The sequence below is a fragment of the Elgaria multicarinata genome, chromosome 12 (genome assembly GCF_023053635.1).
Source record: "Elgaria multicarinata webbii isolate HBS135686 ecotype San Diego chromosome 12, rElgMul1.1.pri, whole genome shotgun sequence".
NCBI lineage: Eukaryota > Metazoa > Chordata > Lepidosauria > Squamata > Anguidae > Elgaria > Elgaria multicarinata.
The window spans coordinates 19,226,481-19,298,569 of NC_086182.1; the positions used below are offsets into that span (position 1 = coordinate 19,226,481).

Sequence of the window (72,089 nt, forward strand, 5' to 3'; positions counted from 1 at the left end):
CCTTCTCTACCTGAAAAGTTTTAGAGAGTGTGAGGTTGTAGCTCTGCTCTCCATAACATAATTTCTCCTTTTTAAAGAACTAATCAGTCTTTTTTATTTGAATGTCTTTCTTTCTTCATGTTCAGAGATTCTTCTTTTCTTTTCTTTCTTTTCTTTTTGCCTTTGTCAGTAAATACAGCAGCACGTCTATTATCCCAACGTCAGCTATTTAATCTTTTCTCCAAATTGCCTTCCAGATGCCCGTCCACACAATTCCTTCCGAACTTTATCTTAACACTGTTACAAACTGTGAATTTTGGACTTCCGTGTCATTCTCTACTCTCCTTTCCCCCACCCCATCCTTTTTTTTTTTTACTCTGAAAAATTGTCCTGGTGATCTTAAAAGCTTGCTTACTATTTTTTGTGACATTTGGGTTGGTCCTAATGAAGATATTATCCTACCGTGGCTTACGGATATACATGTTTTTTTCTAATATACGAACACAGCTACTAACTACATTTTTTATGAAAAGACCCCTCCCATTTAATAAAGCATTAGATTACCTAAACAGTTTGGATCTTTCTAGTCATTCTGAGGGAAACAATCAGACTGTATAGTGGTAGGTCTCATTTAATTCATTGGGACTTACAGGTAAGCAAGCTTCAGATCTGTCTATCTATCTATCTATCTATCTATCTATCTATCTATCTATCTATCTATCCGTCTATCCTTGCTTGGACCTCAAACTCCAGTTCATTGCATCAGCCTCTAACTTGTTGCCCGACACTAAGAAATTGAGAGTCCCTTACCATTGTCAAATGCATCACAGTCCAGTTGTTTCCCCGGTGCTGACGATGCCACACTGCTTGAAAAATATCCCTTCCTGTTGGATTTATTACCGTCTTTTATCTGAGGAGGAGATGAGGACCAGGAGGATGTAATCAGAAGCTCAAACATGCCCCCATTCAGTCCTGCAACTCCATTTGCGTCAAAGGCAGGGAAATGGGGTGTGGACTAGCAAGGGATGCAGAGATTATTTGCAGCACGGAGGCACCTGAACGCCACAGCTTTTTTTTTTAATCAGGATTTATCTCTCTGGCGCATGTGCTGTTGTTGTCACAGCTCAGGCAAACAACACAGGGTCCCTTCTCCCCATGGTTAAAAGCTGGTGTACAGTGGACTTCATTACCTTTCCCAATGTGGGCTTACCCCTCTAAATCACCCATCTGAAAAGAACTGGAAGATCTCAACTTCATGTCCTCCAGATGTTTTGGATGACAACTTCTATAAACCCTAGCTTCTGGGGTTCAATGGTCAGAGATTATGGGGTAGTCTAAAATGTTTAGAGAGTGCCATGTCACCCATCACTGATCTAGCTCATCCCCTTCTTCAAGGCAACATCCACCAACCCAACAGCATTTGGGTCAGAATGACCCACACATTGGAAGACGATGATCCAAGTGGCAACCTGACAAAAGGAGATCGCATGAGGGCCTAAGAGAAAGAGGCTAAAAATTGTGAAGCTGAGTCCAATTCAAAGAGGCTAAGCCTCACCCAAATCCAAAATATGTTTGGGGCCAAATCCCAAACTGGACTAATGGAAGTAAGCAGCCCAAAGTCAGCTTGAATGTAATCTATATACCATTGTTTGTGTTCCAAGTGAATGAGATGGCAAACCCACCCCACCTCTCTCTCACTCTCACTCACTCTTTTAAAGTCCTTTTCATCTGAGTTATAGAGAGGGTTGCAAATTTTGGTAAATTCTTATTAAAGAATGAATTGAAACATAAAACTCACCCATCCCTAGTTCAGTGATAGTAGCAGCGACGTCAGTGGTAGTGGCAGCTACTGCAATAACAGCAGCATCAGTAGCAGCAGTTGTAGGCCTTTTTTCCTGTCCAAACAAACATAGAATTGCACCTTAATTAAAATTCCCGCAACAGAAGTGTAGCCTGGAATGGGTTCGGTGGAGGAGGCATAGCACCTAGTGAAAAACAATCAGGCAAACAAATACATGTATTTATTCCATTGCAAATTGTTTCCGGCAAAAGGACCCAAGTCTACTGCAGGCTTGAAAGGAAGAAACCAGGGGCAGCATTTATACTGAGATTAGAAAAAACTGTCTGCACAGACTATGTGAAACAAGAGCAGCATCTGGAAGTGTTATCTCGCACTGCAGCCTTTATTACTCTCATATTGGATTAGATACCAATCATAATGGTGATAAGCCTCTGGAGAACAAACAAGCTACTGAAAACTGGAGCAACCTCTGAAAACCCTGGACTTTGAAGACTTACACCTTATCTGGCAATGTGAAACAGGGTGGTGGGGAATAAAATTAAAGGGAACTGGGTCACTTGCATATAGGGCTACACACAAGTGCATCATATTGTTTGGTAGGTACAGAAGCTGGATTGCTCCATCTGAGGGTATGTTTACACCAACCATTTATCCTGGGATTATCCCTCTGCATCCAAGGGCTCAACTACACCAAGCAGGATTTTATTTATTTATTTATTTATTTATTTATTACATTTTTATACTGCCCAATAGCCGAAGCTCTCTGGGCGGTTCACAAAAATTAAAACCATCATAAAACAACCAATAAGTTAAAAATACAAATACAAAATACAATATAAAAAGCACAACCAGGATAAAACCACGCAGCAAAATTGATATAAGGTTAAAATACAGAGTTAAAACAGTATAATTTAAATTTAAGTTAAAATTAAGTGTTAAAATACTGAGTGAATAAAAAGGTCTTCAGCTGGCGACGAAAGGAGTACAGTGTAGGCGCCAGGCGGACCTTCATATTACACTATGAAAGTGCTAAGAAAGCAGTATACAAAAGGCAGGAGCCACACAACTGCTTTATAGTGGTATTGAAGCACACTGCAGGATCTACACTACTGCTATATAATGGTATTGAAGTACACTGACAACTGTTGGGGCCCAGGACACATCTACACCAAGCAGGATATAACACTATGAAAGTGGTATGAAAGTGGTATATGGTACATGTCAATGGGCCCCAACAGTTGTCAGTGCACTTCAATACCACTATAAAGCAGTAGTGTGGCTCCTGCCTTTTGTATACCACTTTCATAGTGGGATATCCTGCTTGGTGTAAATGAGCCCCAAATGACACACACAGGATCCTGGGAGCAGACAGGGACAATCCCTCCATTTTCCTGGGATAATCATTAGGTGTAGAAAGGGCCTGAGAGATTGCAATGGTGGATGTATTCATAGCATTATGAGGAGGGAAGCGAAATGAGCAACTGCTCGCATCATCAATGTTCTTTCTGCCCACTTAAGGTAGATATTGATGCATCAATCTTATGCGCAGATACTACTGTTAGTAAATGTGACTGCAAAATGGCACCATTTCTGAGCATCTGTGGATTATATTAAAGAAGATATTATGGGACAAACCGGTCAGGGACTACAATAAATAGATTTGCTTTGATATTAAATGAGTAACTCAGGATGGGTAGGTATGAAAAACACTAGTTCTTTTTAGACGGTTATTGTTTTATCATTGAGCAATGTTCATAGAATAGCAGAGTTGGAAGGGGCCTACAAGGCCATCGAGTCTTGTTAAGGAAGTTATCCTGGTGAGATATCACCAGTTGCTTTTATATACATCACTTTCTGCTAGAATTTACCTTCATGAAATATTATAAGTCCCATTTGGAAGCATTTTTTAAAAAAGGACAAAAGAATGGTTGGGAAATAGTGAAATCTATGAAATAAACCACTTTTTCGACAAGCGAATTGAAATGACAGTTTATCAGTCAAATATGAAAACTGGTTATGCAATATGAAATGATTCCAAATTAGAAGATAATTTCTTATAGTTGTCCCAGTTATCATGATATATGTGTGTATGTTTAATTTGAAGTGATCCAGGCTGCTGATAGGTAGGAGGTTGTAAGCACTTTTGGAAGTCTTTGCCTACGTCCTGTTTGCTTTATGATATTCCTGATATTTTGTTTATACTGTTTTGTACTCTTCTTATCATACTTTCCACTCTTTATTGGGTATAATAAAGAAAAAAAGTGGTTATTGTATTCTTCTATTGGGTAAATAATGATTCAAAACTTAATGATTGTCAAAATGATTTTTCCTTGGGTTGGGTAACTGCTAAGTCATCTTTTGCACTGTTTTGTTTTATTCTAGTTTTGCTTCCTCATATGGAGTGGAGGAAAAGTAGGGTGGGGGAATACATCACAAATGCCTATCATGAGAGTGGTTGAAAGGTCTTTTGACCTGGAAAGGAAGCCCTTTCCATTTAACCATGTATCTTGAGCCACATTAATAACATTTGCATATAAGTAGCTCATTGTTGGTGCTATATAAATAATAATAATAATAATAATAATAATAATAATAATGGCTCAGACATGCTCTTTAGCAACCTTCCAAAACCTAGTGCCTTCCAGATGTGTTAGTCTACAAATCCCATCCTCCCCATCCAGCATGATCATTGGCCAGGCTGGCTGGGGAGGATAGAAATTATTGACCTTGTTCAGATGACATGCTAAACCATGGTGATTAAGCATTTTGACCTAAACATCATGGCTTAATGTGTCTTGTGAACAATTGCTAACCATGGTGGTGACATAATCACAAGCTCACTAACGATTTGCTGCAAAAGAGCTAGCGGCCTAACCATGGCTTAGCGTGTTGTCTAAACAGGCCCATAGTGCAACAAAGCTGAAGGGTGTCAAATTGGGCAAGGCTGTTCTTTAGTGGTGTGTGTGTGTGTGCATTTGTGTATGTATGGAGCTACTTGCCTAAGCAGTAAGAAATTATACTGGGGTCAAGAGCATACACCACTACCCTCTACTGCAGGGATCCCCAACCACCGGGCCATGGACCAGTCCCAGTCCGTGGCCTGTTAGGAACTGGGCTGCATTCTCATTGACAACAATGCAATTTCTGCATTGACAAAAACCAAAACGAGATTACGGAGTAGACTGGACATAAGCAACACACTTTGGGTGTCACTGTCTCCCATCACCCCCAGATGGGACCATCTAGTTGCAGAAAAACAAGCTCAGGGCTCCCACTGTTTCTGCATTATAGTGAGTTGTATAATTATTTCATTATATATTACAATGTAATAATAATAATAGAAATAAAGTGCACAATAAATGTAATGTGCTTGAATTATCCCAAAACTATCCCCTCAACACCCACCCCCAGTCCTTGGAAAAATTGTCTTCCATGAAACTGGTCCCTGGTGCCAAAAAGGTTGGGGACTGCTGCTCTACTGGATTGATTCAGAACCTTTCAATGGTTGAAGGTTGAAAACTATGATCCCAAGGGAAGCCCCAATTGGGTTTTCACAGTGGTCAAACAGATGTCTATGGGAAGTGTACAAGTAAGACATCAACACTATAGCACCCTCCCACAGCAATTGGTATACAAACCATGCTGCCTCTGGGACTGGAGGCAATACTGGAGAGCCAGTGTGGTATAGTGGCTAAAGTGTTGGACTGGAAGTCAGGAGATCTGGGTTCTAGTCCCCACTCAGCCATGGAAACCCACTGGGTGACTTTGGGCCAGTCACAAACTCTCAGCCCAACCTACCTCACAGGATTGTTGTGAGAATAAAATGGAGAGGAGGAGGATTATGTACACCACCTTGGGTTCCTTGGAGGGAAAAAGGTGGGATATATATATTCATAGTGACTAGCAGCTATTGATAACCTGATCCTTCATGGATTTGTCTAATACTCGTTTAAAGCCATCCAATTTGGCAGCCGTCACTACCTTTGGCAAAACCTTTTAATCCTCGTCTATCACTGAAATCTAATCTACGCAGATTCTGTCCCTCTACACCTTCAGTCTCCTCCCGCATCTTTGTTGTTCCTCCTGTTTCAATATTTAGATTGCAGGCTCTATGGGGCAGGGACCTATCTTCTTGTACTCTCTCTTTAAAGTACAGTGCACATTGACAGTGAAGGAAGAGAAGGAGGCAGATCTTCTGGAAGTAAATAATCACACGAAGAATATTCTGCTTTGCTGACAGGATAAGGAAGCTGAGTACAGGTTCTTAAATGCCCAAGTATGCAGGCTAATTGATATCTTCTTGGGGAGCCACACTGATAATATACAGAAATGTGGTGAGCTTTGCATGTGTGCCCTCACTATGGAGGGCCATGAATTTGATATTTTATTTTACAGACTGTTCTAGGAAACTATGTTCATTTATTTATTTTTTGGAAACATTTATGCATCTGCATCATGCACTTACTACTCATCTCCCCTGCAGAGGAGAAGGAGGTGGTGGTGAAGAATCAGACAGCTGGGGAAAAGAAGAGGAAACATGGTGTGTCTCATCATTTATCTTTACTTCTATGTGATTCTACAGTGCAAGGAGGCCTGTGCAGCTTACAAACAGGGGGAGGGCTATAGCTCAGTAGTAGAGCTACTAAATTTTAAATTAAAATTTAATTTAATTTTTTATTAAATTAAAAATTTAATCTTTTTAAATTTTGTTTTAACTGTTTTATTCTGTTTTTATTTTCATTTTACCTTGTACACTGCTCCGAATTTTTTTCAATGAGGAGCGGTATATAAATATTCTAAATAAATAAATAATAATAAATAATAGAGCACAAACTTTATATTCAAAAGATTCCAGGTTCTACCCCAGCAGGGAAAGACCCCTGTCTGAAATATAAGAACATAAGAAGGGCCATGGTGAATCAGACTGAGGGTCCATCTAGTCTAGCACTCTGTTCACACAGTGGCCAAGCAGCCGTCAACCAGAAATCCATAAGCAGGACATGAGTGCAACAGCACCCTCCTGCCCATGTCCCCTAGAAACTGGTGTACCTAAGGCATGATGTGTCAACTTATATCAACAAACCAGTTCTAGCAGTTTTCCTTTCTCAGAACAGATATTTGTAAAACGAATGAGTTGTGATTGCCCATTCAAGACCAAGCCACCCCAAAATACTTGCATTACAATAGGTTTAGCTCTTTTTGCTGGGAAAACCCATTCCCCTCTCCCTCCAGCCACTGTGAGGATTGTGGCTAAGTTCAGAGGGAACAAGCAATGAAAACGTTTTAAAATAATTATCTTTTCCCAAAGTAATTTATCTTAATTTTCATGACTATCTGGAAAAGATTTCCTTTTTTTGTGATTCATATCTTCTCATCCTGATGGTTGCAGTTACTCTGCAACAGAAGGGGGGAGACACTCAGCACATATTCAGGAGCACTATGCCCACACTGTGTCATGACTTTATATATCGGGTTCATCCAGGTTTACAAGCTGGTGGCCTTTGCTCTCTGCACATGCTCAGGGGCACTACTGCAACCCCGTGTCACTGCTTTATACATTCTAGTCTAGGCAGTGGTTCTCAACCTTCCTAATGCCGCAACCCTTTAATACAGTTCCTCATGTTGTGGTGACCCCCAACCATAAAATTATTTTCGTTCTTCTCTACACGATCCATTGTCATGGGATGGTTTGCTAATGAAAATAATACATAACAATAGCTTTAATAATACAAAAGATGATACATGACATAGTTCAGTCAATACAGTTTCCTAAGACCATCGGAAATATGTGTTTTCCGATGCTCTTAGGCGACCCCTGTGAAAGGGTCATTCGACCCCCAAAGGGGTCCCGACCCACAGGTTGAGAACCGCTGAGCTAAGGTTTAGGTTCCAGGAAATCCCAAGCATCGACTCCTGGGTCAAAGGAAATGTCTATTTCTTCCTGAGAGAAGAATTCCTAAGCAGCTCCTGTCTGTATTTCAGACTGGCTGGCTGCGAGATGCTGGGATTTGTAGTCCCACGTGTCCGGAGGGCGCCAGGTTGGGCCAGACTGCGCGTCTTCCCTTCCCTTCCTCCGTCCCCTTGGCCCCGCCCCTCAGCACGCTGGCCAGCTCCTCTCCGCCCCGCCCATCCCTCTCCGCGGCGGCTACTTCCGGGTCTGTCCTGCTGGCGTACGAAAGGGAGGGAGCAAGGGAGGGGGCGGCGAACGAGGAGCGCCTATATGAGCGCCTGCGCAGTTGCGCCGCAGCCTAGACGGTGACAAGATGGCGGCGCTGCGGGCCATTCGGGGGATGGTGAACGGAGCCGTGTCCGAGCTGAGCGGCGGAGGGGCGTCGCGGGAGCAGGCGGCGGCCGTCACCCGCGACTACCTCTCCCAGCCCCGCCTCAGTGAGTACCAGGGCCGGGCAGCGAGGCGTAGCGAGGGGCCTTTCCCGGCGCCCTTTCCTACATAGACACCCGGCGGGGGATTAGCTGGCGCTGTTCGCCTCCCTCCTGCCCGGGTTCGCTTTATTTTCGCTTTCTAATAACAACAACATCAGCATGTTTTCCGTCTGTCCCAAAGCCTTCAGCGCGAAAGCCTTCGGGATGGCTGACGAGAATATCAGTGTCAATAATAATAATAGTAATTAATAATAATAGTAATTAATAATAATCCTTTCCCATGGCATGCTGGAGGTGGCCGACTAAAATGTCTGTGACCTCAAAACAGGGGCCTCAGTCCAGCACGAAATCCTAGCAAAAGGACCGAGTCATGTTGTACGTAGATGATCCTTGCTGAGTGCTGGATTTAGCCCAGCCTTTCTCAACCTGGGGCGCTCCAGATGTGTTGGACTACAACTCCCAGAATGCCCCAGCCAGCTCTGCTGGGGCATTCTGGGAGATGCAGTCCAACACATCTGGAGTGCCCCAGGTTGAGAACCACTGATTTAGCCCCTCTTGTGGCTGCTGCCTCTCAGTGGATGCAGCAGTAATGGAAATAGGGTGGTGGTAGTGGTTATTATTATTATTTATTATTATTATTATTTATTTATATAGCACCATCAGTGTACATGGTGCTGTACAGAGTAAAACAGTAAATAGCAAGACCCTCACGCATAGGCTTACAATCTAATAAAATCCTAGTAAAACAATAAGAAGGGGAAGAGAATGCAAACAGGTACAGGGTAGGGTAAGCAGGCACAGGGTAGGGTAAAACTAACAATTATTAGTTATTATTATTAATAATCATCTGTGGGCATGATGCTTTATAAAGAATGAGAGTACATGTCCTGACCCCAAGGAGTTTATAATCTAAAAATAAAGGCATATAAAAGCAACCTCTCTGGCCTTCTTTTCCCTCACATTACTGCATATTGCTGTTGCTTTTCTTTTGGGGGGTTCCAGGCCTGTGCCCCATTAATGCGTTCATGTCCTACAAAGGCCTAATTCTTCCCTTCGCTCTTTCCTTCCATCTCCCCGATGTCAGAAATCCCCACATCTATCTACCTTCTCTGCTCTGTGCCCCACTTCTTCCTCTTTGAGCTCTTCCTAGGTATGCATTTTTTTTACAGGGCTGCAATTGGCACAGCTAAGGTGGAGTGCCTTAACGACTAGGGCGTCAGTATTCACTGGCTCCTTTAAACTGTGATCACGTGCATACTTGCCTGGAAATAACCCCATTGATCACAGTGGGACTTATTTCTACGTAAATATGCATTGAATTGAACTAGATGCCAGTGGTGTGTCAGATGGTTGTATATGCTCTGCATTGAGGCATTGTAAGGTAGTGGCATCAGATAAATGGTTCTGGGGGTTAGCTAGGAGAGAAGGGGGATTTCATTAAAATATCATCTCCTGTTGGGATTTTTTGGTGTGTTCCAGTGGAGAGGCTTGTACTGAATCAGCAAACTTCAGTATGTGATCCTAAGCATGTTTACTTTCAAGTAAAACATGGCTGAGTTAAATGATACTCTGTAAGTAAGTATGTGTAGCACTGCAGGCTGGATTAGGTAATTGTCATTTTAAAAAATTGAAGAGTTCTTCTCCCCACCACCCAAAATAGGACTAGTGTGGAAAGCCTTTTTTTTATTATTACGAAAATGAGCAAAGTGATTCTTTGCTTGGCCAGCTAATCCGCTGCGTTGATTGGTGTGCGTGAGAGACCTCTGGCAAGGTCTTGTTGCTGTATCGACAGAAGCGGCAGATGGTGAATGCCGCTCCTGCATTCTATTCCATCACTTGAAGATAATAGCCCCTCTCATTTATTTATTTGTAAAAGCCCATGCAAAGTTATTTTCGGCTGGCTTTCAATGGGAAATGAGAGTGAGTGGTTGTGAAACATTCTGTAGGTTGACTAATCTGCTCAGGCTAAGTCTCAAGGTCATGTGGTGCACCACAGGATAATGTGTAGCAGCAGATAGAAGGAAGATGGTTCCTGTGTTCAGGGATGTCTAGCTCTAACATCCAAATGCAAAATACTTTTGGGATGGGTGTTAAGTTTTGGCATGTAAGAATAGCTATTCAGTCCTCATCCTAGGCCTTCCGCATGTAGAATTACTGTTGCTTGAAAAGATTTAGGAGCAAGTATGAAAGTGTGAGTAGACATCTGGAAGGCATACCTCTTCCAGAAATGTGAGAGAATTACTTTAAAGCTGTTGGTGTGGAAATAAAAAAGTTATAGGGGTGTTTTGTTACAAGACAGCTTTCAGAGGAGTGGCCAAGTTCTTCTGCAGTGAAAATTAAGATTCTTGTGGCACCTTAAACTGAAAGGTGGCATAACACGCTGTTTCTATTTATGTGAGGGTTATAAATACAATTCCTAGTATTTCTGTGTTAAAAGTGGAAGAAGCATCAAGCAAAGGTTTCTTAGGGTCTGAGTACTAGCCAAGGAGTTTGTAAATCACCAAAGGCCATGGGTAGATAATATTTGTGTAGATCAGGGGGTCATAAATCAAAGGAAAAAGTTCTCATGGGAGGTTACATCATATGACTCTCATATGCAACTATTGTCTTAAGAGTTGAAGATTTCAGGCAACTGGAGCAACCAAGACTGCAAACTGTCTTGGTAGTAAATTCTATTGGGTTCTATGAAACTTGCTTCCAATACATATGAATGGAATTGGGTTGAAAAACCCAATAGCCCAAATGTTGATGAAAACCTTGGTTTAACTTTGTAAAATCACAATTGACTTCGAAATAATGAGATCTGAAAATAGTTAATTAAGATTTTCTGGAAATAATTTTAAATAAAAAGTAGGGATTGCTGGAATTTGGCTAGGAACTGCTGGGCTAGTCTCCGATAGGGCTGTAGACTGTCAAGGGGAGGAGATTTTGATATTTTGTCATGCGCTTCTACTCTCTCCTTCCCATTTATTTATTTATTTATTACATTTTTATACTGCCCAGTAGCCGAAGTGCTCTGGAATTTCTAGACCAGAGGCATTTTTTTAATATGTGTACTTCAGTTTTCAGTTGTACCGTACTGCCACAGGACACAAGTTCAGTGGCATTTACCCATTGCTGAATATGTCGCCCCATTTGGGCAGGGCTCCTCTGAGAACAATGGGTCAGTGCTAAAGGCTGCCACCAAACTGGGGTGGATTTAGTGTGACCAGAGGATAAAATTAGGTAGGAAACCCAGCTTCAAATCTCTCTACGAGCCAATGCCCCAACCCAGAGGCTGATGGAAGCTGAAGGATTCCTGAAAGACTTCAATAAGTTTTCTCCTGGCAGACTGGTCTATCCTCTAGTTCAGGGATAGGCAACCTTGTGGTCTTCAGTTGTTTTGGACTACAACTCCCATAATCCCTGGCTATTGGCCATGGTGGCTGGGACTGATGAGAGCTGGAGTAAAAACCATCTGGAGGGAACCAAAGTGCTTGCTTTTGCTGATTTATGGCAGGGGTGGGTAGAAAGCAGATCTCCAGATGTTTTGGACTTCAGCTCACAGCATTCCTGACCATTGGCCATGAAGGAGTTGAAACACCTGGAGATCTACCTTCTGCCCACCCTTGCTCTATGGGATGTGGAGAAGCACCCTCTCCTGCCTGACGGAGCTCACTCAGCTTCTCAGTTTAGCAGAGAGTTAGGGACTATGAAGCTAGTAGGGGAAATCCTTGAACACAAGTGGTGGAAATTGAGAATCTGACCAAACACAGGTAAGAGTTCACTATTGAGCCTACTTGGCCGTGGTGATGACAAAGAAGCAATGCTTCTCTGCCGTCATTGTGTCCTCATGGTGCCATCCAGCAGAGTTCTTTCAAGCACTTTGGAGCCTCCTCTAACGTGGCCCACAAGGAGATATAAAGTAACCCTCTGGGGCCTGCTATAGCATATTTGCTAATTACTTAGAGAATAAAATTGCTCATATTCACCTAGATGCGGATGCCCTGTTCAGTCTACGGACAAATCCAGAACAACATCTAGTCCCATTTTATTGGATGAATTTCAGTTATTGTGGCCTGAGGGTGCTTGGAGAACTGCAGCCTGAAACCTGGGTGCTTGAGCCTTGTCCTTCTTGATTCATAACATGGAACAGGGAGAGATTGACCAGCTGGATCCAGGAGCTAATGAATACCTCTTTGAGAGAGAGCAGTCATAGCTTCCATGAAGGAAGCAATTGTGAGGTTGCTCCCGAAGAACCCCTTCTTGGACCCGGAAAATTGTAATGACTATTAGCTGGTCACTAATATTGCCTTCCTATACGAAGTGTTTGAGCTAGTGGTTGTCATGCAGCTTCAGGTAGTCTTGGAGGAGGCACATTGATTTATTTCAGCCTGGTTTCAGGTTTAGTTTAGGGGTATGAAATGCCTTGGTTGCTTTGATGCCAGGAGAAAGGACGGAGGCAACACAGGAAGCTTATGCCAGCTCGTACCATTTGCCCATTTAGGCTGGCTCTGACCGGCCATTGCTCTCTGATGTCTCAGACGGAAGTCTTTCGCATCACCTGGTCCTGAGACTCTCTTAGTTGCAGGTACCAGAGATTGAAACTGGAACTTTCTCCATGCACAGCATGAGCTCTGCCGTGGAGCTCTGGTCCCGAATAAAATTAAGTGTTCTGCAGGTGATTAAATAGGAGTCGGCACGGTACAGATGCAAAACAACAATTACCTGGAAAAGCAAAAGTCTTGGTTTTTTTTAGTCAAAGCAGGAGACCATGGGTGTTCCTTATGCTGATCCTGTTTCTGTAAATCAAGAGGTTTGTGAAAGCATGACAGCTCTATAAATTGTTAAAATTGCGAAATTTTCAGGAGGGGGAACTCCTGCATTGCAGCAGTTAGGATTGGCTGCACAGACTCTACAGACTTGTACAAGAACAGGACTGAGCAGATAATAGTCCGTGTGGCAGAGTAATATAGTTCTATAACAGCAGAGAAGGGCCCAATCTCCTCACACATTTGAACTATTTCTGGAGGTATAATTTGCCTCCATAAAGATGTCTTCATAAACCAGTCTCTAGTTATTAAAGACCAGACTAAAAGCCAGTTCTGTTGAAATACTGCAGTCCTTGAAATCCAGACTGTCGTTGCTCTGTATTGTCATTTTATTACAGACTTCCTCAACCTTCCTTTCAAATATTTGGGACTTCTGCTCCCATCAGCCCCAGGCATTATGCCTAATACTCAGGAATTCTGGGCATTGTAGTCCAAAAAATCTGGAGGACATGAGGTTGGGAAAGTCTGTTCTACTATACCTTGCCCAGTGGCCTTTTTCTTTCTGGCTGCCTGACTTCTCCCTTCTCTTGGCTACCCTCTAGTGCAGGGATGTAGCTGAGGCATTTGTCTAAGGAGCTAGTGAAGCTTGCTGGATGGCCACTAATTTACATTGACGTTCCACATCTTGAGAACAGATGTCTGTGCTAGGAGCTCTGCTGCTTGTGCCTTCCTGGAAGTACAGCCAGACGTTTACACAGCCACGCCGGAATTTGTGCATTGCCATGAGCATCAGTGTGCAGGCACCCTGGCATCACCCAGGAGGGCATTAAAAAGTCTTCTGTGCAGGGAGAAGGAGAAGCAGACAAGCAGGAGAGAGCCAGCTATGGAGAGAGAACCTGCAAGTGAGGGAGGAAGCCGAGTGAACAGGAGGTGGTCTGCTTCCCTCCACAAATGCTACACCAGTTTGAGAAGCATCTAGAGGACAGACTAGAGCAGTAGTGTAGAACCTCAGTCTGGGGGAGTTCCCAATTGGCCCTCTGGGGTTCCCCAGAGAGCAATACACCCCTCCCTTAGCCCCATACCATCCCTCCTCCCCAAACACTGGTTTGTGTTTTCCTTGCTTTTGTGCATTCCCCCCCCAGGCCTCTCCTAAAGCTTAATTGCTGGCAGGAGGAGCCCTGTCCCTTTTGACTTCAGCCTCTTCCACCATGGAAAGCTTCTCTGAAATGTCATTTGGCGCTTGGACTTAAAGAGATTCAACTCCTCTGCAGTAGATCCACCAGCCAGTGGCTTGTCATAGCATAAATGACCACCACCACCATTAATGGAACAAGGACCTAGTAGTAAATCCCCTTTCTGCCAGAACATCGGTGTGTTTGAGGGGAGAAGGACAGAGAAACTTGGGTGCCTGGCTGGCATTTACTATGTTTCAGGACTGGATCTTCTGGCTCCTTTTTGTCTCTTGCTAACCGACTGTCATATTCTACTGAGATAGTATTGCAGGCTGTGAGTCAGGTGACTAGGCTGTTTGCCTGATGGCAACTAGTTTGCTGAGAGTGTTAAAACAAGGAAATTGGATTGTCTGAAGAATGAGAGGAAGTAAGCCCTTTGCTCTAGCACAGGGTGGGGTGGGGGCAGAGTGCTGACAAGATGATCACGAGTTAAGAGTTCTGAAGAGTCCTGGCTGTGTGTATAACTAGGCTGAGAGGTCTTTTCATCCAACTTGGAGCGTGTAACTAGATGTGCTGGATATTGTGTGGGTGACAAGAGTGGGGTGCTCACAGCCACAGTTCTTATCTGCTTAGCTTTGTACCACACATAGTGTAAGGAAAGGTCGTCCGTGATCCACACATTTGCAGGTAATAGTTATATTATAGCCTGCCTGGGCTGAAGAGTAATAGTAACTAAAGGCACAATCGCATGAATGTTTAGACAAAAAAAAATGCTGGCTGGGGAATGCTGGGAGTTGTAGGACTTTTTCTGTCTGAACATGCATAGGGTTGCGCCCTTAAACATACAGTAAACAGATAAGGTGTATTCCAAACATGGGCCCAAATGAGACGCTCTTGAGACCCTTCCAAATGACTGAGTTTTGGACTTTGGCCACGGTCTAGCAGAAATATTTTGCAGTTGTGTGACTATTACTAGGACCATTTCTCAATACACCCTTGTTCGAATGTGACACGCAGATAAAACTTTGTGGTTGTATTTTCTGGTTGATTTAAAATTTTCTATTTCTTTTTACCTATCTATCTGCTGACTGAGTTAACTGTATTTATCTAGCTTCCCCATAGCCCCAGTTCCCTGGGCAGGTCACAGAACATATACAGTATTAAAATGCAATATAAAACAATTAAAAAAACTATTAAAAACTAAAACGCAATTAAAACACGATCTTCAAAGCAATGTTTCTTTTGAGTTGGAGGGAAGCTTTGCTTCTGTATCAACAAACTTTGTTACTACTTTATTAACAGTGTAAATATCTCAGTGTTGACATAACACAGCTATCATGTACTTACATACCTATAATAAACAAATCCAGGTTACTATTTCTCCACTACCCCAGTACTAGTCTTCAAGACAAAGAGAAGGCAGCAAGTTTTACATGAGTTCAGTGTTTTAAAAGTTTAGAAGTAATGTTTAAATACATCCAAGTTTGGTGCAAGTTTCAATTAAAAAGATTTATTTTATTTTATTTTTTTGGCGGGTGTGTACATGTGGCTACATGGTTTAGATTCCTTAGCACTTTCTGGATCCAAGGAAAGAAATCTTACTGGCCTGTGTGAGGCAGGCTTATATTTAACAACTTGCCTGTTGCCACAGGCAACTAGAAAATGTTATGCAATGAATAGTCTGAATATTTCTAGAGCTAGAAGAGACACCAAACAGGCTAGCTGGGATGGCACCCTCATCCAATTTGTAGAAGGCAGAGCTTGTTTACTAGCCTTCTGAGAGGCTATTACAATGGTAGGCAATGTGGTGCCTGCAAGCCCCCATGCACCCCTGGACACCTTTCTTGGAATTCACCAGGGTACCCTACATTTCCTTACAGGTAGCTGGGTTTGCTGTGGAATAGGTAAATGTGCATAGGACTGAAGCCCTAGACTTATTAGTCAACCATCCTGCTGTAGGAATAATCTGGTTTACTCATCCTTTCCCTTTGTTCCAGGGACAGCTGATTAATGATTACTCTGCTGCCTTGTGAGCCTGATAAAGTCTTTTGGCTCACTAAAATGCTACTCTTTTCACAGATCATGTGCGTTTGAATTGAAGCATTTGACAACCTTGTGGAAAAGTATTCTCTTAGGGAGAACAATGATAAAGGATTCTTACTGCTTGCTGCTAGGTCCTTGCCCCAATCCACCTCGTCTCTTTTATTTATTCCACAGTAATCTTTTAAAGTGTCCTTTTTGTATAAAAATGTATTCAAGATGGCTAATATCAGAAATAAACTGCAATCAGCATTTCTCAAAATCACACTAAAACTAATCACAATTAAAACAGAATAGTAGCAGCGTTAAAGCAGTTCAAAAGGCAGCACCTTAAAAATGTCCATTGGAATTGACCAGAAGGTGAGCAGCCTTGGGCAAGGTAGTCCAAAATCTCAATGGCATCATAGAGAAGCTTTGTCCCTCATGCCTCCCTGCCATGTATCCAATGGTGGAAGACATGGTGCAAGAAAGATTTTAAGGGTCCAGCAGTCTCATATGGTTGGAGGCAGTTCTTAAGACACACTGGTCCATTCCCATGTAGGACTTTAAAGGTCAAAGCCATCAGTTTGCATTGGGGCCAGAAACAAATTGGTAACCAGTACATCTGGCATAATCCTGATTTGCTAGCTCCAGTTAGCATCCTGGAACCTTCCAAATGGCCTTCAAAGACCATCCTGTGTAGAGTGCATTACCAGAGTGCATTACATGGAGATGACTCCAGGGCATGAATACCATGGTCTAGTTTAGCTTCCCAAAGACAGGGTTCAGCTGCCTCATGAAGGAAATAATACTCTTGTTCCTGGTATCTGGGCATCCTTCCTGGAGGGAAAGCAAGGGGAAAATGTGTTAAAGTTGTGGACTCCAAAGAGTATAGGCTTTTGTTGGAAATTTTCTCTTCTGTGTCTTTCCATACTTGAGAGAAATGAACATGGTGTCCTGTTTTACCAAGTGTACATGGGTGATTTAGTACAAAAAGTGAAGTACTAGGTACTGCTACACTTCAAATGAATATTCAGTACTTCTCCAACTGTGTCTTGCATTTTTTCTGCTGTTTAAGTACTTCTCCAACTGTGTCTTGCATTTTTTCTGCTGCCTCTATAAAACAGGAACGAAGCTAGTTAGTCACTGGTGCCGGCAAGTTTTTGGTGCCCACAGAACAGATGTCCTTGATTGAGTCTCTTACTGGGCCATCTTGTGCTATCCGCTTTGTCTTAACAAGGCATGTGCACCTTCTGAGTCCGTAATAAACTAGCGTAAAATATTAGGGAAACGCTCTCTTTCCTCCTGGCTGTAGGTAAGGGACTTTTGAGTTGATCTTCCTCTAGAACAGCGTGTGCACAAAAAGATCTGGAATGCGAAAAATACAACTGAAGAACTGCAAAGTTTGAGGTCTGTTTTATAAGGAGATTGCTATGAATATACCACAAACTTTGGGGAGAGTCCCATTTTGGTACATTGAGCCTGCTGGAGTAGATAGGCGTGGGCCATGCTAACGCTCTTAGTGAGTAGTGGATGGGTGTTTATAAGAAAGAAAGCTTAGACTTCGCTCTGGATGCCGTAATGTCAGTCTGTGCAGCACGACTCTTTGACATCTTCCCCTCTGTTCTTATCTCTTCACGCATACACACAGCTTCTACTAACAGAAGGCCCATAGCTCAGTGATAGAGCATGGGCTTTGCATGCAAAATCCCTCATATCTCCACTTAAAGGACTAGCAGGGTTGGGTAAAACCCCTGTGAAGGAGCTGCTGCAGACTGAGTAGACGCTGCTGTCTTACATGATCTGACTTGGGATAAGGCAGCTTCCCTTATTCATATGTATCATGTAGTGATCTGGGTCTCTAAACTCCTCACCTTGCAACAGCTTCTGAGAAGCAAGGAAGAGAGAGAGCAGCAACTGCCTGTTCTTTCACCTAGCTGGAGGGTGAGCGAGCAGCAATAATAGTGGATGGGGAGCTCTCTCTGCCAGGAGCACTAATTCAGGCAATGGGTAGAATGAATTAGTTTGGAAGCATTCTCTTGTTGCCTTCTCCCTCTTATCAGAGACTAATGCTAGTTGAGCTTCATTACTGGCTTCCTTAATAAGGATAGAATGTGTGAGTTGACCCAGACAAGCAGTTGATGCCCAGTTTTCAGAATCTGCACAGAGAACAAACGAGTTCTAAGAGTTCTCCCAAATGTGTATTGTCTGTTTGATCCTGCACACTCCAGATAGCCTTAACCCAGTGGTAAGAATCTTGTATAGCTCTGTTCAGTCTAAGTGCCAAATGTGTCACTGGTTGCCTTCCAATCTCCAAGCACTTGAGATGGTGCAGATAATTTGAGCCAGTGTAGGTCGGATTGTGTTTCCTGGCTATTGGCTGAAGGAAATTAAAGCTTCTATAGTTGAATGAGCCTTGGACTCCTCCGGGATGGCTGGTGTTCTGTCTGGGTTCTGTGTGCTAGAGATCCTGTCCCAAAGGTGGTTACGGATCTGCAGATCTGGGTTGGTGTGAGATTTCTTCTGGCATCACAGTAAAGTGTAAAAAAAACCCATATTGGTCATTCAACAGGAGGATTTTCTGAAAGGAAGGTGTTTGCGTGTGCAAGTTTCTGTATAGTGGCATGAAATTTTCTACAGGGTAGCTTCTCAGTTGTCCTGAGCAACCCAACAATAACAAACGCCCAGTGGAAAATGTCCTGGGTTCAGATAACACACTGACCCACAGTTCTACAGCAACCCATACCCAACCACTATAGTATAAGGTCTTATTGTAACTAAGTCTAGAGAACTTTGGTGTGCCCAAGGTTTTATTTTGTTTTCTCCTGTAGATAATAACTCTCATCCCTTGAATTTAAACAGAGGTAATTATCGGTGTCAGCAACATGTGCAGAAGTTTGATGGATACTGATAGATACTGTATTTGGTCAGGGATACAGGAGTGGTGCAATGAAAAAAGCACTCCAGCTTACTTCAGCCATGTCACAACTGTTGGCACACCTGAACAAATGTCATTCCTTTAATATGCAGCACATACCCCAACGCGTCGTAATCTGTCTCTCACATAGATGGCCTTGTTAAAGTGTAGAATAATGGGTCACGCTAGAGTGTTGACTAGAGAGTGTTGTTGATGTGGGTTATCTCCGGAGTTGCAGAACCATGCCTCATCATTTCTGTTGATCTATGTATTGAATCAAAAAAACATGTCAGACTGTCTAATATGTTTTTCTGGTTATTTTTCAGCATATAAAACAGTGTCTGGTGTTAATGGGCCACTAGTAATCTTGGATCAAGTGAAGGTAAAGTTGAGTTTTGATGTCTGCTTAAGTAGCTCTGCGTCTGGGTTTCAGACTCATTTCCAAACTTTCATTTATAGGAGTGTACATTCTTTCAAGGTCTGCGTGAGGGCATTACAGCAGCTTTGTATTTAGGCACTAACCTGGTAGCCCTAGGAGACCAGGCATTGTATGTAGTGCAGTGAGTGGGCTGGCAGAAGAGAAATGGAGCACTCTGCCCCTCCTCTGTACCCAACATAGACAGGTTGCGAGAATTGGGAATTCTCCATGCCTCCTCTGCCAGCCCCCAGCAGACCAGTATTAAAAATTGTGGATCCACGTTTGTGGACTCATTTCACTTATTACATTTTTATACTGCCCCATAGCCAAAGCTCTCTGGGCCATTTAAAAAAATTAAAAACGATTAAAAATACAAAACACAAAAGGAAAGGCATTTACATAAAACCACAGTCATCGTATATCTAAAAATAGTTTGTTAAACTATCAGCCAAGACGATCCAAGAACTAATTTAAGTTCATTGTGTGCTGCCAAATGTCTGTCAGAAGAGGGCAGTTTTAACCTGTTGCCGCCAGGCGAGCCTCGTCAGGGAGATCATTCCATAACCGGGGGGCCAATACCAAGAAGGCTGCATTTAAGCATCCCCACTGAAGATCATATTCTTACAATAAAATGTGTTGAGACTAGTTAAATTCCCAATTTGAAAATATTATAGTGGATATTGTAACTTGAGCAGGCGCAAGATCTAACTTGGTCTTTTTTTGGCATTGATTTGAAACACAAGCATTACAATATATCTTACCTGTAAGTTAAGTCCAGTAAGCTACCAACAATAATTTTGGGTCCTGTTCTGTTTCATTTGTGGCCGTTTAATCTTAAATGATAGGTAGATTATAGTCAGTGCCTTAAGCCATGTGCAGAATTCCCAGTGGAAGTAAAATGTGGGTGCTTATGGCTCTTCTCGAGAAGCCTGATGTCCGAGCTGGTATGGAGACCCAGTGGGAACACAACAGTGGCCATCAGCTTTGCTGAGTCAGCTTTTACACTTGAAATGTGCCATAGAAGGATTCCTCTTAAACGTACCTACCCACTGCCTCCCCTTGAGCAACATTTTATATATATTGAATATTAGAGTTGTGGAGGCAGATGGAAACCTTCACCTCGTTCAGGGTAAAGCTAAGAAGCTGCACACATTCTGTGGCTTCCAGGTAGAAAGAGCTAGACACTATTGCTTGTCAGCCATAGAGTGGTATAGTAACGTTTAGTGATGGGATGATGCACATGTCACAAGCTGAATGATGGAACAGAATAGTAAACTCCAACCAGTCCATAATTAAATTCTGAAGAGCAGCTTTCGCGTTCGCCTCAGTCATTTTGGATTCAGTCCATGCCTTAACCTGACCAGGAGAGTTGCCATCCATGTTGGTTCAGTGTTGATGTTTTGCATCTTACATTCATATGTGTTCCGTTCTTGTCAAACTTTTTGGCCCACCTAACCTTTATTTTTGTCACTTAGTTTCCTAGGTATGCAGAGATTGTGCACTTGACCCTACCGGATGGAACAAAGAGAAGCGGGCAGGTGCTAGAAGTCAGTGGATCCAAAGCCGTTGTTCAGGTAAACAGCAGGGCAACCTGTGTGATGGAATTCGTGTTATCTCCTGTGTATTTGCTCTTGGGTAGAAGCAAAGCTTCTGGACTTGAAAGGATTGGCCTGAGTTTTCAAGTTACAAATAATTTTCAAGAGCCGATAATCAACACAGTTCTTAATCCCCAGTTAATTTACTGCAAAACCCATTTGTCCCCAACCCCGTGCTCAATTGGTTCTGCCATCAAGAACAGCTAAACAACTTAGGTCCCTGGGTTGTTTACTGTGATGTCTGAACTCCAAATTCTACCTTGTCTCTCTGAAGACAGCCTGAGTTGGAACCCAAAGTGTTCCTAATGTAGCTGCTTCCACTGGGAGGAAGGAGGTAGATTTTTCAGGGGTTTCCTACATATATTGAATCTAATCTTTACAGTTAGATTCTCTGCAAAATCCATGTCTTCCTTACTCTGTTTTAACAAACCCAATGGACAAAGCACTAGTGATTGTATGTCCTGATATTTTTGCTCTAGTGGCTCACACTACTTTCCAATTCCTTTTTAACTTTTCAGTCTTAAAGTTTGCTGCTTTACTACAGCACTAACAATTATATCCATTTACTCTTACCTGTTTAATACTATCTATACAGCATTTTAGAAAATGTGTTTCTGATTCTGAGGTTTAATATCTAACTCCAATAACACATGTATTACTGTTCTTCCTCAGATCATGTTCCCACTATTATTTTAAGCTCCATTCTTCAAACTGTTCCTCCCAGAAGAGTTTTATATAATTTTAGACACAACTCCTTTCTGATCTTTAGGCTTAGATAACCATTCAAATTGTGGAGTAGGATTCACATTGTACCACTCATGAAACCTTGAATTCAACTCAGCTTCTGAGCTTTTGGTACTGAGGCCTAAAAATAAGGATCTTGTTTGTTTTACAGCCTCATACTTCTTTTACAGTTACAAATCTGGGTAAACTCAGGTTTGTTTGGTTGTTGTTGTTAAGTTCCAGGAAAAAACTGAAACAAAATCTTAAATGGAGGTGATGGTGTAGTATGTTAACCTGTCTTTGATTAAATTTTATGTGTGTTACCTAATTGCCTAATTTGCTGCTTTTTTGCAGCAAAAATGTTCAAGCAGCAGAATAAACAAAAATAACAAATATTAAAATGTTTTCCTGTCTTTTTGAGGTTTTTGAGGGAACTTCAGGAATTGATGCTAAGAGAACCTCTTGCGAATTTACTGGGGATATCCTTCGAACCCCTGTGTCTGAAGATATGCTTGGTAAGTACAAGATCCTATTTCTTGGATTGATAACGGGATCCCTCTGCCCCCCGCCCCCCGGCCATGATGTCAGTTCCCATGCACAACGATAGCTGAGGCTCTGTTAAGGTATCTCTGCTCTTTTGTGCTTCCCTTTGCAGGGCGTGTGTTTAACGGATCAGGAAAGCCTATAGACAGAGGCCCTATGGTCTTGGCTGAAGAGTACCTTGATATCATGGGTATGTTCCCCTTTTTAACATAAGGTGTGCCCTTTAATGTTCCAGCGATGGGCTTGCACCTCAGTGTATCAAAGCTGCCAGTTCGTTTAATAAAACAGCTGTTCAGTATAAATATCTACTCTGCAAACCTGGAGGTTAATCAACTGGTTGCTTCAAATGTCACCTTTCAGAGGTTGGCTTTATGTGTGCAGAAAAATAAGATGGTTCCCCTCAAGTCCTCCATGTTCAAAATCAGGGTTGGCTTGATTCTGTTTTGAGTTAGCTGATTATATCTTTTTAACGTTTCTGGTTGGAGTAGGAGCCACCCAACATTTTCTACATGGTAGGTGCTAACATAAAGACCTGGTTCAAATTTAACAATGGCATTTGGCAGCAAAATGGTTTGTTCTTAGGTTAACTTTGGGTTGTTTAACCTATAAATAATCCAAATTGTCTGGGTTCGGGCTAACAACCTAGGGCATTCATAGGTTGTTGCTGCAATCCGGAAGTGGCATGCACACAGCAGGCATCCACGCAAATGTGCCGCAGAATGTTGCCATTACGTGCAAACAGCCCCAGAGATGGCCCAGCTCCTCACCCTTGACAGTCTCATCCAGAAGAACCAGTTCCAGTTCCCCCATAATGTGTGTTGATCTTATCACAAAGATTTCAAAAGTGAGTGAAGCCTACAGAGGTCTTCCTGGTCACAAAGTCCACAAGTGGTTGAGGAATGCTGACTTCTTCTTTTCTAGCAAAGTCTGAAGATGGTGACTTCTTCGAAGCATATCAGTAGTGCAGTGAAAGCAGTTCATGGTTTTCCCCTAAAGATTACACCAGGTGAAAATAAACTTCAGAAATGTCAAGCCTGTTTATACAAACATTAAAGGACAAAAAAATGTTAGGAAAATTTGCTGTCAGCGTGAGAGACTTTGAATTTAGGAACGTAGCACTAATATGCTGGATTTAATATCCTTTACTGAAACCTTAATCTAAGAAATGCAGATTAAAAATTATGTATTCCCCCCCCCTTATCAAAATGAAATAGGTCAACCAATCAATCCTCAGTGTCGAATCTACCCAGAAGAGATGATACAGACTGGCATTTCTGCTATAGATGGCATGAACAGCATTGCCAGAGGACAGAAAATTCCCATATTCTCTGCTGCTGGTCTGCCCCATAATGAGGTAGGTGCTTTAAGAGTACTTGATGCTGAAATCCTGGGAAAACAAGCTGTTGCTACAATGGCTCAGTTCTCCTAAGCATATTCAAAACCACAGCGTGCAAAGACTCTGCTGCCATCCCCACCCCACCTTGCACAATCTTTGTTCTATAAAAAAAGCGGCGTTTTATATATAGGGTTACACTAATTTGTGTCTTCTGTGTAATTTCTGCATTTGAATAATTTTAAAAGGAATTTGCACCTTCTACTGCTCTTTACTGATAGATGTTATAACATAACCTTTGCTCCTTCTCATTGGTGATCATGCTCCTGCCACCCATTTTTGGCCTCCGGATAAAACATTGGCAGTTTATATAGGCATGCATGGATGTGGTAATTAGGGGAACGGACATCGGTCAGTGGTAAGGTCCCGGGTTCAGTCCCTGGTATCCCCAGGTAGAAGAGCAAGATTCCTGTCTGAAACCCTGGAGAGACGCTGCAAATTAGCATAGACAATGAAAAACTGGTTTTTACATTATTTATGGGCTGCCCTACAACAAGTTGGGTGTCTCACAACTTCAGCAGCAGCATTATGTGATAACAATTAAGGTGCAACATGATGTAAATAACGCAGCATTAAAACAGATCAAAGGAAGCGGAGAACAAAGAATAAACATCAGATGAACTAAAATGATGTTATGAGCTACATTCTCCTTAAGGAAAATAAAATGATCTCTGCTAGGAGCTCAGAAGACATGTAAAGTAGATGCCAGGCAAATTTCTCTGGGGAGGGCATTCCACAAACGCAAAGGCCCTTTCATTCATCGCCGCCTGCTTAATGGGACCACTTGAATGGTCTCAGAGGAAGTTCTCTGGTCCAATATAGATACATCATCCATCCTTTTTCAAGATTTGTCAATCCACTAATGTGTTGACGAGTTTGTGTTCTTTTGGGTCCTTTTTGACATATTATCTTCCTGCTTGGCAGGCATATAGTTTTTCAGCTTATATATATTATTACCCCTCTTCCATCCATTAGCCGTTATGTTTAGCAGCAGATCAAAGGTGAAGCAAAGACTCTGTCTTGTTCTTATAGTTCATATGTGGAAACTATTCTCAGATCTCAGTCTCCTAGCCATTGCATTTTTCCTGAAAATCGCTGCTTTGTATGTTGCAGGCATGAGCAGCTCTTTCAACATTTTTCTTTCAGATAGCGGCTCAGATCTGTCGCCAGGCAGGCTTGGTGAAGAAATCCAAAGACGTGATGGACTATAGTGAAGAGAATTTTGCCATTGTGTTTGCTGCTATGGGAGTAAGTAGCTAAAAGCATATGAAATGGGCATTCCAGGTCGCAGTTTGTGGCTCTATGTGCCAGCCATGTGGGAGGTCCATTTTTATTAGGGGTGTTAAACCTCTTCAGACTGAGGGCTGAATTGAATTTTATTCGGGGGGGGGTATTCCAGTGGTAGGCGGGGCCAAAAGCAAAAAGGGACAGGTCCCGAAAATGAGCATATTTTAGCTTAAAGCCCTTACTGCTGGTAACTAAGCCTTAGGAGAGGCATTTCAGCTTTTTAGAATGGGGGTGGGGACATGCAAAATCTGGGAAGCCATCAAACAATTAGCAGTCAGAAGCAGGGGTGTGGCTAAATGAACCCTAGAGGACCAGATTGGAACTCCAGGTGGGCTGGATTTGGCCCACAGGCCCAAGGTACAAACCCCTGGTTTACATGAAAAGTTCTGCCCTGTGGTTTGTCCCTACCCATTGTTGGCAAAAGAGAGAGAGAGATCATATCTCTTAGAAGTAAACTTGCTGTTTTAACTAGGGTGACCGTATGAAAAGGAGGACAGGGCTTCTGTTCTTTAACAGTTGCATAGAAAAGGGAATTTCAGCAGGTGTCATTTGTATAAATGGAGAACCTGGTGAAATTCCCTCTTCATCAAAACAGTTAAAGCTGCAGGAGCTATACTAGAGTGACCAGATTTAAAAGAGGGCAGGGCACCTGCAGCTTTAACTGTTGTGATGAAGAGGAAATTTCACCAGGTTCTCCATATATGCAAATGACACCTGCTGAAATTCCCTTTTCAATACAACTGTTAAAGATACAGTAGCCCTGTCCTCCTTTTCATATGGTCACCCTAGTTTCAACCTTATATGTCATGCCTCTTACACATTCTAGCATTCATTCTTATCCTTCACTGCCTGACGACTTTGTTCCTGCAATCTGTCAGAGAAAGACAATCAGTAAAATGCATGCATCCTCAGTTGTGAATTAACACACACACACACACACACCTCAGTTTTTATGTTGGCAGTTTCTTTAGAATTAGCTTTCCATGAGTTGGGTCTAAATCATTGACTTTGCAACTGACCTCATCTCATTGGCTCTCTAGGTGAACATGGAAACAGCTCGGTTCTTCAAATCTGACTTTGAGGAAAACGGCTCCATGGACAACGTGTGTCTGTTCTTGAACTTGGCCAATGATCCAACGTAAGTAGATAAAATGTGACATTATTCGCAACTGAAGGAAATGTAGGAAGCAGAGCAAGAAGAAACCTGACTCCGCTTATTCCAGAAATAGTTGGAAAATAATTACTGGGTGGAGAGGAACAAAAATCAGGTGAAAGGACAATGTCCTGAGTTAGAGAAGCTCATGGTGGTAGAAACCTATCTGAATCTCTTAAATGCAGCTAGGAATAGAACAGAAGATGGACATTGCTCAGGGCTGAGAAGCACATGTGGGAGATGCTTGTGCAGATTAGCAAAAACCTGCCCTGTTTTAGAGAGCCACCTTTACAGGAATGTAACCCTCTTAATTCAGAAGTAGACCTAAAATGCATGTACTGCTGAGTTATGCTGCCTTTGCAGTTAGCTGCTCGATGACACCCTCAAAGAATACCATTTGGGTTCATTTAGGTTGGATCTGCCTATACTGTTATCTGATGTGTGATGGGAAACCAGAAAGTGCCTTCCCTGCCTGCCCTATGGGCCTTTCCCATCGCAGGCATCAGCACAGTATACAAATTGGGTGTATTTATTAAGGCTTAACCCATGTATGCGCTGATGACATTGTCAATTCCTGGATTGTATCTAGGAGATAGACAAAACTATCTGGATGTATGACCATTGATGTGTACGCCATACTGTAACACCCATGGGCATCTGATGGTGTCAGGGGTGGGGAGGCAGGAATGCCCAGGGAGGGGGCACTTTCTCTGAAATGTTAGATGCCTTGACTGCTAAACTACTTCCAATGTGTCTTGGTTCCTTCCTTCTTCTGAACTATCCTTTTCTGAAAGTGGACACACACTTGTGTTCAGTGTCTGCCTCCACTTTGGGACAACATTAATGGACTTCCTTGTTCTTTTTCAGTATTGAGCGCATCATCACACCTCGTCTCGCTTTGACTACGGCAGAGTTTTTGGCTTATCAGTGTGAGAAACACGTATTAGTTATTCTGACAGATATGAGCTCCTATGCAGAAGCTCTGAGAGAGGTACTTCCTTTTCCCTGTTCAACAGACCAGCCTCAACCTTGCACACGTCCGTTTCTAATAGGTTGAGATTCATTAATAGGGAAGTGGGGACCTTTTAGGAGGGATCCAAATGTCACAAATTCAGCGCCATGCCAGCTTATACATTGCTCTAAATTAAATCTGGAGATGGCGCATACGGAGTTATTGGATTTCCAGGCTACTTGCGGTTTGCTCAGAAATAACTGTAGGAATCTGCTGCCAGTGGTCCTTAGTCAATAATTGCTTCAGAAAGTTCTAACAAATGTATGTTCTCTCCTCTCACTGCTGTCCTAGAACGTTGCTTCATAGATGCTTTGAAAGAATTTGGAAGCGCTGTTAATACCTCTCCAAATACTGCCATAGATTCATCCTCTTTGTGGACTTGGCAGCCCATAGTACTGATGGGGCCTGCAGGACTTGGAAGAAATTGCCCCTGTGTCAAGGGGCTTGTTCCCCATATTTTCTGTGCTTCAGGCTTTACACGACAGTGTAGGATGTTTCTGTGTACACACACCCGTAGGTTCAGCACTGCAGACTTTGTTTGTTTAACCAGCTCTTAAAACAGTTACGCTACAAGTGTTTATTGTGTATCAGCATTAAAGCATTGCAAATCATCACGTCAACAAACAAAGAAAACATGGGTCCTTGCTCCTAAGAGCTCACAATCTGAGGTTTGGCAGAAGGAATGGAGAGGTGGGTGGGAATGAAGCTTTCAATGATCCTCTGATCAGCAGTTCAGAAACCTGCTTTAAAAGGGGACACTGTGTGTGGCAGAGGACATAAGGAATGTTTATGCTACCAATGAGCCTCTTTAGCCACATTCCCATGATCCTGGGGGGTGAAAGAATCCAGTGTGTGTGTCTGCAATTTGTATAATTACCTGTGATGCAGCGCAGGGTGCCATGTCGTCCGAACCCTGTGGAGTGGCTTCTGACCCACTCCACAACCCCTACTGCAAGCCTTCGGTTGTGAAGGTGGGTAAGCAGCCACCCCCGCCATGCCACATGCGGATTCAGACGAGACAGCAACCCTGTACTGCATCACGGGTAATTAAACAAATCATGTTTTTGCACACAGCGCGCGAGGGAGCTTGGGAAAAACCCGTGATGGATTCCTTCACCCCAGCGATGGTCTGAACCTGACCTTTGTCTCTTCCATCTTCTCTGTTTGACCATGCTGTTTCTGCTGGGGACTCCATCCTTTGCTAGCATTTTTCTTTGCCTCAATTCCCCAAAGGTTTCAGCAGCCAGGGAAGAAGTACCAGGCCGACGTGGCTTTCCTGGTTACATGTACACAGATCTGGCCACTATCTATGAACGAGCTGGACGGGTAGAAGGCAGGAATGGCTCCATCACTCAGATCCCTATTCTTACTATGCCCAATGATGGTGAGTCATCTTCCAACATGTTTTTTACATTGAGATATATTCCTTGCTTCAGTGTTTCTCCCATATTTTGTTGGTGCCCGGTGTGTCTATCCCTGGCAGACTTAAAGGCTGAGACCAGCACTTTGAATTGGGTCCAGAAACCTATTGGTAGGCAGTACAACTGGCGCAAAACCAGAATTGTGTGTTTAGACGTTCTGCTTCCCTATCCAGCTGGCTGCATTTTGCACCAGCTGTAGCTTCCAGACCATCTTGTTCACCTTCACAGGCCAAGAGAGGAGTGGTATATCCCGCTTTCCACTCAGACAGAGTCGTCCATATATCCTACTGCTGCCTCCACTGCCTGTGGTTGTATAGTCAAAATCCACACCTTCCCCAGTCCCCAAAGCACCGTGAAAGTCCTTGTTCTCAATTACACTGGCTGGCCGCTCAGTTTCCTTAGGTGTATGGCAGATGTTACCTATATCCATAAAGGTCTTGCCCACTTTTTCATTTCTCCTGTTTGAGCGAGGGTCTTTGTCCCTCCCAACAACATAGCAGGTTGTCTGCAACAGCTGGAGAAATCTGGAAGTGCAATATGATTTCTTTTGCAGATATTACTCACCCTATCCCTGACTTGACGGGCTACATTACTGAAGGCCAGATCTACGTTGACAGGCAGCTTCACAACAGACAGGTCAGCATGTTAGCTGGGGGATGCTTTTCAGGATATCTTTGGGATGAAGCTTCCTACCCTCATAGGTCTGGTCGAGCTGTACTTCTTGAGCCCAGCAGCTGTACAAATCTTATGTAATAATGGATGCCTCGGTTATTGTCCAAGTGCTCCTAAGACTTCATCTCAAGAGGCAAAATACTTAGCTTATGTCTAATATGAAAGTGCGCATGATGTATGGTATTTCAGCTTGCCTGTTAGGCATGAAATCCTTGCTTGCTTAGCATCACCAGAAAGATCTATTATTTGTTGCTTCACGTAAGTGGAAGATTTCCATTGCATGCCAGTTGACTTCAAAGCACAATTCTGTTTGGAAGCAAATACCTGATTTCAGAGCTGTATTCTTCGATGAGGCTGGGAAGGACCAAAAATATTTAGAATGCTACACATTTAGCCAGGGAAGTTCAAGGGAAGAATTGATCGGACAAATTACTTTGGGTAATGGATTGGATCCAGACGTAGTCTTGCTTAGAGTAGACCCATTGAAATCAATGGGCCTTCAGTAAGTTCTGACTAACATGCCCTTCAGATTCTAACTAAGTCTGGCTCCAGTCCAGTGTCTTGGTTTTCTGATGCTAACCACTTCCTTAAACCCGAGTGTTTAATCTTCCGCCACAACCGCCGGCTGTATGCATTTCTCCAGCAGCTCTTAATTTTCAGGGGTGTCGTTAAAACCTTTTTCTCCTTCCAGATTTACCCACCAATCAATGTACTTCCCTCTTTGTCTCGATTGATGAAGTCTGCTATCGGAGACGGGATGACCAGGAAGGATCATGCTGACGTTTCAAACCAGCTGGTAGGTGTGACCATTATCACAAACGGGCATCTCTTGGAAAGAAGTGAAAAGTTACACTAGACAACGTATTACGAAATTTTCAATTTGTTTGCATCAGGATTCCCGATATTTAAAGTCGCTCTTAGCTCCTATTGCTCGTAACTTGCTACCTGCCCCAACCAACCTGGGCTCCAGTCAATGAAGCTTATGCTATAATAAATTAGTTAGTCTCTAAGGTGCCAGAAGACTTAGTTGTTTTGTACTCTTTCTCCTAGTATGCCTGCTATGCCATTGGGAAAGACGTCCAAGCCATGAAGGCTGTTGTAGGGGAGGAAGCGCTGACTTCAGATGACCTTCTCTATCTTGAATTCCTGCAAAAGTTTGAGAGGAACTTCATTGCTCAGGGTAGGTAGACCCTACTTCAGGTGCTCAGGAAGAGCTGGAAGTGGCGTTAGCTGTCTCAGCATCTCGGTCCGTGCCATACGTGACTGTGCCGGTGGTTCTTCTTTCAGGGCCCTATGAAAACCGCACAGTTTACGAGACGCTGGACATTGGCTGGCAGCTGCTACGTATCTTCCCCAAGGAGATGCTGAAGAGAATCCCTCAGAGCACCGTGGCAGAGTTCTATCCCCGAGACTCCACTGCAAAGCACTAGCTGCACCCTTGAGCTCCATCAAACGCTGGGTTTTCTTCTCTTGTGTTGGTGTTTACTTGTCATCCCTGTAATTAAACCAAGAATAAGCGACATATTTGTGCCAGTGTTCCTGATGTTCTAAAGCTGATAACAGAGTTTAAAATATGCTCCTTCTCAAGCACCTAGATCTTGAGTGGTTTACATTGATACTTGTGGGGAGGGGGACTGTCTTCACAGCCTTTAATTTGGTTTAATGGAAGGTTTTTTTCTTTACGCAGTCCTGGGGGAAGAAAACACTCAAGGCTGCAGTTGTCTGTTCATTGCACTGTGAAACAAATTTCATCCCATGGGAAGTAGTTGAGTGAGAGCAGAGCAAAACCTCTACTCCTTGGCCACTGTGAAATGTCTGCCGCTCTATGCTGTTGTGTAGAACAGATGACACTCTGCTGGTTTGCCAGCAGAGGGACCGAAAGAGGTTCACGCAACAGAGCAAGGTGATTTCTGGTGTCTGGTCAACCCCACAACTCACCACTAGCTTCAATTATGGCAGAGGAATTACGCAACAATGACATTGCAACGTTTGCACACCCTGGAGCTCGCCCAGTATAACAGGTGCACGATTCCTACCTCTTCCACAAACTTGGCATGTGGGCTGCCGATCTAATCAGCCTGTTCCATGTTCTCCATCTGCACCTGTGCAGATTCGAGCGTAACATGAAACAGTAGCAAAATAGGGACTGCCGACCGTTCGCACTCTGAAATTGCAGAACAGTTGAGGCTGGAGAGCTATGCTGGCAGAGCGGCTGTGCCCGCAGCTAACGGTTTACCTACCTTGAACAGTGTTAGTCTTCGTAATACCACTGGGAAGGCAGCTCCTCGCTTCCAGAATGCGCACCACAGAATGGGTCAACATTTGTCCAAAGTTAGGGAGCATCTAATTGTCCATATAACCTGGTCCCTTGAGGGTTACACTAGCAGGCCCTCTATCTGATTTATCTAGTACATTTTCTATCAAATGAGGTAGAAAAGGTAAAGGCAAACACAGCATGCGAAGGGATATTTTAAATTCTGTTATTAAGTGGCCTTTTAGATGACACTGGGTTTTGAACCATGGCTGACCTTGGGTTTGTTTTTAAACCACCTTCCAAACTTGAAATTGGCTAGCCATATTCAACTGGGCAAGAAATAGCTTGATGCTCAGCGTCATCAGCAGTCCAATGCTTGTATGGAACGGGCTTCTGTGAGTTTCAAAGCCCAGGGGCAAATAGGAACTGTGTGTCTTCGCCTTGATTTTTTGTTTGCTTTCCAGGCTATTCCTTGGGGCCACTCCCAGCACTCCCAGCTTCAGCGACCCAGACTGCAAACCATTGGCGACATCCCAGATCACGACCCAGGGGTTGCTCAGAGGGATTTGTGATGACTCGGGCTGTGTAGAAGGTGCCGGTCCCAGCGTCTCCCCCATGCAGCCCTCCAATGCTGTCTATTATGCAGATCTTCTTCGTACTGTTTTTTGGTCTGTGTGCTCTGTAACTTGGGTGCAGTAGCCTCGTCTTTACTCTAGCGCATTCCATCAAAGTTGTGTCAATTCTATTTTTCTCTGGACAGAGGAGGGGGAATTGTGGGGGATGGGTGGGGTGGGAGGGAGATAAGCATGAAAATATTTTAATGTAGAAAACTGTGATATCTGAATAATAAGTTAAAACTTGGAAAATAAATGTTAAACAAACCAGGACTCTTGTTCTCTACTGAGAAGTAGTTGCTTCTTGCTTTCTTTGGGGGCGGAGGAGACACTTACAAAGGCTGATCCTGTGGGTCTCTTGGTTCCTGGTTCTCCATGGGGAGAATGTGATACCCAAGCATGGGGACATACAACTCCAGAGAAGCCCTCTTAATTGACTGGGGACCCTGGGCTGCTCTTGTGGTCCCATAATTAATCAGATGCAACTTATCCACCAGCTTCAAAGTTATTTGAAGGATATTTATTTATTTATTTATTTATTTATTTATTACATTTTTATACCGCACAATAGCCGAAGCTCTCTGGGCGGTTCACAAAAATTAAAACCACAATAAAACAACCAACAGGTTAAAAGCACAATTAAAAAATACAGTATAAAAAGCACAACCAGGATAAAACCACACAGCAAAATTGATATAAGATTAAAATACAGAGTTAAAACAGTAAGATTTAAATTTAGGTTAAAATTAAGTGTTAAAATCTTGAGAGAATAAAAAGGTCTTCAGCTGGTGACGAAAGCAGTACAGTGTAGGCGCCAGGCGGACCTCTCTGGGGAGCTCATTCCACAACCGGGGTGCCACAGCGGAGAAAGCCCTCCTTCTAGTAGCCACCTGCCTCAATTCCTTTGGCAGGGGCTCACGGAGAAGGGCTCCTGTAGATGATCTTAAGGTCCGGGCAGGTACATATGGGAGGAGGCGTTCCTTCAAATAACCTGGTTCCAAGCAGTTTAGGGCTTTAAATGTCAATACCAGCACTTTGAATCGGGCCCAGACCTGGACTAGCAGCCAATGAAGCTGGAAAAGGACTGGCGTAATGTGATCTCGCCGGCCAGGATGAAGGGGTACCATTGTCAGCTGTTGTTGCTAATCCCCTCTCCCCTATCTGAGGCTGTGTTTGGATCAGCTGGTGACTGTGATTAAACTTCCAAGCTACTATGATAACCCTTGAATTGTTGGGAGGGAGAAAAGAGATACAATTCATTTTACCCTGTTGGTAGGGAAGGATGTGCCCGTGTGTTCCAGTTTTCCTTGGCAAATGCATGTATATAGCCTAAGGGGCTCTGATTGGTAGAGCTGAATGTAGGACATCTGGATGTTTGTACATTTTTCCGCAAAAGGAGGCACAGATGATACCTTAAAGTACAAACATTTCTGCAGTAGACAAAAAGCTAAAATTTAGTACATGTAGGCTCAGATAATGCCATTACAAGAAAGGTCTCAAGGGAGATTTGTCCATCTAATCATCAAAATATAGTTCATCCAATTTAACATAAAGTAATATGGCATCCTGAAGAATTTCCAGAAGCAGCCAGGAATGTTCTGGGGCCGCAACATAAATTTTAGTCAATGATATGAATTGACCTATCCATTGAAATTTCCAATGGGTAAAAGCAATAGGCTGGATCCAGATTTAGTCATATTTAGAATCATAGAATAGTAGAGTTGGAAGGGGCCTCTAAGGCCATTGAGTCCGACCCCCTGCTCAATGCAGGAATCCACCCTAAAGCATCACTGACAGATGGTTGTCCAGCTGCCTCTTGAAGGCCTCTAGTGTGGGAGAGCCCACAACCTCCCTAGGTAACTGGTTCCATTGTCATACTGCTCTAACAGGAAGTTTTTCCTGATGTCCAGCCAGAATCTGGCTTCCTGTAACTTGAGCCCGTTATTCCGTGTCCTGCACTCTGGGAGGATCGAGAAGAGATCCTGGCCCTCCTCTGTGTGACAACCTTTTAAGTATTTGAAGAGTGCGATCATGTCTCCCCTCAATCTTCTCTTCTCCAGGCTAAACATGCCCAGTTCTTTCAGTCTCTCTTCCTAGGGCTTTGTTTCCAGACCCCTGATCATCCTGGTTGCCCTCCTCTGAACATGCTCCTGCTTGTCTGCATCCTTATTGAATTGTGGAGCCCAGAACTGGATGCAATACTCTAGATGAGGCCTAACCAGGGCCGAATAGAGAGGAACCAGTCCCTCACGCGATTTCGAAGCTATACTTCTATTAATGCAGTCCAAAATAGCATTTGCCTTCTTGCAGCCATATCACACTGTTGGCTCATATTCAGCTTGTGATCTACAACAATTCCAAGATCCTTCTCGTTTGTAGTATTGCTGAGCCAAGTATCCCCCATCTTGTAACTGTGCATTTGGTTTCTATTTCATAGATGTAGAACTTGGCATTGATCCCTATTAAATTTCATTCTGTTGTTGCATCCATTCAATGTACATCCATTGAAATCCATGAAAAGCTAATCATCATTAAGGTCACGTTGATTTTAGATGGGTCTACTTTACAACTAAATCTGGATCTAACTCATCATTTGTGAGAAATGATTGCATAGTACATGTTTTATGTGATCATAAGCTAAAAGCAAAGATACTTGGCCCTTGCTCATTCAAAGCGCTATTTTATTTATTGTTTTATTGAATTTTGTTTTATTTTTATTTAGAGTACAATCCTGTGCATGTTTAGTCAGAAAACTGTTACAACTCTCAGCCTGCTGCCTAGGAAATGCTGGAAGATGTAGGACATTTTTCTGTCTAAACATGCCAGCTGTCAAGACCATGGTCTTCCCAACAATTGCTTGGCATGTCTGTGTGATAAAAGTTAAATTTTGGTAAATGTTTTTCTCTAATAATCAGAGTATCTTAGGGAATGAATATATATGGGACATTTGCACATAATAAAAATGGGTTAAAGTACTTCCAGATTAGGGGGGGAAATGCCATTTTACACAACATCTAGTTCAATACATGGGCTGTATGTACAGTGAGTAGCAGATGAAGTGTACCTTGTAATGGAGAAGGGCAGGTGACCATTGGTCATGCAAGCTGGGGCTGATGGGAGATTTAGCCAAAACAGCTGAAGGGCACCAAGTTACTTACCCCTTTAATCTGAAGATCAAACCAAAGAACTTAAGAAGAGCCCTGCTGGATCAGACCAAGGGTCCATCTAGTCCAGCACTCTGTTCACACAGTGGCCAACCAGCTGTCGACCAGAACCAACAAAACAGGACGTTATAATAGCACCATCCCACCCGTGTTCCCCAGCAACTGGTGCAAACAGACTTACTGCCTCTGATACTGGAGGTAGCACATAATCATCAGGGCTAGTAGCCATTGATAGCCTTCTCCTCCAGGAATTTATCCAACCCACTTTTACAGCCATCCAAATTGGTGGCCATCACTACATTTCGTAGTAGTGAATTCTATAATTTATGCGCTGTGTGAAGAAATACTTTTATTTGTCCTGAATCTCCCACCAATCAGCTTCAAGAGATGACTCCGGGTTCTAGTATTTTGAGAGAGGGAGAAAAATGTCTCTCTATCCATATTCTCCACCCAATGCCTAATTTTGTAAACCTCTGTCATGTCTCCCCTTAGCCTCCTTTTTTACAAGCTAAACAATCCCAGCTGTTGTAACCTTCCCTCATAAGGGAGATGCTCCAGCCCCTTAATCATTTTAGTTGTCCTTTTCTGCACCTTTTCCAGCTCTATAATACATTTTTTTAGGTGTGACAAGAACTGTACACGGTATTCTAAGTGTGGTTGCACCATAGATTTGTTTAAAGGCAGTACGATACTGGTGGTTTTATTCTCAATTCCTTTTCTTATAATACCTAACATGGAGTTTGCCTTCTTTACAGCGGCCGCACACTGGGTTGACATTTTCATTGAGCTGTCCACCACAATCCCAAGCAGATAGTATAAAAGCATGGGTTGTGAGTGTTCCAATTCCCATTCCATATGTGTACTTGAATTAGCCTTTGCCAGGGTGGCAGCCAGAAATGTGAAGCTATGCTTGAATTCAAGGCTTATTTCCATGAGCGCCTGGTTTGCCATGGCTTGCATTAGGGTTATTTGAGGGTTATTGAACCTCCTTTGCCTGGATTCGCACAATAAGCCTTGGTAAGCCGGGCACGATGCAAAAACGGCACCTAGCACAACACAATAGCCCCTGTGGTTAAATTAAGATGTGGTGAGCTGTTGTGAAGTGCAAACAGGCCCCCAAAGCCGAGAGATGGGACACTTTGCATAGAAGGCCTCTTACTACTGGGTTTGCCTTTGGGGCTCAACAAGGTACAGTGTTCCCCAGATGGGCTTCAGCTTGGATTTTTATCACATATGCAGTGCAAAGGAGCTCTACATCCACAGAGTGCTTCTCTTTCTACCCTTGAACCTGATCTGTAGAAAGTGGGATTAAGAAAGTGTCCTTGTCTGATTGCAGATTTAAATCTGATGTACATTTAATTTGCTTTGTTAGGATAATATGGGGTACTATCCTGAGCACTGCGTTGGGAGAATAAATGAATAAATAAATACCTCACTTGGGTTTCCCGTTGTCTAACCTGGCTTCAAATGCACTCGTCTTCTGTGTACATACAGTGAAATGATGGAAAACGTGCTAAAGCAGTGGTGGGCAACTCCTGGTATTCCAGAGGTTGCCGGACTGCAATTTTATCAACCTTCCCCAGCATAGCCACCGAGTCCTGCTTGTGGGTGTCCCGTGGGCAGCTGGTTGGCCACAGTATGGATAGAATGCTGAACTAGATGGACACTTGGTCTGACCCAGCATTAGGGTGACTATATGGAAAGGAGGACAGGGGTCTTGTATCTTTAACAGTTGTATTGAAAAGGGAATTTCAGCAGGTGTCATTTGTATGCATGCAGCCCCTGGTGAAATTCCCTCTTCATCACAACAATTAAAGCTGCAGGAGCCCTGGCCTCTTTTGTATCTGGTCATGCTAGGCAGGGCTCCTGCAGCTTTAACTGTTGTGATGAAGAGGTAATTTTACCAGGGGATGCATGCATACAAATGACACCTGCTGAATTTCCCTTTTCTATCCAGCTGTTAAGATACAGGAGCCCTGTCCTCCTTTTCATATGGTCACCCTACCCAGCGTGCCTCTGCTGCTATTCTTATGAGCTGAAGCCCAAGAGCATCTGGAGTGCCACACATTACCCATCCCAAGAGCATCTGGAGTGCCACACATTACCCATCCCAAGAGCATCTGGAGTGCCACACATTACTCATCCCTGTCATACTCCTGCTGAAGGAATCCTTTATGTGTGCACGAAAGGAAGACATGCTTTGGGGGAACTCCAAGGTTTGCAGGGTGTCGGTGGCCCAAAATAGGTTGCCAAGGGTGTGGGGTCAGAACTAGGGTTGCCAACTTAAGAACATAAGAGGCACCAAGCTGGATCAGACCAAAGGTCCATCTAGTCCAGCACTCTGTTCACACAGTGGCCAACCACCCATTGGCCAGAGATGAACAAGAAGGACATGGTGCATGCAACAGCACCCTCCCACCCATGTTCCCCAGCAACTGGTGCACACAGGCTTACTGCCTCAAATACTGGAGATAGCACACAACCACACAACCGTCAGGGCTAGTCGCCATTGATAGCCTTTGCTAGAGAGAGAGAGAAACAAGCCTAGCTCACTCCTGTCTCTCTAACTTGGGTCAGAATCCAACAATGTGCAATAGAACGTCCTCCTACATAACCCTCAAATCTTCTAAAAATCTGTTCCCCAGCCCTCTGGAGCAGATTTTAAGGGCACACAAGAGGGGGTGTAGAGAGCAGAAATTACCCCCTCCCCAGTTCTGCCCACAAGAAAAGCGCCCATACATTTTATTATGCAGAAAAATCAGCAGGTGAAGCTAAAGCTAACCATGATCACCTTGTTAAATGCTACAGATCAACTTCACTAAAGGGACAGCTGGAGGAGCCAGTTCAAATGTTCTCCCACCTTAGTAGGAAAGAAGTGCACAGGTGAGTTCCAAAGCTAATTGGTGAGCAGCATGTGTTCCCTGATGAGCTTCGCCAATGAGCAAGGTTAAAAAGGAGGGATGACAGCATACAGGTAAAGGAAGGGGTGTGTAGTTTGGGCATGGCTGGACAGAGGAATTTCTGGGATAGTGTAAGGAAGGCTTGTTGCTGCCGGATTGCTAAAGGTTGGTGGTGCAAGTTTTCTAGTTCCCTGGAGATGGTGCTGTATTGCTATCAGGAATGGAGAAGCGTAATAGCTATGGAACTTATAGCTCTGGTCCTTTGACTTTTATTTCAAGAGGGTGCTGGCAATAAAAAGAATGTGTTAAAACCTAACGCTCTATTGTGAATCCTCTAATGCTATCCCCCTGTGGCTGATTGCTGGGAGATTCAGGGCAGAGAAAAGGAAGGACTTTTTTGCATGGTACATAGTTAAATGATGGAATTCACTACCACAAAATGTACTGATGGCCACCAATTTGGATGACTTTAAAAGGGGGTTGGATAAATTCATGGAGGAGAAGGCTTTTGCTGGCTAGCCTGATGGCTCTAGTATTAGAGGCAGTAAGCCTATGTTCCCCAGTTGCTGGGGAACATAGGTAGGATGGTGCTGTTGCACTTGTGTCCTGTGAGTGGGTGTCCTGTGAGTAGCTGGTTGGTCACTTCATGAACAGAATGCTGGACTATATGGACCCTTGGTCAGATCCAGCATGGCTCTTCTTATGTTCTCAGAACTGGGTGGGAAAATGGGTTTGGAGTTAAAATCTAATAAAATACTAACTTTGGAAGGGGACTCTAGTAGGGCTATTTCAAGTAGTAAAGGGCTGTTCATTCTTTATTTATTTATCTATCTATTTCATTTCTATATCACCCAATAGCCAAAGCTCTCTGGGTGGTTTACAACAATTGATAAGATAATAAAATACAGCATAAACATATGAATATGCAAAATTTAAAATAATTTAAACAGCTAAACACAGTTTCAATGGAATATTAGACCTGTTTAGATAACTGGCATAAATGCACCATCATATGCCTTTGGGAGTAGAGGACAGTCTTAAACCAGCGCTGAAAAGATGACCTTGTTGGCACCAGGTGGACCTGAGTAGGGAGTTCATTCCATAATTGGTGGGGGGTCTACCTCTCCTTTGCTGCCACCCTCTAAGCGTCCCTTTACTATTACTCCAGTGAGACATTTTGGTATGTGTGTGATGGTGACCCTGTAGTTAGTTAAACATCTCCTTTGATTGTGGTTCTTGGTCAGGTTCTTGTTATTCTAGTGAAAAGAACATAGGAAGCTGCCTCATGCCAGATCAAACTATTCCAGGGGGCGGGGGTTGAACCTCTCTCAACCTGAGGGCTAAATTCAAGTTCAGAGAAGCTCTCAGGGTTTGTATTCCCATAGTAGGTGGAGCCAAAGGCAAAATTAACCACCCACCCACCCCCAAGTACCAGCATATTTTAGGCAGTAGACAATCACAACTTGGCTCCCTCCATCTTTGTCTATAGTTGTGTTCCTTCTCCTCAGAGGGTGTGGTAGATCCCATGGAGCAGGTGGTGGAAGCCCTTGTTCTCTCGGACATCCATGTTGCTCCAGAAAGTGATGGCACCCTGGTAAGTTCACGTAATGCATCTGATCTTCACCATTGGGCAACACTTTTATTAGGACCATCCCAAAAGTCACAAAGCACATGTTTTTGAGCTCTCCAGAACTCATCATCCTTGGAATGGTACACAAAGCAGAGGGTGTGGGTAAGAGGGAGAATTGGGCTAGATCTTGTAGCAGTAAGCTCTGCATTTAGAACCAGTGTCAAGATGGAGATTGCAGAATAGACTGAAGGAATGAGTCTCTGCTAGCACCTGTATGTATCAGGCTACACCTAAGATTCAGGAACAAAGAAACTATATATAATCACAGGGCTATTTTCCCCCAGCCTCTTTATGTAACTTTATGTACCATCCAGCCCAATGAAGAGTCTGCAGAACTCAAAAGAGCTTGTTTCCTGGTTTTGGTGCTAGTAAAGGAATTGCAAGCTATGGATTTTTGGAGGTTTTTTCCCTCCCCTTATATTTATTTATTATTAATTACATTTCTATACTGCCCAATAGCCGGAGCTCTCTATAAACCAATATGGTTTCCCTTACTTCTTACTTTGTTCACTCCGACTGTACATAGAGTTTATATCTGGGAACTGGCACTGTATGTATGATTTTAAATAGTTGATATCTTCTGTAGTAAACTGGAAATAGAACTTCAACACTTTCAGCGTAAACATCCTCTGTTAAGACTTGCTCGTCCTCATGGTGGACAGCCCATCCACACTTCCTTATTCGTAAGATGATTGTCCTCGTGCATGGTGGACAGCCAAACTAGTTTTCTATCCATAAGATGCTCTCTCAAAGCTCCATTAGGCAGAGGGAAGATTATTTTTCCGCTAATAAAAGTACAGGTCTGGGCTCAAAAGAAGGAAATTCAGTCTGACGTGGCTTCCATTGAGCGGCGTTGTGGCATTGTTCTTCTCCAATCTGCTGGCAGCGCAATTAAACCTGTGGCTCCAATTAACGTAGTGCTAAATTTCCCCAGAGCAATCCTGAAAGATGTTAGCTCAGGCATCAGTTCAGCCAAGATCTTGCTTCGCCTGGCTCCCAGGCCTTTAATTACTGCAATTGTGATAATAATGCAAATCCCCTTTAAAGGACGAACTCTTATTCTGGTTTGCTGTGGAGAGGTGTTGAATGACTCGAGGGCTTGCTGACTGGTCCAGTATTCTTGTGATGAGAAATGCATGAGGGGAGATGCACTAGATTGCCACATCCCCCATCCCCTGATAGTGTAGGGCAGGGGTGCAGGTCTTTCTTCAGCCGGAAGGACTAGACGGACCCTAGGTCTGATCCAGCCTGGCTCTTCTTATGTCTGTAAGTCCAAAACCTCTGGAGCTTTTACTGTTGGATAGTATAGAAATGTAATAAATCAATAAATTGATTTCTACCCCACCTTTCCACCAAAAAATGATGCTCAAGGTGGCAATAAGTAAAATAAAAACAAAATCCAGCGTTGACCTAAAATTGCCTTCCCCCAACTTGGTACCCTTTACATGTGTTGGACTACAATTCCCATTATCAACCAGCACATCAACTGTCTGAGGATGATGGGAGTTGCAGTCAACACATCTGGAGGATCTCAAGTTAGGGAAACGTGTTCTAAAATATTTAGCACCTCTGTAGGGCATCCGCTTTCTCCAATGTGCTTGTGGCAACCTAAAGCTATATTCTTAGCTTCTTACTCAGGAGTGAATAAAAACAGCCTCCAGGTATTTCTTGAAATGGGTTCAATATATTCATGGACTCATAACTTCCTGCAAGTTATGTGTGTCAGTGTCAGAGTCTCAGACCTGTCAATTTCAAGAAAAGGTGTGACCAACCACTTACTACAAAGGATACCAAGTTAGCATAAGTATTCAACAAGGATCCTTGAATTTATGGAGGTCTTTATGGAAGTTGCTTAGGGCATTCTTCGGTGGGGAAGGGGAGCATCAGGGGGGCTTAGACAGGGAGCTCAGGGTTCCAATGTGTCATTCACATTGCAATGAGACTTAACTATGTTTCTTCATCAACTCCATCTGATCTAACAAGGATGACTTGTGTTTGGAATACAGCAGGACCATCAATCACAATGTGGTCTTCCCCTCCAGCAGGTCCAAGACTTCCCACCTCAAAAGGAGCATCAATACATGGACGTGCCAAGTGAGGATATCAAAGCAAAGTACCAAAAGCGCATCCATGGTAAAACATCTAGTCTTGACTGTGCTGAAAGAGATAACTGGGGCTATATGTCTTCTAGTCCAACACAGCTGGAGGGCATCACAGGTTGGGAAAGGCTGCCCTAGGACTAAGCCAGATCTGTTTTCATCTCAAGGATTCTCCATGGAATAAAGGGATCCAGTGTGGATGGAACAATGGGATTGGATGCATATATAAACTGACACAATGGCTTTCCTTTGCATAGATCTTGAACAGGAGCTCCATACTGTCATGAAGAATAACCAGGAGTTGACTTGCCTACTCAACGAAATGGGCCGTCTTGTGCTCCCAGAGGTAGAACTGGCCATTCCAGTTGGAGGAAGGCAGATTAGACTCTATGTTTGCCAAACAGCAGGGGTGCAGAACCAAATCCAGCCACAGCCATGCCCCCTCCCCTGGCCCAACAACTGATGGTTTGGGGGTTTCCTGGCTTTTGTGCAATTCCACCCACCCACCCACCCGTCTAAATAGTTGAAATGGCTCTCCTAAGACTTAGTTACTGGCAGGAAGAGCTTTAAACTAAAACATGGGGGTATTAACCTAAAACATGGGGGTACTTGGGCCTGCCCCCTTTGCCTTCAGCCCTACCCATCTCCACCCAGAGAGCTTTGGCTATTGGGCAGTATAAAAATGTAATAAATAATGTGTTCCCAGGAACTTCTCGAAAGAGGTTCTGCACTCCAGCCATCCAGGAAGGATACAGAGGTGAGCCTCTGATTCCTTGCAATGCAGCAGGTTGAGCACAACATTATGGGCATCTGTATGTGGCCAAATGCACTGTCTGATGTGCAAGATGCAACTCTTGGGTGTGTACAATACTGGTGCTCCAAGCCATTATTTAGGTTAGGTTGCTTGTAGCGATGTTTTGGTACAGGATTAAGTGCATATGAGGAGAAGCTAATGGGCCAGATGGGGACACCCTGTGGGCCATATTTGCATCACAGGCCAGATGTTCCTCATCCCTGGCCACTGGGAAGGATCATGGGTTTGATTCATGTTTTTTCCCCTGTCCTCTTATTCCTATCCATGGAGCTATCTGACTGCACACAGCTCAGTCCCATAGAGAAACTGAAGGTCTACCTGGAATGTCAGCTGTTGAAGAAGCAGGATCCTGAGAGGAGAGCGATGGAGGCAGAGGAGGCTATGTTGGAAATGGAGCATACGGGTAACGCAAATCAAATGGAGCAGTGAGAGAATTTGATCAGTCTCTGGTTTTCAGTAGAGTCCCTAACCAGAATTTTCTACACAGTGATGATCCATAATTCCAAATCTAGTTCATCTAAAAATCAACCTTACACACACACACACTCACTCACTATACATGGCAGTCCTGAAGGATGCTTTCCATTTCCATGGGTTTTTGAAGCTTTTTGTGGCTGTGGCTCAGTTCAGATAACACGTTAGTCAATGCAGTGTGAAAACTCCACTCAACAGTTTGAGTTTAGGAGGTACTCCCCACACAACATGTTCTGACTCCACTGTTGTGTGACTGTGGGCTACTGTAGAGTTGAGAAAAATCCATCATGAGATTTGATTGGCAGGTCCTCCACCCTCTCTCCTCCCCTGGTCCTCCCGATAGTATCCCATCAGCCATTGCTGAAAAGAAAAAAAAAACAATCCCCGTGGCTCTCCTAGAGCTGCACTTGCTTCTTTTGCCACTCTTGCCAAGGAACTCTGTAGCCAGTGGGAAAGGCCAACTCAGCACAATGGAAAACTCCACGGAGTGCACCACACAACATGCAACACAACAGTTGTGCAGGAACTCTCCTCTGCACAGCATGAAGTGTTTCCCCCCCCCAAAAAAAACCCTCCACCGTTGCATGGAACTTTCCTGGAAGGCAACACATTTCTCAACAGTGGTGTAAAAACTCCACCGTGGCGCTCTAAAACCACCATTGAGGAGCATGTTGTCTGAACTGAGCCTGTGTCTCCATTGGGAGTAATCTTTGGGGAAACAAGGCTAGGGGAACTAACTTGGGCTGCTTTCTCCATCCTGCAGTGGCGGTTCTGCAGAAGGGAGTGCAGGATGCCGACGATTCCTCCACACAGCTGGCGGATACTGTGGAACGCCACCCCCCTGCGTCCTCGCCTTCCCCTTTGCCTCCCCTTCCAACACGAGCTCCCGTCAGGTAAGCTGCATCAGAACCATGCTTTGTCGAGCCACCAAGGCACAGCCGCTGTCATGGTAGGCCTTGGCACCAGTGGAGGCTCCGAACTCAGTGCAACAGTGAATCTACTCCGGGTTTGACTCTGGACAAGTCACAACACTAAAGGAACTATCCAAGATGCACCTTGGATAGTTCCTTTAGAGTTCTGGCTGAAACCCGGAGCAGATTCACTGCTCACTAACATCAGGGCCACCAATCTCCCCTGCTTGCCCCTACTGTTTCAGTACAAAGCTATTGCAGCAGAGTTCTGTCCCTAGATTCTGATCCTTGCAGTGTCTGGCTGGTTGCATTCTTCATGACCTGTCCCTGGTAACTGAGCTGCTTCCAGAGCTATAGCTCAGTGGTAGAGTACATGCTTTGCATCCAGAAGGTCTCTGGTTCAATCCCTGCCTTTTCCAAGGGCTAGGAAAGACCCTTGTCAGATACCCTGTTGAGCTTCTGCTGGGTCTGTTTAGACCATCTTTCCCCATCTTGGTGCCCTCCAGATGTTTGACTCCATCCCCATCATCCCTGACCATTGGCTGTCCCACATACCTAGAGGGCGCTAGCTTGGGGAAAGCTGGTGAAGTCAACACTGAGCTAAGTAGACCAATATTGTAACTCATTATAAGCCATCTTCCTAGCTTGGTAGATGGTCTAATTCAGTATAAACTTGAATCTTTTTCTTTCCTCATCCAGATTCTTGTTCTCCAAAATCCACACAAAGTCTGCAGAGAAGATGGCAGCACCGTGCTTGAAAAAACAGGATGATGCCTCCCGTGGTACATGATGCTGTGGCGAAATGTGCAGCTTGCACTTGATTGGGTTGGGAATGAGGTTGCTGGACATGACTTAAAGGCCACAAGTAGATGCTGCACATGTTTGGGGCTTCCCAAAAAAGGCCTGTCAGCCCAGTGTGAGTCACTTCTTCCAGGAAGGGGTTGAAACAGGAATTGGGAAGCTCCAGCTTGCAGATTTAACACAGCCCCTAGGAGGTCCAGATTTGGCCGGCCAGCTTCCCTGCTTGATCACTGATCAGAACTATTTGGGGAAACTGCCTGAAAAAAACGTATATATTAAGCCAAATTGTGTACAATTTTTTTTGCATATGTTAGAAAGAACATGCACCAAAATACATATACGTTTTTGTACAAACGGAAAGCAAAACCAACAAAATCTCAACCTGATGTGGAAAGGGGACAGACCCAAAGTTTAAGTTTGGGGAAAATGAGAAATGGAGGAAAATCAAAATTGACACATACTGATTTAAAAGTGCCTCATAGATGCAAGCCTGAATGTGACACGAAGCATAAATCCTTGTAGGCGAAGGGGCTGAGCCAAAGTGGAAAACTATGAAAGATGCACTTGCCAAGTTTCACCAGGGCGTTCTGCCAAAGCCTGGGGCAACAGCTGGAAAGGTGAGTGGCAGGATCATGGTTTTGGTTATACCACCCAGCAAATGATACTGCTCCATAGGGAGCAGGCAAAGGCGACAATGGCCGTGTATCTCAGCTAGTTTCATAGTACTCACCATGCAGGTTTTTTATGGGACCTGCACTGTGGATTTCCCCACAATACGCATTCTTGATTTTTTTTATTTTTACCTTCTCGCTGGATTAAGCAGATATTTATTGTTTTGTTCTTAGGTTGCTGTAAAGCTTCCAGCAGTATGTAAAAGCATGAAGATTGTCATGGTCATTTGCCTGGCCCCCATCAAGTCCCTGCTGCCACCGCTGCTGCCACCACCTCCAAAATCCCAGTGATTTTGCTTGGAAACGAGGCACTTGGGAAGTGTGTGCCTTGTTTCTCAGAAGAATGGGGCTCCCAAGAGCCCATCAAAGAGGCATTTGGTGGGGATGGGGGCGGTTCCTGCAGGGTTCCAGGGTGGCCAATGCACACACACACACAACCCTCTGACATTGACCACCCTGAATGGCAGTGGCTGCTCTTTGCTCTGGAAGGTGCCATTTTTATTCCCCAGAATGACATGCTATCCGGGGCATTTCAGAAGGGTGCGGAGTTGCCCAAATTGCCTTCGCTGCCAGCAATGCCCCCCCAATTGAAAATGGGAGAGGGTAGGAGAGAGACCATGACACAGCCTTCCCCAACCTGCTACCCTCCAAACGGGCTTCTGTCCATTTGCTATGCTGGCTGGGGATGAAGGGATATGAAGTCCAAAACATCTGGAAGACACAAGGCTTGGGATGTGCACGATAACAAAATGGGAATGACTGAATGATGAATCTATTGCAGTCCTATATTTAAGCACTAGCCTGGTCACCATCGGCGACAAGCAACTGTAGTTAGGCGAGTGAGCAGGCTGGAAAGGGAGGAATGGATTGCTCTGTCTCTGCTCTGTGCCCAGTATGGAAGTAGGCTGCTAGAAAAAGGAAGCCAGGGGTCCGCTGAAGGAGGGCAGAGTTCTTTATTCCTCTTCAAGCTGGTAAAACCTTTTGCAAGCCAGTAACTTTTGTGACCTTATTTACAAAGCTGAACTAATGTGATACACAAAGAGTTACTGAAGATCCCATAGGGCCTTAAATCCCCTTATCTATATACTTACCTTGTTGTTCTACCAAATTTTGCTACTGTGTCATGTCCTGATCTTCTTCTTTGGCTTTTGCCTTCTTGCCACAGGTGAAGGAAAAGCCTACTGAACATGAGCAGAAGCTGCTCCAAACCATGAATAGCCCTGAAGCAGGTGCAAACAATTGTTGATGGTGTGGTTTTTGGAGTCTTGAGCGAGGTGGGATGTGGAGGTGAATCTCTGGCTGCCAAGTCAATAGCTCTTATGGTTTTGTTGTGCTTTGCAGATGAGTCTTCAGGGTCCCATTGGCATCTTCCTCAGCTTCCCGGATCCGCCGCAGCTAACGGGATCCATAAAAGAGAAGCTTCTGGTGATATGTTTGATGCACAGGTCCATAGAGATGGAGACAGCGGTCTCAATACACAGTAATACTTTATTTATTAAATTTATAACCCAACTTTCTGCCTAAAATGGTGCTCAAGGCAACAAAGGGTAATAAGATACAGATCAGAAACAAGATCTTACCTAAAATATATTTACTGTTTTACTCTGTACAGCACCATGTACATTGATGGTGCTATATAAATAATAATAATAATAATACAGAGAAATCAATTAAAAACACAACAATAAACAGAGGGAAAACTCAGCACCAAACCAAGTAAAAAACCCTTTTAGCAACAGAGTAGATTAGGCTTGCCTGAATAAACATGCCTTTGCCTACTAGCAGAAGGGCAATAGAGTGACAGCCAACATAAGCTCCCTTGGCAAGAAATTCCTGTGGCTGGGAGCACCCACCAAGAGGGCCCTGTCTCACATCCCACCAAACTTCCCTCTGATGGCTGCAGTACCTAGAGAGGGCCTCTCCTGAAGACCTTAAAATCTGGGAAGGCTCATATGCGCGAAGGCAGGTTTTCAAGTGGCCTGGTCCCAAGCTATTCATTTGCTTGTTTATTACATTTATATTCCAACCTTTTTTCCTCCCAGGAAACCAAGGCGGTGTACATAACCCTCTCCATTTTTATCCTCACAATAACAACCCTGTGAGGTCAGTCGGGCAGTGTGTGTGTGACTGGCCCAAAGTCACCCAGTGGGTTTCCATGGCCAAGTGGGGACTAGAACCCAGATCTCCTGACTCCCAGTCCAACATTCTAGCTCCTACACCACATTGGCTCTGCTTAGGGCTTTATGGATCATAACCAGCAGTATGAATTGTGGCTGGAGACAAACCAGCAACCAGCAAAACTGTTCCAATAGGTTGGATTCTATCAAACATGTGACTTCACCATCAAGTCAGTTTTTTCCCCTACCTCTACTTCTTTTTATAACCTCTTTCCTGTTGATGAAGAGAACTAGAGATCTGGAAACCTTGCATGGTTTTGTTTTGTTGTTGTTTTGTGATCTCTTGGGCAGGCCTAATCAAGGTCTTAGACCAGCCTTCCTCAACCTGGGGCGCTCCAGATGTGTTGGACTGCATCTCCCAGAATGCCCCAGCCAGATGCAGTCCAACACATCTGGAGCGCCCCAGGTTGAGGAAGGCTGTCTTCGACTAATACAGGTTTTTGGAATGTTCTGGTACGAAGTTTCCATGGCTGCCAATGAGACCTCCATCTCTGTGCCAAACAGCAGCTTTTTTTGTTTGGGGAGGGGGAGCAGAGGAGATTCATTGGGGCTGCATCACAGGAAGAAAGTAGACGCCCTTCCTTGTATCAAATCATTACAATCTCAGCATGATAACACTGTATCCCTCTTGCGCATTTATACCTCGTAGGACGCACAATGACATTTTGCTGCTGTATTTTGGAGAATGTGGAATAAGAAGCAGGAAATAACACTGTAAAAGTGGTATACAGTATAGGTGATGTGCCCCTAAAGTTATCAGTGCACTTCAATACCACTATAAAGCAGTCATGTAGATTGAGCCCTAATCTCACGCCGCTCCTCTTTGCTAGGATAGCTCTCTAAAGCTCTTACTTAAGAGAGGCATTTCAACTTTTAAGAATGGGTAAAGAACTGCATAAAAGCCAGGGAACCACCAAATGACGAGTAGTTGGGAGAAGGAGGTGGGGTCTTCTAGGGATCCTTGCGGTTCTGCACCTCAGTCCTAAAGACAAGGTAGACGTTTGAAATGCAAAAAAAAAACACCACCAAATATTAATCAATTAATATTAACCAATATTAATCTCAAATGGTTAAAATCTTTGGTATCACCAGCTGTCTTATAATGTGCGTTTGTCAGGGTGCAAGATGATGACACCCTCAGTACAACCAGTACTCTTCCGGAGACCACCCCATTGAGTCGAAGAAGGGAGGATGACCATGACGTTCTCCTCAGTCCTTCCATCAACCCAAAACCATCTGCTGGATGTCCAGTCCTGGAGGGATCTGAAACAGAAGACTTGGATTTGTCGAAAGCTGCGACCCTTCCAAGTGAAGAAGGCAAATGTGAAAGCCAAGAGGGAGAAGTGATGATGGGCAAGGAGAATGAGAGAGCCAATGGAAACCCCGTGGGTTTTGCTGACGGCACAGATGTTCCACAGTTTAGTGCCTATGCGGCCAAACCCACAACTAGGTGGAATGTGCAAGTCACTCACCCTGTTGGAAGAGATGACTTGCTCAGGCCTGGCCAACGCCTGAGCATATGCTTTGTCCATCAAGGTGATAACACAGTCCATCTGGAGCCAGGTACCAGCCAAAACCTGTCTGTCAAGCAAGCTCCTTGCAGTGATCTTTGCTTTCTACAGAAGAACCAAGAAGAGGTTTCCCCTCTGCCTATTTTTCCTGTGTCTCCTCCAGCCAAAAGAGAGGAAGGATCCTACCTTGAGGAAAGTGCCAGCTGGGGAGCAAGTATTCATTTGCCATGCATTTCCGCCGGATCTTCGGAAACGCAAACAGTAACCATGAAAAAAAACTTTCCAAAAGGCCTGTCCAGAGTTGGCAAAGCAAAAGTTGAACCATGCATCTCCATGAAAGGTACCCCAGTTGTCGCGGTTCCTTTAGATTCAGAAAGCAGACAGCAGTCATCATCTGGTGTCATTGCTTTAGCGGAAAGCGGCTGTACGGAATCTCCACAGCAAACCTTACCTGCTCCAGCAAACCCTGACGGCTTAACAGAGGAAGTGAATATCAGCTCGGAGATATTCCTGTGAAACTAGGGGGACCCAAGCTGCCACATGTGACTAGTCCCTGGTTCTAAGGGCAGCAATTATCCCAGCCAGGTGGCAGCTCCCTCCACCTCCCAAATTGACTGGGAACTCAAATGCTGAAAGTCTTTTGGAAGCTTATGGATTTGGCTCGAGGGATATGTGTGTTTGTTTTGAAAGTCAACTAGCTGCATAGGTATTGCAAGAGATGGAGAGAATAGTGGTGTTGGGTTGTTTTTGGTTTTTTTAAAAAAAAACTTGGTTAATGAACACAAAGTAGTATAAATGAAATAACACTGCATGGGTGGTGTAGGAGGACTGGTGTGAATTATGCTCTTCCCTTAGGGCCAAAATAGGCAGTTCTTCAAATGTGTATTTAGCAGCTATGCTATCATTTCACTTTTACTCTAGAGAAGGTATAGGGGGCCTGATCCAGATCTTAAAATCCCCCCTACTCCATGCTAGGGTCTTCACCTGGATCAAGGGGTCCTGTGCCTACTCTAGAGTAGGCAAAAATAATAATAGAAAAATGTAAGTAATGACTTTGAAGTTGACACTCCATTCCATTCTTGCTTGGTTAGGAGGAAGACAGGCAAATGTCTACTCCTTTTTAACTGTAATGTAGTTAGATGGTGACTGGTTTATTTAAGCTTCACTAAGCACATATTGAGCTCTGGAAAATAAAGTTCGTTTTTAAACGATACAACTTTATGAAGTAGGCTTCTGTTCAGGTGCTATTCCATAACTGGCCACAGTATGGCGTTCTTATACTCTGTAATAATCATCAGTGTATGACGCCATTCTCCTCTTGTGGGAAGATCCTCAGATGATGAGTGAGCATTGCAGATTTAAAGTGTCCAACTATATTGGTGGTCAAACAGATCAGTGAAATGATCTACTTATGGATCCCCAGGGAGGTAGTAATTTAAAAGCCCCCCCCCCCCCCCAGCATCTTCCTAGATGTATGGCCCCTTGGGGATAATATATGTCTTGAATGTCAAAGATTTAAAAGCCAAGGTGGTGTGTGCAGTGGTTTGGCTAGAGATATATTAAGACATAATTGGTTGATAACATTATCAGCAGTTCAATGTACCTCTTCCAGCTGCCATGGGAAAAATGGTGGTCTTGTAAGCATGTGGTGCCTTGGTGTTCATAGGTGTGCAGTTATATGCATCCCCTCGACAGTCATCCGCCACACCCCATGCACTCCCAAGGTTGGGAAAACTGGGGTAAAACCCAACATAAGTCTTACTTAGAGGAGATCCATTGAAATGAATGTGACTTAAAATAGTCATGACTAACTTAAGTTGAATTCATTTCAATAGGTCTATTCTAATTAGGGCATAGGTTGGATTTCACCGTTGGTGAGGGAGAGTGACTTGACCATCATGTCAACAATTCCAATAAGACAGAGTGGGGTACCTCTGGCTCAGGGGCTAAATCTGGCCCTCCTAGGGGTCAAATCCCCAGAGAACCATGCCACCATCTCTGGTCCCATCCCCTTTTCCCCAACCACTGATTCTTGGATGATTTCTCAGCTTTGGTCCTGTTTTCCCCCATTCTAAAAGACTGACGTGCCTCTCCGAAGGCTTAGTTACGGGCAGTAAGAGCTTTAAGCTAAATCTGGTGGTATAATTGGCCCTGCCCCATTTGCCTTTGGTCTTGCCTACCATCAGAACACGGCCCCCGAGAGTGTCTCTGAAATGGCATTCGGCCCTTGGCTCGAAAGAGGTTGAATACCCCTGCAATCAGGCTTCCCCCCAAAGCCTCTGCAATCTGTGCTGGATGGGATTTGCAGCTGCCCAGGGATACAAAATGTATCTCATCAATGTCATTTCTGACCCCATCCCCTCTACACCTCCCGTGGGTTGGTAATGTTCTGTATCTGCCTGGATTCCCTATTGGCCCTTTCCCCCCTGGGGCTGGGCTGCATGTTGTACACCAATGTACGTCACAGAAGCCCGAGGTGAGGATCTGGGGTACAGAAAAAGGGGGAATGAAGTCCTGAACTCTTTCCCTTTTCTCCAGCCGCACAGGGATCCAGATCCATTTTGGCTGGTGTGTGGGTGTGATGTTAACATATGTGCATTCAGTGTGTAGTTCTGATCTCAAAGATGCTGCACAGGAAGATGAAAATTAACCCTGCCCATATGGGGATTTGTGCATTCCAGAACACTGCACACCAGAGGTAACTTACGTCTGTTCAACAGATTAATTCTAGCATGCGATAAAGTGTGTTCCGAAAGTTATTCACATGTGCTGAAAATAAATCTAGTTGGGTAGCAAAGCGATCTGAGAACTGCTTTGCCATCTGGCCAGTTTTAAGCTGAAGCGCTGGAAATTTTTTGGCTCCTAACTGGCCAGGCACTTGTCTATGGCATTGTTGTCATCTACTCATAACCTGCCTGGGCTTCCCTGCCATTTCCATCTTAGCAACGATAATGATCAAGGGGCTGGAAGGTAACAACAGCTGGGATTGTTTAGCTTGGGGGGAAAGGAGGCTAAGGGGAAACATGATTTGGGTGTGTACAGAATTATGAGAATGAGAAGCATTAGCAGCTGGTGTCGGTGGAATATCAGCAACCAAGAAAATAACAGTGAATCAAAATCTAGGAGAAGTTATAGCAGTTATGTAGTGGAGTCAAGGACTACAGGGTTGGAGAACCAAGACTTGGTTAGCAGGGACAATGATGACATCTCAGTCGAAGGCCATTGGCTTTACAAATCACATAACTCACACATGTGGATCTAGGCATCCAAGGTAGGCACACTTGGGTACCTGCTGAAGGCCCACACCACAGCAGGGACTCATGGACAAGAGGCCCCTGGAGATGCTCCTCTTCACCATGGCAGCCTTGCTTGTTCACCTGCCTTCCACTCTGGTCCAGATGATGGAGGTGGTGGGAAGGAGGAGCAGTAGATGCCACTGTCTACTTGCTCACTGGCTCTTTCCCTGCCAAGCAAGCAAGGGGTAGCAATGATGAGAATGAAGATGAGGAGCAATAGCAGCTGATGCCCATGGTGATGACAAGATAGACTCATGGAAGGAAGGGACCAGTTGAAGATACCTTGCTTAATGCCCCTCAAAAAACCTGGAGCCATCACTGCTCCATTCCATTCCCCCTACCTCCCTTTTGTGTTGTGGTCCTATTTTAGCTACATAAGAATCCCCACTCTCCCCTGAATTTTGGAAATATAGGAAACAATATTAATGATGCCAATTTGAGGAGATGAATTAATGCCGCTGGACCAGTTACAGAAGCCTGAGTGAGACAGGCAGGGAAACAATTTCCAATCCCTTTCTCCTCTGAAATTGAAAGCAGGTGGAGGCGGTGGGATTTCTTCCTTAAATGACCCACAAAATGGCCACTCTAAAAGGAGCCAGCAGAAGCGCCATTCTAACTGCGATTAACCTGTCTCCCGTTCCCGGAAAATGAATTATTTAGACAAATAGTGTAGCAACTCAGCTGAATTATTCAAGGGGGACTTGGGGCTGTTGGCCAATGAAGCAGAAGTACACAGAGCTGAGCAGCGTGTTGAATAATCCCAAGGGGAAACTCGAGCCATGGCCGGCGATGGAAAAGCAACGGGCTACAACGTTCAGAGAAGAGGAGGCAAGGCACTTTCCTGAGCTGAGCCACACTTGCTGTACATGGCTCATTTGCGTGGGTGTGCTTTCTAGAGCATATGTTCCATCAAAGGCTGGAAGTACTGCAGAGAGAGAAAGAGAGACAGAGGCTGAGCATGCAAAGCATGAAGGAAAGGTAAAAAGCCCAGCTACGTCAGAAAGGCAACGTCTGTGACGGGTACGTGACATCACGACTAAATTTCTGGATCTCAAAATGCAGGTGTCTAAATTGTATTCAGACAGGCAGAAGAGCACAGCCTTTCTCCTGGAGCTTTCCCGACGATGCTCCAAATTTAGGGACAGACGAATCTGTCAGTTTTGCTTTCTCTTGCATTATCTTTGATTTTAAATCTCACATTCTTTCTGCCCCATTTATGAAGAAAGGTACAAATTGGAAAACACATGCACACCCCAAATTGAAATTCTCACTCATCTGCACCAGCCAGATTCAGTAAGTAGAGATTTTCTCAGCATGGAGAGGACCATGACTAACCATCTGTTAAAGATAAGCCTGTCTGCTGAGAGACAGAGAGAGAGATGGCAACCCTAATTCAGCTCCACAAACATGGCTGAAAACCGAGGGATTCAAAGCCAGACTTTTCCTTTCGTCTCCTACATTTCTATACCACCCAATAGCTGAAGCTCTCTGTGTAGCCAAAGCCCTCTGCTTGGATGGATGAAACTGAGTTTCACTTCCTCTCACAATCATTTTAAAAAAACACCACCAATAAAAACAAATCTCAAATTCTTTCCACCCTGCTTATGAAGGTATTTATGAACTTTGGTAAATTCTTATATTAAAAAATAAACAAACCCAGAACTGAAGAAAATTCTCACCCACTCCGTGCTCTGATCAGGTAGCCTTCCTTTCGAGAGGCCAGGAAAATTAGCGTTAACCACAGTCTTCTGGGTTGGGTTCCCATGGCCTGAGCCAAGCTTGCCCAGGGCACTTGCAGGAGACATGCACTGGCTGGAACCTGGAGCAACCCAGTATTACAAGAATCCCATGAGTTGCGTCTCTCCCTACCTATCCCCTGGAGAACAATTTGTGTTTAAATGCACAATATGGTGCAAGCCTAAGGCTCATTGCTAATTAATCTCGGAGAGGTGCCTGTGATACTCCCAGAATCACATTCCACACAGCAGTCAGAAGTGCCACAGATGTGCCATGTGAGAAAAATACTTGATTTTGCCAGGCACAAATGAACTGAGCTGCCAATGGCACCCCTAAGCGAGGGTGAATAAGTGGGATTAAGCATCTGGAGCGCCAATGTCATTGGGTGTGTGTGATTCCGCTCCAGGTTTCTTTCAGAACCAGAAAGAAATCTAAAGGAGAGACCTTAGCTCCTTTAGAGTGAGTTCTGACTGGTCCTGACTGAAACCCAGAGCAGATTGACAGCCCCACTGAAACTGGAGCCACCAGCCTCCACTGGTGCTAGGCTGGAGAAGGAATTCAAAGGGACGGAACCGGCACGCTGAGGCTGGGCTGACAACCTAACGAAAGGCAGCTTCCCTATTTAGCCGGCTCTCACAGGCGCGCCGTGGTGCGTGTGGGCGGCAGCAATTAGGAGCCCTGATGAGCTCTTTCACAGGAGACAAAATAATCTCAGGGTTCTGCAGAGCAGGAATGATAATTTCTGTCTTTGGGAGGCGGAGCCACTGACTAGCCACCTGTTAGAGGCAGCGGAGAAGTCAAGAGCTGCAGCCAGCTGTGAAGCAGGGTTGCTTTGGGAGCCAGCAGCAGAAGTGCCACCAGAGCGAGCCGCAATGAGGCATGATGGGAAAATAAAATGGCAGCTCCGTGTCACTAATTTCAGCATGACTGCTGCTGCCAACGGAGGGCACTGTGCTAAAGGACACTCCTGCCCCCAACTCATACTTTAAGATAAGGGGCCAAAGCTGGGTCATGTTGGGTCAGAACCTGGCCTTTTGGAGATCTGCAGACAGCAACAGCTCCTTCCCCACAACTGCCAAGCATTCAGTGGTTTCCCTGCTTTTGAGCAGTCCCCCCCCCTGTTCTCAAAGGTTCTCTTAATGCTTAGTTACTGGTGGTAAGAACTGAAAAATAGCCTAAGCTGGTATTTTTGGCTCTGCCCCCTTTTGACTGGGTTGTGGCCCCCGAGAAGTCAGCCCTTGGGCTGAAAGAGGTTCAACACCACAGCTTTAAGAACTTCCTCAGATGCCCTTTGCTGTTGAGAGTGCTGGGACTGAGGCACCAAAGCTGTGCAACTTCCTCCTTCAAGAGCAGGAGACTTCATTCTGTTCCCTTGCTCCTAGTCTTTACAAGAGGGCTTTGGAGTCTGGCGGCTGCGATGTCAGTGGGGAGGTGAATCCACTCCGGGTTTCAGTCAGAACTCTAAGGAGCTATCTGAGGTGCTGAACCTATTTGGGGATTGAGTTCAGCACCTTGAGTAGCTCCTTCAGAATTCTGACTAAAACCTGGAGTGGATTCACCACCCCCAGTGCCATCAGAGCCACCAGCTTCCACTGGAAAAGGAGGAACCAGCAAATGATCAGTGCCCAGGAAAAAGGGCACAGTCATTCGCAGAACCCCAGAGGGTTAAATTGGGCTCCAAGGTGTGCCAGATTTGGTTTTTGCCTTGCTAGCTGGCCCTTGCTTTGTACACATCTGGGATGCCCCATGACACAGGCCCAGCCTCCAACCTTCTGAAGATTCCCCCATCCAGGAAATGCAGACGATGTGATCATTCTGTCTGCCGTGAAGATGGGCCTCCGTTGTTAGGGGTCACCTTGTCTCTCTGCAGCCGGTTCTGTAGAAAGGGTGTCTGTCTCCAGCTGTCATTGACCCTGGGTTGTGGGACTGCTGGGCTGCCCCAAGGAACAAATCAGACCCTTGTGCGCTCTTTTTGCCAGAATGTTCTAGAGTTTCGGCTCCCTGAGAAATCCTCCAGGTGATTTCTTTGAGTGAGATAAGACACAAACCAGGCTGGCTGCAGAGGCCAGAACGGGAGACAGGGCGAGCTCTGACTTGCAGGTTTTGGTGGTTTCGGGGAAGGAATTTTTTTCAAGTAAAAGAGGAGGCTAAGGCAGAGATGGAGGAACTAGAAACGTGAACCTGGCTGTTCCTCAAAACAGAAAGCAAAGGAGACTCAGAGCTTCATCACACCAGAGTTATACTGCGCGATCACTGCGAATTGCGTGCAAAGGACTCTGAAGTTTTCCACCTTATAGTCTGCTTTGACTGTGAAGTACTCCCATGCAACCTGCTTTGATTGTGCTTCAAAGCCAAAAGACCCACCCTATTTTGCTACTACTTTTGGAGCGAATCATTTGTTGTTTTCCGAGCGGCCACTTGGGGGCGCAGGTGGAGGATTTGATATGATTAAACTACAAATTAAACAAATGCCTACTTCTGCGTAAGTTTTAAAGAGAAAAACATCAAAATTGGCACAGTAATACATATTAAGGAGGGCTTTAAGCATACCAAATTTGAATTGGATTGGGTCATCGTTGATTTTTTATGTTTTTTTACACTCCCCCCCCCTTCAACCCTTTCCCTGGTATTAGGAGTGCTGCCCCCTGGGGTGTGATTTAGCTAGCAACAACAACAATGACAGCTAAATGCTGTAGGGGATAATTCGAGGGAAACAAGTACGTGGGATGAAGATGAAAGAGAGGTATGTCATCACACTAGAACAAAAGTGCTATGAGAGAACCATTAACACAGATTGTTCCATTTCTTTTCAGACAACAACTGGAAAGACTTGGTCAATGACAGCCTGCAGTCTGGACAGCATCCATGGGACCTTTCCATCTGGCCTCTGAGCAACCAGCTAACTGATGGCCCCATCAATGACTTGCCCTTCCTTGGATCATCTGCCCCTCGGATTGGGGAGAAAGGTGAGAGACACTACCGGCTCCAAGTTTTGGGGGGACTCCTGGGCAAGATGGCCTCATTAGCTGCCCACCCCTGAGCAGGCTCATCTCTACCTTTAGTTCTTTTGGTCCTGAGTGCCTAATTTTATTTTTATTTTTTTGCCCTCTGCCTCTGGAGTTCATTTGTACCACTACCCAGAAAATGGTACAAGTGGGTCATGGGTGCATTTGGGCAATTTGAGAAACTGTCCTGGGCACCGCCACAAAATGGCTGCCATGGCAGGTGTGGCAAAATATAACTAAGCTGCCCAAAAGTCTAAGTGCAAAGCAGAGGTGGGGGGGTCTCTGAGAAACTAGACACCTCCTTTGAACTCACAGTGTTCCACACCAACCGAAACCTATTTCACAGCAATCCCAGGTGGTGGTAAGAAAACATGTTCAATGGGAAAAAAAGAAAGTGGAAGGGGTAGGTCATCTCGGCAGGCACCAGGCAAGGTCCCCAGGGGTGCTTTGGTGCCTACAGAGGGAGAGTGCAAGTCAAGTGAAAGAAGATGCTCTCTCTCCTTCTTCTGAGAGGGCTGGTCAACAGGCAGTGATAACGATGAGGAGGAGGAGGAGGATTGGGGCAGACAAATCTTTGCATTGCAGTGGGCCACCTGGAGGGATGCAGGACTCAGCAGGTGTCCAATGATGCCTACCCCTGGCGCCATCCCTGATGAGAGACAATTGCACCCTAGGAGCAGAGACTGAAAGAACTGGGCATGTTTAGCCTGGAGAAGAAAAGAGACATGATAGCACTCTTCAAATACTTGAAAGGTTGTCACACAGAGGAGGGCCAGGATCTCTTCTTGATCCTCCCAGAGTGCAGGACACGGAATAAAGGGCTCAAGTTACAAGAAGCCAGTTTCCAGATGGACATAAGGACTACCTGAGTGTTAGAGCAGTACGACAATGGAACCAATTACTTAGGGTTGTTGTGGGCTCTTCCACATTAGAGGTATTCAAGAGGCAGTTGGACAGCTACCTGTCAAGCATGCTTTAAGGTGGGTTCCTGCATTGAGCAGGGGGTTGGACTTGATAGCCTTATAGGACCCTTCCAGCTCAACAATTCTATGATTCTTCAATCCACCCCCACCACAATACTGTCATCTTGTTCTAGCCCATTTTACGGCTCAAATAGGACGTCCCTGCTGGCAACTTTCAAGGCAGCCGGGCAGCATGTGATGGTCTGCGCTGCATGTCAGCAGCCCCCAACAAGTCAAGGAGCAAGCTATGCTACAACTGCTCAAAGAAAAGAAAGGCGGTTTCCTATGGGAGGGAGGCAACACGCACATGAAAGGGCTACATTAACAATTGAACTTAATAAGATAGGGTGACCTTCATCAGCTTGGCCCCCTTCAGATATGTCGGACTACAACTTCCATGAACCAAGCCAGCCTGGCTGAGGATGATGGTGGTTGTAGTCTGACACATCTGGGGGACTGCAAGTCGGGGAAGGCTGGGGTGTCACAGCTATGAGTGGGTCATGTTAATCTCTAGCATCGGTAGGATTGTTACTGAGAAGTCGGTGAATCAAGTGCGTTTTTCATGGATTGGAACAAACATGCATAAATTTGGATGTTCTTATAATAATAGGTTTGAAGGAGGGGGAAGCATGCTTTATTTTTAGATGGCACATGGATAGGTTGCTAGAGCACACGCGTTGCATGGAAAAGATCCCACCTAGGGTTCTCTCAAGCGCCCGACTGGGTCTGAGAGTCCAGCAGACCCCCCACTCCTTGCATCACACACCCCAAGTCAGGCAATCCTGCTGTGAGCATGAACCCTGCTTGAGCACTTGGCAACTGCCTGCCCCTTCACACCAAAATTGCACACTTAGCCCCCTGCTACAATGGCGGTCGCCATTGATGAAATGGGAGAATTGCGTGATTTCTGGAGCCTCCATAAATTGCACATTTCCCCCATTGCATCAATGGTGGCTGTAAAGGCCCCGTTTATGCAAGGGTAAAGGCGTGAATGGAGCATTTGTGCCTTTACCCTTATGGGGCCTTTATGGTCGCCACTGACACGGCAGGGGGAAGTGTACAATTTCAGTTCAAAGGGGCTGGCAGCTGCTGAGCGCTGAGTGGGACAAGCCAAGACTCAGAAGAGACTTGCGCAGTCTAGAGAGTGGGGGAGGGGCAGATGGCAGTGGCAACAGCAATGGGACAAATGCCCACCAAGGCAGGGAGGGGGAGTTTGTCTACCCCTTAGTCCTGGGTTGGTTCCCCGGCATCTCCAGGTGGGGCTGGGAAAAAGCCCTCTCTGGAATCCCAGAAAGCCACTCCCAGTCAGTGTAGGGTAGCCTCCCCCAACCCTGGTGCCCTCCAGATGATATGGACTACAGCTCCCATCAGCCCCAGCCAGCATGGCCAATGTCAAGAATGTTGGGAGTTGTCGTCCAAAACATCTGGAGGGCATCAAATTGGAGAAGGAAGGGTTGAACACCACAATACTACTTGTATCTCTGGCATTTCTGAATCTGGCTGTTACGTGGCAGCCCAGGCCTCCATCTTCCTATGCTGTTACCAACCCACCCACCCTTCTGTGAAATGTAGCTATCTTCCACTATCTGGTCTACACCCAAGGCTGCATCAACTTGTATTTCCGGTCAAGCTCCCAAAGTAGTGTAATGGTTAGAGCATTAGCCTGGGAATCAGGAGATCCAGGCTCCACTTGGCCATGAAGCTGTCTCTAATGCTGTCTCTAACCTACTTCACAGGGTAGGGTGACCATATGAAAAGGAGGACAGGGCTCCTGTATCTTTAACAGTAATGTAGAAAAGGGAATTTCAGCAGGTGTCAATTGAAGAGGGTGAAATTCCTTCTTCATCACAACAGTTAAAGCGGCAGAAGCCCTGCCCTCTTTTGTATCTGGCCACTCTACTATAGCTAGTGTAGCTTTAACTGTTGTGATGAAGAGGGAATTTCACTCCCTTCAATTCATACCTGCTGAAATTCCCTTTTCTACATTACTGTTAAAGATACAGGAGCCCTGTCCTCCTTTTCATATGGTCACCCTATCACAGGGTCATTGTGAGTTTAAGGCAGAGAAGAGGAGGATCATGTATGCCTCCTTGGAGGAAAGGTAGGATATAACTAACTAACAATGTAACTAACAATGGACACACATGTTTCAAAGGTTTGCATTGCGCCATGTGCTTTGTATCTGATAATACATCACCTCGCTTCTGTTGCTGTCGTCAGCGTTTCAGGGAGTTGAAAGCAAAACCACTGGATGCTCACTTAAACCCAGCAGGGCCTTTTGACTCCTGTGCCCGAAATGTGGCTGACTGGGGTTTGTTGCAGGTGTGAGTGAATGTTCCAGGAGTACAGCGAGAGTGATAGCCGGCTGCACACCTGCAAGGCAGACAGTGTGACACCCAACATGGGAGCACCTGTGGTGCACCACATGCTCCTCCAGTCAGCACATTCCAAGGCTGATGAGTCAACAGCCATTGAAACCAGCTTCTCTTGACCCTGTGGTGCAAAGAATGCAGCAAACAGGAGAGAGACCTTTTTGCTGGCATGCTACGAAGACGAGATCAATGCCTAAAAAGAACAACTCTTTCTTCTTTTTTACACTTTCCTTCATATGTCCCCCTCCCCCCACCAGAGTCACTGTCTTCTCCTGGAATGTAATAGGATTTTGTCTCTATGGAAATTTGATAGGGATTCAAAATGTAGTAGTAATCCCCATCATCTTGATTAAGATTCACACATCTGCATTCCAAAAGTAGGAAGCCATTTCCATTCACACAGGCCTGCATTCTGTTCAGGTTTAGCAGATAATGACCCTGCTCAGATGACACGCTAAGCCACAGGGGTTAAGCATTTTGAGCTAAACATTAAGGCTTAGCGTGTTGTGTGAACCATTACTTAGTGTGTCTTGTGAACCATTCCTAAGCATGGTGGCTACATAACTATTAGGGGTGTGCACAGACCTCCCCACTCCGCCCCGCGGGCCGATCTGAAAATTTCGGATCGGCCCGCTCCGCTCTGCCCATACTCCACTCCTCTTCGCCGCGGAGCTCCGGAGTGGAGGGGAGTGGCGCCAGGTAAGGCCGGGAGAGGAGGGCGGGAGGTTTACCGGGCCCTGCCACCATCGCCGCCCGTGCGGCGACGGCGGCAGAGCCCGGTAAGGGACCAAGGCAGAGGGGGGCCTTACCTGCCTCCGTCCGCGGTCCTTCGGCGTCTTCAATTGAGCCCGCGGTTCAACCAGGAAGCAAGCGGCCCAGACTTCCTGGTAAGTCCGCGGGCTCAATTGAAGACGCCGAAGGACCGCGGACGGAGTCAGGTAAGGGAGAGGTGGGCGGGGGGTGTTACCGGGCCCTGCCGCTGTCGCCACATGGGCGACAGCAGCAGGGCCCGGTAAACCCCACTTACCTTTCCGGCGGAGCTCCGGATCGAGGTGAAGGATCCGCCTTCACCTCGATCCTCTTCGCCACGCTCCGCCGGCCCCCCAATCCTCTTCGCCTCCGCCTTAAGGGCAGGCGAAGCCCCCCGCTCCGCTTCTAATTCGCCGGTCCAATTAGAAGCGGAGCACATCCCTAATAACTATGGTTTAAACACGCTCACTAACCATTTGCTGCAAAAGGCGGCCTAACCATGGCTTAGCGTGTTGTCTGAACAGGCCCAACGTCCACAACCTTCCCTCTACCGGGTGCCCTCCATATGGGTTGGACTACATATTCCATCATGTCCAGCCAGCACAGCCAGGTTGGGAAAGACTGCTGAAAGGGTAAGCTTCAAGTGGGCGCCTTTGCTCACCTGCCTGCATATTCAACTTGGAAACTGGATATGTTGGATTTGGTTTTGAAAGAACAGTGGACAATCAGGTGTGGATTTATGTGAGATCATATGCAGTATTTAATGGCCTATGGAGACTGATTTGCTAGAGCAGGTGGCATTTTTTTTATGATTTTAGAGTTGGTTCTCATAGACATGCAGAGAAGGCCACACTTTTTGCGATTAACAGAAATTAACAGTGCACAGTGGTTTGCTTTGCATGGTAGCTGCATGGTTTGTACTTTCTAGCTGATGAGGATGCTCTTCCAATGCTGTGAGAAACATTTTTGCTGCCAAGAGAGAAAGGCCTTGATAAGGGGGGGGGGGCAGTGTGTATTTGTCTCCTCCCACAGTGAACTAGATGCTGAGACCAGCCCTATAAAATCCTGAGCAGATTGGCCTGTTACCTGTTCTTGTCTGAGAGGAGGAAGGTGCACCCCCTGCTCAGATAACTAGCCCTAGGGACAGCACCATCACCTCTTTGGGAACTGCCGTGACTGAACCAAGAGCTAAGGACCATGTCAGGTTTCTTTGCATTTGTTCTCTGCATCAATTTCCCATCAATGAATTCTATCATTCGTTCACACAAGTGGACTTGAATGGTATTGGTACCCTCAAATTTGTTTAGTGTGTGGGTCCCAGCTGGGTCAGTCCCCGGATCTAAGACACTGAACATCAGAAGTGCCCTGATGGACCAGATCAAAAGTCCATCTCAAGAAGATTCCTGTTTCCTACATCTACAGAACTTACCAGTACTTCAGAAGTGGTCTTCATCTTACAAACCAGAATGGGAAGGAGTCCATTTATGTCCTGGTCTGACTTCTGAGGAAATAGATTCAGGAACATAAAAACATAAGAGGAGCCATGCTGGATCAGACCAAGGGTCCATCTATCCAGCATTCTGTTCGCACAGTAGCCAACCAGCTGTTGATCAGGAACCCACAAGCAGGACACAAGTGCAACCGCACCCTCCTGCCCATGTTCCCCAGCAACTGCTGTACAATAGTCTTACTGCCTCTACTACTAGAAGATCCTCCCTTCCTCCCCATTCTTTGGCCTCTTCCTGGGTGAATGGCCCTAAGCTATTGGGTTTGTGTAACATGAAGACTGGTGTTGTGGTGTCCACACATTATTGAGCCAAAGAAGAGGGAGTATAGCTCAGTGACAGCACACTTTGCATGCAGAAGAGCCCAGGTTCAATCCCTGGCTTCTCTAGATAAAAAGGATCAGGTAGCAGTTAATCAGAAAGATCTCTGTGAGAGATCTTGCTGAGCTACTGCAAGCCAGTATTGGGCTAGATAAGACAGTCTGGCTCAGTCCAACTCAGCTTCCTGTCTTTCTTGGAGTTATACCACTGGAAGCTGGTGGCTCCGATATCAGCGGGCCGGTGAATCCACTCTGAGTTTGAGTCAGAACCAGTGAGAACTCTAAAGGAGCTACCTAAGGTGCTGAACCCAACCTCCCAAATAGGCTCAGCACATTGGATAGTTCCTTTAATGCTCTGACTGAAACCTGGGGCGGATTCACATCCCCACTGACGTTGCAGCCACCAGCCTCCACTGAGCTCGGCATTCTCTCAAATACTTGCTCTCCGCCAGGTGTGCTTGTAGGATCCTGCCATGTCTATCGGATTGCCAGTGGTTGCTTCAGGTTGCACCGGTTTTCATGGCTCTGACATTTGCATTGTCCTTTAAGGGCTTGTAGAGACATCGCCTGGGATTCCTAGCGCAGCCCCGTCTAGCGGGAGGCATTGTTCTGGATCCGCCCCCTGCGTTGTGTCTGGCAGGGGGGGGGGATGTAGGGGTGCCTGACGATTGATTGATTGATTGGCCTCAAGTCAGGAACATCCAGTTCCTCCTGTGGAAGGCGGAGGCAGGTTGGATAAAAGGGGGTTGGATAAATTCCTGGAGACGAAAAAGGCTATCCATGGCTACTAGTCCTGATGGCTATGTGCTACCTCCGGGATCAGAGGCAGTAAGCCTATAGACACCAGTTGCTGGGGCACATGGGCGGGAAGGTGCTCTTGCACCCGGGTCCAGTGGTCGGCCACTGCGTGAACGGAATGATGGACTAGATGGGCCCTGGGTCTGATTCAGCATGGATCTTCGGATGTTCTTATGAGCGCAGCTTGCCCATCAATAGCCCCTTGTCTCCTCCCCCACCCATTGCCACCATCTCATTCAGAAGTCACTCTCCCCCTCCCCACCCCGCTGGGCGGTGTGGGAGTGTAGTCGGCACGTGCCGGGCCTTGGGGACGCATATCATTACATCCCACTCCCCCCCCCCACCCCGCCTCTCCGCGCGCGTCCTTTTTTCCCCCTCCTCTCCATCATGCATGGCAGCTGCACAAAGCGCTCCCGCCTCCCTCTCCCGGTCACCACCACCACCACCTTTCTCCGCGTGCCCAAACTCTGTTAAGCAACCAATTAGCGCCTCGCATGCAAAACAGCGCCCCGCCCTCTCCGCCCTCCCCTCTCTTTCTTTCGCCGCCCACCCCGTCCGCGGTCGCCAGCCTCTCCGATTCCCCTGCAACTCGCGTCTCGACACTGGAAAAGCAGCGCCGGCCCCGGCCCGCAGCGAAGAGACGGCGCTGGCGCACATACCCCGCCGATCGCCTGGATTTGCGAGGCGGTAGGAGATTCCCCGACTGGGCTGGACGCGGAGAGCGAGAAGGCAGCGCCAGGTAAGGGCGGCGCAAGGAGAAAAAGAGGGTCGAGGCACGGCGGGGGGCAGAGAATGATACGGCTGGGACGGCGGGGGGGGGGGGCACGGATTAGCCCCGGGCTGCTGGCAATGCGTCTGGGTCACCACCAGCCCATTCAGTGCCCTCTCTTCACACCCCCCCCTCCTCCCGGTGCAAAAGTAGCGCACCTCATGTAAACAGAGATCCAGCCAGACAAAAACAGACCACCTGGCGCACAGCCTCTGTAACGCGCCCCGTGCGTGCAAGCTGCACACCGCAGGGAATGGCTTAACAAAATATGCCCAATAACGGAGTGACGTTGTGCGTTGGAGTGTGTTGGGGGTAGAGGCACACACATGCACCGGACATAGGCTGCACCGGCACATGTTTGCCCACATCCATGTAACACACATCAAACACGCTTAAACGGTGTGTTGTTTTCCTGGCTGCTGGGAGAGTCTCTCGGTTTCATGTGCCGGGAATGCAGACACGACTGCACGGGGCACATGGAACACATGCCTTTGAACATCATGTGCAGCACACAAGCTGTGCTTAGCATACAGTAATGCAACTCATGGGCATTGCAATGTCTCGGTGCAATCCCTGCATGGCGGTCTTCGAATGCACTTGCACAGATCGCATCCTGAGCAATGAACGCCATTCAGGGACCAATCGTGCCCGAGTGGGATGTAGCAGGAATGGCAGGTCAGTGACGGAGCGTCTGCTTTGCATGCAGAAAGTCCCAGATTTGATTCCAGGTATCTCCAGTTAGAGGATCAGGTAGCAGGACTTGAGAGACCTTCAGCTAAGAGCTGCTGTCAAAGCAGACCATGCTGGAAAAGAAAATGGACCACAAGGTGACCTGCTATAAAGTAACTTTCTGTATTCTTTGCACCAGTGCTGCAACAAGTTGACTTGCGGCATCTTAAAGAGAAACCATTTTCTTGGGCCCACTTCATCAGATGCAGGAAAGGCTTTGCCACCACGAATGTCTTAGTCTTTAAGGTTCCACAAGGCTCTGTTTTTGCTACAGTGGGATAACTCAGCCCCCGCCCACACCACTCTGGAATTTCTCAGCCAGCTGAAAGCATTGGCCTGGAAGTAAGAGTGGATTTGCACATGGTGGAAACAGAATAACGACTGTGGATTTTGCTATCTGCCCCTGCCCCCCCCAAAAAAAAAACCAGTGTGTCTCTATCTTCCACCATAATGCACACAGGTGCACATGAAAGTTATTTCTGGTGACATGCATAGAAATATAGGCTGGATTGGTTGGTTTGTGACTGTATACATCAGTGGAAATCAAACCCTTATAGGTCTGTGTGGTGATGGATAGCATGCCTAGAATGCGGTCCCCGTGATGTGTTCACGGATCTACTTAAAAGGTGCACTGATTTTTCAAGGGGGCTTACTTGCAATTAAAACTGCAACCCTTTATCTGGGAGTGAGTCCCGTTGAACACAATGGTCCTAACTTCTAAGTAGAAATGTATTGGATTCAGTTGTTGCTCCGAGAACTGCAGTAGGAGCAATCGGTGTCTTTGCAGAAAATAAGGTGACCACACATAGCAGACCACACTGGTCTTAAAGGACTACCTCCTGTACCTCACATATGATACATAAATGCTGCCAAAATGCTGCAATGTGCACTGTGCATCAAATGGTGCTTGTTGTTATTGTAGACTTACTTGTGACATTTGAAGTGGAACAGGCATGGGCCATTCCAGTGTCCCACTATAACAACAACCATCTCCCTACAGCAAAGCTTACTCCCCCCCTCCCCCATCTATTACATGTGGACAGTAGTATTGTCACACTACTAGTGCTGTACACTGCAGGTACTTCAAGGTGCACACTGTCAATCTGAAGCTACCTTAGTTTGTGTGTGTATCTTGTTTTGTTTGCCATTGGGAGATTTTGTCATTGATGCCCTTGTTGCTCTTCATTACTTTAATACTATGCATGCCATTGTTATTCTACAATGAATCAGGCTCCTTTGCCTACTGGCAATTGCCACTTTCTGTATCAGGGACGAAGGCTTCAATCCTATGCCGATCTACCCATAAGTAAGTGCCATTGAACTCAACGGGATTTTCATCTGAGCAGATCGGTGTAGGATTGTACGGTGGCAATTAAAGCTGCTGAAACCAATGCAAACTCTTTAAATAAAACAGTAATCTCTAAAAACTTTCCCGGAGAGCCAAGCCAAAAGGGCAGCATTGGAATAAGGAGATCTTGAGAGGCATGAAGGGGAGTTACAGCTCTGAACGTGTTTCCAGAGCACCCTTGGGTAGCTAGCAAGGAGGATAAAGTGATGAGAATGCAGGGCTGTGGAACATCTGAGTTCTGCAAGTAAGTACCATCCGGTGGGCCTGCTGTAAGGTGAATGCCTCTGTGGGTCTGCATTTGTGCAAGGTGAGATTGCATAAAGTGGCATCCATACCGGCCTAAAGACACAGGCAGGGGTAGATCATCCTAGCCCTAGGGAGCATCTTAGAATGACATATGCAGGAAGCAGGATGGCTGTGCCATGGGTTTTTGTAAGAATATACAAGGAGCAACTGCTGGATTGGACCATCCAGTCCAGCATCTGTTTTACCATAATGCCTCCAGGAAGCCCATAAGCAGAACATGGGAGGCAGTAGCGCTCTCCTGTTGATGCTCCCCATTGACTGCCCCTGAACACAAGAGGCTCTTTTGCCTCCAGCACCTATAATTGTAATGAGGGGGGGAGGGGATCTCTGGCTTTTGGATTTCTCTTTTCCTCTGTTAGAGCATTGGCAATTTGGGATGGAGGTAATGTACCAATTTCCATTCTCCAGTTTGTCAGATTTCGTGCCTGGATCGCAGTGCCTTGCGCATGCCAAGAAAGAGTTGGTGTTGGACTTTTGAGCTTTGGGGGTATAAATTCACTGGCATCATCTGCCAAGATGTTCTCCTTCACATAATCCTAGAGAAAGAAAAAGGGAGTTAAGAAGGAGAACCGGCTTGGCTTTGTGAAGGCATCTGCCTGCTGTATCTTTCTGCACTGTGGTTGGGATGAGCCTAAGTGGACTTCTTTTCACCAGCCTCTAGAATGAGATCCTGGAAGTACCACTTCCTCTCTCTTTTAATTTTAATTAAAAGCACACTTGGTTGACGTTACAGGTGCCGTCGCGTCAAAAAGAACCACTGAACGGTGGACTATGTCCCTGCAAATTACCTGTTTAAAGAGTCTATGCATAGCAGCTGTCGACATTTTTAATTCACCGTACGCATTTCTGTTTTGCATAATGTTGTTTTTAACCAGTAGTGGCCAAAACGACGACTGTGAGAACATTTCTAGACTTCAGGCTCTTATCTTTGCCACAACCCAGCGAGCAAATAAACAGCCCGTTGCAGGTTAGATGTTTTCAGCCTTTCATTGTGGAACCAAAACAACAAATAAAGATTTGAGATATATTCTTAGGTTCTCCGTGGCTTTATTTTGTTGTTTTTTTAAGCAATGTTCATTTCGCTTTATAGTTCTATAAGTACACTCCCCCCCCCCAACCCCGATTTTGGTCTTCCACCTTTCTGCATTGCAACCAGAGCCACTGTGGTCTAAATCATGCTCACTGTGCCCTTGTACCACCTCAATGTGCAATCCCTCCCCCACTCCACATCAAACCATGTGTTGAAAAGGAAGATTTCCTGTTGTTATTGTTGCTGTAGAGCGTGATCAGTGTGCCTGCTGCTTTTTAAGGGAACAATGAGAAGGTAGACCACCTCAATCCCTCTGCCTGGTTGCCAAACTGTGGCAGAATCTATGCCTCCTTCATGTGATACAAGCTTTCCCATCCAACCCATAGTCCATACCTGGAGTTCTCCAGGAGCTTGTGCAGAGATCTTAACCCTCACATCTCCCTTTTTAGCTGGAGGTACGAGGGATTGAACCTGGGTTCTTCTGCATGCAAGGCATGTACTCCACCACCGTTCCATGGTGCCAGCCCCTGTTTTGTCTCAGTCACAGGTGTGTTCTTAGGTGTTTTTCCAATTTGGAAAACTGCCAGTCTAAACAGCCCCTAAGCTTTGTGAATCAAGGTCCCTCTGGAGGCGGAGATGAGTGAGATTAGTGCCAGGGTGGGATATGATTATCCCCGCTGATCATCTGTATTGTTCCACTGCAGCAAGAGTGCTTGCAATCGGATAGGTAAGAGTAAGAGCAGATGTGGTCTCCATGGAACGGGCCACCTTGAACAAAAGTCCTAATGAGGGAGTCATGCCGGAAGGCTGGCTGCATCCCTCACGGCAACATAATTGCTGGAGTATACTTTGCCAAATGAGGCATCGCTCGCATGCCGCTTTTATAATAGGTCAGCACTAGTTCGCAGTCCACGTGACGGCCCCATGATTGTGACCTCTGCCAGTCAGCACTGAAACACCTGAGGACCATGCTGGAAATGGCGTCATTTTTTGCTGCTGCTGTTCAGTAGCACAGCAAAAACCTTTTGGGAGAGAAAGGTATGTTTGTTCTTTTATTTATATAGCCACCTTTTCCTCCAAAGAGCCCGAGGTGGGGCACAAGATCCTCCTCCTCTCCATTTTATATTGTATTTTATATTATGGTTTTATACTGTTGTTTTATACTTTGAATGGTTTTAATTTTTGTGAACCGCCCAGAGAGCTCCGGCTATTGGGCAGTATAGAAATGTAATAAATAAATAAATAAATAAATTTTGTCCTCACAACAACAACCTTGTGAGGTAGGTTAGGCTGGTAGTCAGTGACTGGCCCAAAGTCACCCAGTGAGTTTCCATGGCCAAGTGGGGACTAGAACCCAGGTCTCCCCATCCAACGTTCCAACCACCACAACACATTGGCCTTCTCAAAGAGGAGGTGGTGTTGTCGCTGTTCTCATAGGAAGCTGCCTTACACACATCATTGGTCCATTGGTCCATCTTGTCCAGTACTAGTCTAGCAAACCCCACTACATGGTGACCTTTTTAACTGGAGGTGCTGCTATCCTGCAAGCAAGATTGAATCTGGGACTTTCCAGAGGCAGAGGGTGTTTACTCTGCTAACAGTGAGCTGTGGTCTTCCTCTAAAGCAGGGGTGTTGAACCTCTGGCCCGTGGGCCAAATCCAGCCTCCTGGCATTTGACTAGGCATTTTTCACCCCCTCCATTCTAAGAAGTTGAAATGCCTCGCCTAAGGTTTAGCTATTGGCAGTAAGCGCATAAAGCTAAAATATGCTGGTGTGTATAGATGCATTTTTGTCGTTTGGCCCTGCCCCCTTTTACCATTGCTCCACCTCCTTTTTGCCTTTGGCTCCACCCACTACTGGAATGCAGCCCTCAAGAGCTCCTCCGAAATTGAATTCAGCCAAAATCAAATTCACTCCGACTGAGTGAGGTTTCACCCCTGCTCTAAAGCTTGGTGCCTATGGGCTACGACGGCTCTGGCTGTGTTTCATGGGGCTACGTTGGCTGGTTTCAAATATCGAAAAGTTTCTCAGGAAAGAGAAGAGGAATAATACCTCATCCTCATCTCCATCAAATTTGTGGGGTTGGGTGGGGTGCAACCCTAGTTTGCGGAAAGGGCTGCAGCTCAGTGGTAGAGTACCTGCCCTACAAGAAGAAGATCTCCGGTTCAGTCATTGACTTCTCCAGTTAAAAGGGTCAAGTAGCAAGTAATGGTAAGGACAAGCCCTGGAGAACCACTGTCAGTCAACCTACTTACACCAGTGGTCTTCAACTGGTGGGTCATGACCCAAAAGTATGTCGTGAGACCAGTCCAGGTGGTTTGCAGCAAAGCTGTTGCCGCCATGTTGCGCAATTGTGAAATTGCAAAAATGTTGCAGGTTGGAAGTCCAAGGTGGGTCTTGAGTCCAGATCAGTTGAAGACCACTGGCCTACACCAACTTTCTCCAACCTGGTAGCCTTTACATGTTTTAGACTGCATTTCCCGTCAGCCCTGGCCAAGATGGCTGACAATCAGGGATGCTTGGAATTGTAGTCCTCCCCCCCTAAAAAAAATCTGGAGGGCACGAGGTAGGGAGAGGGCTAGCATACACAATCTTGGGCTAAATAGATGAATAGTTTGATCTGGGGTAAGGCCAATTTCTTTTCCCAAAGTTCAAATTGTAGCAAGCTGTCTGGACAGGCTGTGGAATCTGTTTCCTTCCAGCAGATAAGCAAGCAAATGTTTGGGAGATTTTAGGTATAAAATGTCCTGCTTCAGGGCATGGGATTAGCTTAGAACAGGGATGGGCAGCTTTGTGGTCTTCCAGACATTTTTGTCTACAACTCCCATGATGCCTCACCACTGGCTATGGTGTCTAGGGCTGATGGAAGTTATAGGCCAAAACATCTGAAGGGCTGCAAGTTGCCCACCCCTGGCTTAGATACATTAAGTATCATCGTTACCTAATAAGCAACGGCACTCACTGCCTGAACATCAGAAACAGAAGGAATGATCTGGGAGCTTTGGACAGAGGAAGTACCCATTTCTAAATCGGCTCTAGCCAATGTGACTCAGCACGGTTCTATCAAGAAGTAAGCTGCAGTGCAGTTATCTTCTCACTCTGCCTCTCACTCATCCACATACAGGGTTAAAAGCTGTCTCACTTTGGTCTGACCCCCGCTCCTTATAGAAACATCGAACCAGCTGGAGTGTGCTCCTGCGAGTGAAATGAATCATTGGTGAAGGTAAGAGCAGGTGCAAAACCAGAGTTGTGCTGAATTACAGCACAGCAAAAGAAGGAGCCAAAAATAGGGTTTAAGAAGGAGCCAAAAGAAGGAGCCAAGAATAGCCTTTCCCAACCTAGTTGGGATGTGTTGGACCACAAGTTCCACTATTCCAGGCCAGCATGGGCAATATCCATGTTGCCTGGGAATGATGGGAGTTGCAGTCCGACACATCTGAAAAGCACCAGGTTGGGGAACCCTGCTTTAAAAGAAGCTGGAAAATGACGGGCAGGATGAACTGAACCCAAAATGCTGCCCGAAGTTCAAAAGTGCCCCAGTTTTTAAGGGAAGTTCAACTTTTGTCCTCAAAAGCAAACACGGTTGGATACTAGCATGCTTGCTCATGTGTGTGTAGCCAGATTGGCACACATCGTCTTGCACATCCTAGCCATACCGTCCTGTGCTTTTCTGCTAGCAGCGCATTAGCTGCTGAAGCCCCCCGGCTCTCTGCTTGAGGCAGCCCCGTCCCTGACAACGCACCCTCCATTTGCCACCGCAAGCTGCTAAATTCGGTTTTTCACTCTCGGCACATCCGCCCACCACCTTAGTCATGGCTGTTCTGGCAGGCAGGGCTGCGGAGCGGTGGGAGGCTGATGAACGCTTGTGTCCGTTCTGGCTGAAAACTGGCAGCTTAAAAGCTGTC

General features: G+C 45.4%; 1 protein-coding gene across 1 annotated transcript; it reads left to right on the plus strand.

Annotated features, from left to right (window-relative positions):
- The first annotated feature begins 8,025 nt into the window (after nt 1-8,025).
- ATP6V1B2 (ATPase H+ transporting V1 subunit B2) lies at nt 8,026-30,759 on the plus strand. Its single transcript, XM_063139610.1, has 14 exons — nt 8,026-8,167; nt 19,347-19,402; nt 20,914-21,012; nt 22,178-22,271; nt 22,412-22,489; nt 23,514-23,653; nt 24,839-24,940; nt 26,020-26,117; nt 27,000-27,123; nt 28,378-28,528; nt 29,119-29,201; nt 29,929-30,033; nt 30,288-30,417; nt 30,525-30,759. Exons 1-14 carry the CDS (start codon nt 8,044-8,046, stop codon nt 30,665-30,667), a joined length of 1,527 nt encoding a protein of 508 aa, XP_062995680.1. The 5' UTR covers nt 8,026-8,043; the 3' UTR covers nt 30,668-30,759.
- The last annotated feature ends 41,330 nt before the right edge of the window (nt 30,760-72,089 follow it).

Coding starts and splice junctions, on each gene's coding strand:
- ATP6V1B2 (XM_063139610.1), top strand. CDS start 8,044: ATGGCGGCGCTGCGGGCCATTCGGGGGATGGTGAACGGAGCCGTGTCC. Junction 19,403..20,913: donor TAATCTTGGATCAAGTGAAG/GTAAAGTTGAGT, acceptor TTTGTCACTTAG/TTTCCTAGGTATGCAGAGAT. Junction 22,272..22,411: donor TGTGTCTGAAGATATGCTTG/GTAAGTACAAGA, acceptor TTCCCTTTGCAG/GGCGTGTGTTTAACGGATCA.